Source organism: Mesoplodon mirus (assembly GCF_964341445.2).
Source record: "Mesoplodon mirus genome assembly, chromosome: X".
In the NCBI taxonomy this organism is placed as follows: domain Eukaryota; kingdom Metazoa; phylum Chordata; class Mammalia; order Artiodactyla; family Ziphiidae; genus Mesoplodon; species Mesoplodon mirus.
This window is the reverse complement of record NC_138981.1, coordinates 111,286,567-111,357,911: the sequence shown is the minus strand read 5'-3', so window position 1 is coordinate 111,357,911 and position 71,345 is coordinate 111,286,567. Positions and strand designations below refer to the sequence as shown.

Below are 71,345 nucleotides of genomic sequence, written 5' to 3'. Positions count from 1 at the left end.
TGAATCCACCTCCATGACCCTGGGGTACCATATGCATCTATAGGACTTCTGGTCCTGTGTCCCCTGCTAGACTTCAAGCTGGTTAAGGGTGGGTCTGTGAGAGAAAAGTGAATGCTCAGGGTGATGCAGAGGGTTGAGCAATGAACTGGTCTAGAACCCAGCTCTCCTGACCCCCAGCTCACTGCTCTTTTCACTCCACCTACTTCCCTCTCAGTGCACACCCATCTCTCCCTTCCGCAGCCCCTTCAGTGCTTTCAGGCAGAGCCATGCACTCTCACATGACTCCTCACCTCTCTTGTCTTGCACATGAGCTGTTTCTAGTGTGTTCCACCTGTCTCTCCAACTGGACTGTCAGCACCTTCAAGGCAGAGACTGTGCCTCTTCTTTTCTGTGTTCTCTACTGCAAGTTACATATTTCCCAAGCCACACTCTTTCCTCTTTCCCCAAGAGCTTTGTGGGCTCATTTTTCAAGGGCTGGCTGACCCGAACTTAGGAGTTCCTGAACTTTCCATGTACACACCTGTGGCCCCGTCCATGCCATGTGCAGGGAAATCACCATAGTAAAGAACCTCCACCATCCCCTCCTTTGGGAAGTTTGCAGCCAGGACAGGGAGGGAAAATGGCCCCAAATGTAGCATAAAGGTGGCTCTCTGTTATTTTGTTAGTGTGTTCCTGAAATGTGCGTGGGAGTGGAATACCCCATTTGATGCACTGGGAAAAAATCACTAGTTGAGGAAGTCTGATGGTGAAATTTTTTGAACTAATGACATTGAATTTATTTATTTCATTTCTCCATGGCATCTTTTGTTTATTAGGGTCTGAGTCTATTCATTTACCAATTATCTAAGAAAAATCCATCCATCCTAATGAATCCGTCCATCTAAGTGAATTCCACTATGGAGGAAAGTAAATACACACTAATTTATAAAAAGGGATACATGTATTTTATTTGCAGTAACTTCTTTTTCAAAGTGAAAGACTCACACCCTAACAAACCCAATGTGTTATACTAGGACTAGAAGCTGAATACAAATAAAGGCAGTTCTTACCATTCTCGTCCAACAGATGGTTATGGAAGTGTGTTTAGATTTGTATTTAAATGTCATTGGGGTCCACCACCTAGTTTCTCCAATGGAATCCATCCATAGGGTACAGGGAATCAGATAGGCTGTCTTTGGAATCCACTTCTGCTTCTTACTGAGTGACCTCAGGCAAGTGACCTAGCTTCTCTTTTCTTTTCTTTTTTTAATATTTATTTATTTATTTATTGGCTGTGCTGGGTCTTAGTCACGGCATGTGGGATCTTCGTTGCCGAGTAGGGGATCTTTAGTTGTGGCATGCGGGATCTAGTTCCCTGACAAGGGATCAAACCCAGGCCCCCTGCATTGGGAGCGTGGAGTCTTAACCACTGGACTACCAGGGAAATCCCAGTGACCTAGCTTTTCTGGTCCTCAATTTCCTTAGCTATAAAATGGGGACAATCAAAGCAAGTGCCTTGTAGGGTTGTGATTCAGATGAAATGTGATGCTGAACATCAAGAGTGTGGATCATCTGAACTAGGTGAAGGTAGGGACTGTGAGAAAGGGAAGCAGCTCCCTCCTAAGGTGACCCTGAAGCATAAATCCATTACCCTAAGGGCGAGTTCTTCCCACCATGCACCCACAGTGGAAATGATTTTACCATTTCGAGGCAGGGTGGGGGTGGGGAGCCAGCAAGACACATGTGGGTTTCAGCAGGCCATCGACAGATTCTCCCATGACACCTCTATGGGCAAGGTGTCCACTGGGGCTGGATGATAATCATAATCATAAGTATTAGCGAGAGCTTGCTTGGGGAGCTCATGCACTTAAGGTAGATTGGACTCCCCTGGTCACGCAGTGGCTAGCAATCTGCCTGCCAATGCAGGGGACATGGGTTCGATCCCTGGGCCGGGAAGATCCCATGTGTCATGGAGCAACTAAACCCGTGCACCACAACTACTGAGTCCGTGTGCCACAACTACTGAGCCCGCGTGCCACAGCTGCTGGGGCCCGCGCACCTAGAGCCCGTGCTCCGCAACAAGAGACACCACCACAATGAGAAGCCCATGCACCGCAACAAAGAGTAGCACCCGCTTGCTGCAACTAGAGAAAGCCCACGCACAGCAACGAAGACCCAATGCAGCCAAAAAAAAGAAAAAAAAATGGAATGGTAAAGACACAGATGACATTCAAACCTGGAAGGCTTCTGGAGGAGATGATGATGATCTCCCTCCCTTCCCCATCCCGTCCTAGCTGAGGTCACCTGCAGCTGTACCAGAAAGTTCTTTCCAGCGTGCCCGGCTTCCGACTTCCAGCGCCTGAATCTTCTCTGCTGGAGGGAGGGAGGGCTTTTCTCCAGCACCGGTGCACTTGCCCAGCCCTGACACAGGAACCTGACCCCAGGGCAACCTTCAAATGATGGGGAATGGGAATTGGTGGGAAAATGCTCTAGCCACCCCCATCCCAGCTATCCAGTGGGACAGTTCTGAGGAGTGTCCCCACCCTTTCTCAGCCAGTCCCCAGCAGGATGGAGCCCTGGTTATGCCTGGGGCCACCTGCTGTTTAATGCCCTCTTCATGGCTTCTCGCCCTTTCCTTACTTTCCCTATTTCTGCATGAGTGCTTCTTGTGACCACCTCCCCAGTAAACTCCCTAAGCCCCAGTCCTTGTCTCTGGGTCTGCTTTTGGGGGAAGCCCAAACTAAAACAGTTTTTCTATCTTCTACAGTTCACAAGAGAGCCAGGTGGGCAGGGAGACAGGAGCGTGAGAAAAGCTCACTACAAAAGAAATAGAATAAGCCTACCGGACATTTGTTTTCCAAGCACTTTCTTTCACCTACATCCTTGTTATTCAAAGCACAGAGGAGCAGCCAGGGCATCACCTGGGAGCTCTGGAGAAATGCAGACCCACCCCAGGCTGGCTGAATCTGAATCTGCATTTTAACGAGATCCCCAGGTGGTTTGTGTGCCCAGTATAGTTTGAGAAGCCGTGTACATTATCTTCCTCTACTCTCATGAAGATCCTATGACAAAGTGTTACCATTTGTAGTAAGTTCAATAGTGTCCCCCAGGGCTTCCCTGGTGGCGCAGTGGTTGAGAGTCTGCCTGCCGATGCAGGGGACACGGGTTCGTGCCCTGGTCCGGGAAGATCCCACATGCCGCGGAGCAGCTAGGCCCGTGAGCCATGGCCGCTGAGCCTGCGCATCCGGAGCCTGTGCTCCGCAATGGGAGAGGCCACAACGGTGAGAGGCCCGCGTACTGCAAAAAAATAAAATAAAATAAAATAGTGTCCCCCAAAATTCACGTCCACCCAGAACTTTAGAATGTGATCTTATTTGGATTTAGGGTCTTTGAAGATGTAATTAGTTAAGATGAGGTCATACTAGAACAGGGTGGACCCTGAATTCGATGACTGGTGTCCACATAAGAAGAGGAAAGGACGCACAGAGACACACACTCAGAAGAAGGGCACGTGGCAGAGATTGGAGTTTCGCTGCCAGAAGCTAAGGAACACCAGAAGCCACTAGGAGCTGGAGGAGGCAAGGAAGGATCGTCACTAGAGCCTCTGGAGGGAGCATAGCCCAGCAGACAACTTGATTTTGAACTTCTAGCCTCCAGAGCTGTAAGAGAATAAGTTTCTGTTGTTTTAAGCCACCAAGTTTATGGTACTGCATTACAGCAGCCCTAGGAAACTAATAGACTATTATTCCCAATTTCACAGCCACAAAAGTGGCAAAGTCAGGACTTGACCTAGGCACAGTTTGTGTTGCTGATTCAAAGCCCCGCAGTGGGTGCCGGGCCTGGGGGGACTCCGGGATCATTTCCAGGGCCCTGTTCTTAGCCCTGCTCCATGTTGTTACCCAGGACTTGGAAGCAGGCACGGGGACACGTGGCTCAGGTGTGCAGGTGACATGAGGCTGGGAGAGATGGCTGAATTGGGACTCAGGAAGTGTTAGACAGGTTTAGAACAAGGGCCCCAACACCAGATGATGGAACCCCACCGGGTTGAGAGGAAAGCTCAACGCTTAGGTTACAAAGAACAACCGTACAGAAACAGGATGGGGAGAGCTAACTTGACAGATGTTCTGATGGAAACAAAAATTAGGGCAGGCGTGTGGGTGGTTTAAGTGACCTCAAGCTCAGCTGGAGCTGAGACTGTGATGCATTTTGTGGAGCAGGACCATGGCCTTCAGCTGCATCCGTAGAAGTGGGATGCCTTCCCTTCCCCCAACAAGCAGAGACAGCATCTTCTGCTTCTGCTTTGTGCTGCTCTCACCACCCCTGGAGGACTGGGTCAAAGCAGAGGTACCACTTTTTAAAGAGGACTGCAAACTAGAGAGCGTTTGTGGGGCAACCTGAATGGTGGAGATTCAAACATAAAACGGTGATAAGAGCTGCCATTTATTGAATGCTCCCTATGTGCCAGACACTGGGCTAGGTGAGTAAGACAGACACTGTCTCTGCCCCGGGGAAGCTTACAGCCTGCTAGCCAATAAACCTGGATAAATACATGTATTTATTTAGAAACCTACACATGCTGTAGAGGAGTGTGGGGTGCTCTGAGAGCACTAACCCAGAGAACCTGACCCAGATTGGGGATCTGGGTTTTCATCTTTGGGCCAATATATGAAGGCTGACTAAGTGTTACCCAGGGGACCATGGTACCTTTGAAACAGAGCACAGCAGGTTCAAAGGCCCTGGAGCATATTTGAAGAACAGGGAGATGGGATGTGGCTTGCTTAGGTGAGGGTCTTCGAAACATCATTTTGGCTGCATTGTGAGGACCGGATTGGAGAGAGGCAAGAGTGGAGACCAGTCAGGAGAGGGTTGGAGCCAGCCTGTGTTAGTTTCCTATTGCCGCTGTAACAAGTCACCACAAACTTAGTGGCTTAAAACAACACAAATGTCTCCTCTTACAGTTCTGGAGGTCAGAAATCTGAAATGGGTCTCACTGGGCTAAAATCAAGGTGTCAGCAGGGCTGTGTTCTTCTGGAGGTTCCAGGGAGAATCCGTTTCCTCTGCCTTTTCTTGCTTCTAGAGGCCGCCCACATTCCTTGGATCATGATGCCTTTCTATCTTCTAAGCCAGCAATGGCCGATCGACACTTTCTTATGTCCCAACTATTCTGAATCTAACTCTTCTGCCTCCCTCTTTCACTTCTAAGGATCCTCATTATATTAGGACCATCCACATAATCTGGGATAATTCTCTAACCTCCCTGTTTTAAAGTCAGCTGATGAGCAACTGTAATTCCCCCTTGCCACATGACATAACACATTCACAGGTTGTGGGGATGAGGGTGTGCATATCTTCAGGGGCCCATTATTCTGCCGACCACACATCCCGATTTACATACATCACCTCATTCATCCCCCATGCCCCCTCCTGTGAGGTTGGTACTATTAGTCCCCTTTTTTTTTTTTTTTGCGGTACGCGGGCCTCTCACTGTTGTGGCCTCTCCCATTGTGGAGCACAGGCTCCGGATGCACAGGCTCAGCGGCCATGGCTCACGGGCCCAGCCGCTCCGCGGCACACGGAATCTTCCTGGACCGGGGCACGAACCCGTGTCCCCTGCATCGGCAGGCGGACTCTCAACCACTGCACCACCAGGGAAGCCCTTATTAGTCCCTTTTTATGGACAGGACACTGAAGCTCACAGAGGTGACCTGTGTAAAGTCACACAGCTGGGAAGTGGCAGAGTCCAGAGTCAGATTCCAGGCTGATACTGCAGATCCTGTGATCTTAGCCCCTGCCCCGTGCTGCATGTCCACGTGGAGGGCACAGGGGAGCAGACTTCCAGTGTGTAATGGGCTGGCTCTTACTGTGACACAGAGCCAAGTTCTGGGTGACTCCGGAATGCAGAACAAGGTCAATAGTTACAAGGAGGTAAGTTCTAAGTTTTAGTGACTCAGAATGTTAGAACTGGAGGGGACCTGAAAGGACATAGTGTCCATTTTCTTCTAAGGAAACCAAAGCCCAGAGAAGGGAAGTAACCCACCCAAGGCCACACAGCTAATTAGTTGCCTAACAAGGAACTTTCTATCACAGTTCTCCCAACAGTGGTATGGGCTGCAGTATTAAGTGAGGGGATCCTTGCCACCAGAGGGGGCTGAGCATCTGACGGGGGCCCTGTGCTGGGCACAGGCATTGCTGGCTATTGTGAAGCATGTTGAGAGTAATTGTTTAACCACAAAATGCAAAGGTTTGTGAACGATTTACTCATTTTAATAAGTTAGAGCAGTTCTTCCTACAAGAGTATCAGTCTCACTCATTTGTCCTCTGGTATAAGGTTTTTTAAAAGTTGGGCTTATTAAGGCACAATCTACATACATTAAGAGTCATCCTTTTAAGAGTATCACTCAATGAGTTTTAGCAAATATATACAGTCATACAACCACAACAGCATTCCACATAGGAAAGGTTTCCATCACCTCAAGAAGTCCAAAAGGTTCTCTGTGTCACCCCTTTCGTTTTTTTCCACTTTGATCTTTATCTTTTTTTTAAATTGAAGTATAGTGGATTTACAATGTTGTGTTAGTTTCAGGTGTACAGCAGTTATATATATATATATATATATATATATATATATGCATATATATATATATATATGCATTCTTTTTCAGATTCTTTTCCCTTATAGGTTATTACAAAATATTGAGTATAAGTCCTTGTACTATACAGTAGCCCTTGTTGGTTATGTTTTATATGCCTCCCCTTTCTTGTTTATTTTCAAATAAACAAAGTTATTTTCAAACAATCGTAGACTCACAAGAAGTTGCAAAAACAGGACATGTATCCTTCACGCAGCTGTCCCCAGTGACAACATCTTACATAACCATAGCACAACATCAAGTCCAAGGAAATGATATCAGTACAACATATCAGCTGGACTGCAGACCTTATTCAGATTTCAGGAGTGTTTCCATGCACTCATTTGTGTGTGCATATTTTTGTGTATAGTTTGATTCAGTTTTATCACCTGTATGGTTTTGCATAACCACCACCAGAAAGGAGCTGCCTGGTGCCACTTCCTCAGAGTCGTACGCAACCCCTGCCCCTGGCGACCATGAATCGGTTTCTGTGCCCCTTTTCATAAGCTTTATTGTTAAATTGCATTTTTCATTAGAAATGAAATTGGTGAATGAGTTCACACTGGAAAAATCCAAACTCTGCAGGTATTTTGGAAGATCTCCTTGAGACTTCCTTTTCATGCCAGACCCTTTCTGGAAGGTAAACACTGTTAGGGTTTTGGGTATCCTAAGCTCTTGTCTCTGCAGTTGCACACCATGATGGTTAATTTCACGTGTCAACTGGACTGGGCCACTGGGTGCCCGGATTAAATATGATTTCTGAGTGTGTCTGTGAGGGTTTCTCAGGATGATATTGGCATTTGAATCGATGGACTCAGTAAAGCAGATCACACTCCCCAGTGTGGATGGGCATCACCCAATCTGCAGAAGACCTGAATAGAACAAAAAGCAGAGGAAGAGACAATTTGTTCTCTTCCTGCCTGCCCGCTTGAGCTGGGACATTGTTTTTCTTCTGTCCTGGGACTGGGACTTAGGCCATCAGCTTCCCTAGTTTCTCAGGTCTTCTAGCTCAGACTGGAATTACACCACTAGCTTTCCTGGGCCTCCAGCTTGCAGATGGCAGGTCGTGGGGCTTCTCGGCCTCTGTGATTGTATGAGCCAATTCCTCACAGAAAACATATATCTACATCTAGATAGGTAGATAGATAGATAGGTAGGTATCTGCTATTGGTTCTATTTCTCTGGAAAACCCTAACACACATGCAGAATACACATTACATGCACATGTACTGTACCATAAAAATATATACTTGTATGTGTGTGTTTAACCTATATATTGCATCATACATATTGTATGAAAAATATATATTGTATGAAAAAAACCCACAGCTGGGTGTTTTCACTTTAACTATATGTCTTGGGTAACTTTCCATATCCACACATTTTTAAGGCTTACTGCATTAAAAGAAAAATCTCTGCATAGCATTCTGTACTATGGTGTCCCATTACTGATTTAACCAATCCCCCACTGGTGGGCATTTAGATTGCTTTTGGTGTTTGCCTATTACAAACAATGTTGCAAAGACCAGCCTCTGTGCACACGTGCAAATCCTTCTCATAAGTTGAGAGAAGTGATATGCTTTCTAGAGTGGAAGACGATAAAGTTCCAGCTGACAGAGAATTGCCCCAAACCCTGGAGTGGCAGTGGGTCCCCCATGTGAAAGGAATCTGGGACAGTTCATTGTGGAGGCTGATGACTGCTGGGCTGGAGGATTTGGGCAGTGCCTTTTAGCTCCGAGCGTTTGAGGTTCTCTGACTGAGCCATCTCATGACCAGAATTGCCTCTCTGGTCTGCTAACTCTGCCTAAGCCAGCTCTTAGGTCCCATGAGGTGAAGGAGCTTAGGGGGGCCCCCTTTATTTGGGGGAAACCATGTATTGTTTCGATGAAGGCTGTTCCAAGTTAATGCTTCCTAGCCCCAGAGAGACCACAAGCCACCCCTGGCCAAAAGATATGGAGCCAACAAAAAACCAAGCTCTTCTGCAGCAGCAGGAGTGGTGATAGGTTCATTTTCTTCTAAGGAAACTAAGGCCCAGAGAGGGGAAGTAATTCACCCAAGGCCACACAGCTCAATTAGCAGCCTAACAAAGAACTTTCTAACTAGGGGGTGTAGGGAGTACCTCCTTCCAGACCGTGTATGCGCCATGGGAGGTGTGTTGGAGCAGCTCTGTGTCTAACCCTTTGCTCAGCCTCCACTCCTATCCAAGACGAGCCGTTCAGAAACTGAGGAATGGTCATATTGCAAAGCCCCGCCTGCCTGAATCCCACCATGTGTGCCTAGGGAAAGGCTGCTCGCCAATACCGCCTCCATAACCATTCACCCACCAACTTACCCATTCCCCGGGGCCTACCTGCTGGTGAGGAAGGAAGTGGTAGCTGAGAGAAGAAACAAATATAAGAATTGTCAGCATTTCACGAGCATTTTCTGCTCTCAGAGGGTCTTCCCATCTTATCTGCTCATCACGCAGGTAGCAAGGGCAAGCTCTAGGTTTCATATTGCTCAAGTGGGGAAACTGAGGCCTGCTGAGAGAGTGAAGGCTTTGCGTCAGGTCACACATGCATCAAATTGGCCAGAGAGCTGGTGCAAGGACCCTGGTTTCCTGATTCCCAGCTGAAGGCTCTTGTTGACACAGTTTACTTCCACCCCCTTGCCTGACACCAGAGCCTCGTGCTCAGAGCCGGGTCAACTCCTGTGCTCATCTCAGAAGAGACGCTGCACTATGCTCACGACTCTGTCTGCCCTGCCCTTTCTGGCCGGATGCCATTGGAATGTGAACCTGAGGCTCTGTGACCCTGGAAGAATGAGGACAGTTCAGCCAACAGAATCCAGATGCTTAGGGCTCACGTGTGGGAGCCACTCTTCCGCCTGGTAAGCATGTAAGCGTCTGTATCCTTTGGATGGGGGAAACTGCTGCTCGTGGGGCTCCTGGGGGTCTTTAGGGAACTTTAAGGAAGGGGCTGGAGAGGAGGGCACCCTGGGCAGGGGCCTGGGGCATCCAAACTACAAAAGCAAGACAGCAGAAAGCTTGTCTGAAGGGCTTGGAGGAGACCTGCTGGCTGAAGTGGAAGGTTCATGTTAGGGAAAAGTGGGAAGAAAGACTGTAGTGGCAGGCAGTATTTTCCAAAGATGGCTGCAAAAATATCTCCTGTCCCACATGTGCTTCTACCTTTGACACTGGCCTCGTGGAGATGTAGGGGCTATCTAAGGTCCTTCCCCCCAAAGCTGGGCAGACTCGTGACCATGGTAGAAGTGAAGCTAGGTGACTTTGGACGCTAGGTCATAAAAGGAGATATGGCTTCCACCTTGCTTGCTGGAACACTCACTCTTTTTTTTTAAACAGAGAACAGGAGTATTTATTTATTTATTTATTTATAAATTTATTTATTTATTTTGGGCTGTGTTGGGTCTTCGTTTCTGTGTGAGGGCTTTCTCTAGTTGTGGCAAGCGGGGGCCACTCTTCATCACGGTACGTGGGCCTCTCACTGTCGCGGCCTCTCTTGTTGCAGAGTACAGGCTCCAGACGTGCAGGCTCAGCGGCCATGGCTCATGGGCCTAGTTGCTCCGTGGCATGTGGGATCTTCCCAGACCAGGGCTCGAAGCCGTGTCCCCTGCATTAGCAGGCAGATTCTCAACCACTGCGCCACCAGGGAAGCCCCAGGAACACTCACTCTTGAAGACTTGAGCTACCCTGTGATTTGTTCAACTGCCACCATACTGTGAGGAAGTCCTAACTAACTCACATGGAGAGATCACATGAAGAGTCTCGGAGACTACATGAAGAGAGGGATGCCTGGCCTGTCCGCAGTTGCTCCGTCAACTACCGTTCCAGCTCCAGTCACTTTCTAACTGCAGCTGTAGGAGGGACCCTGAACCACCCAGCTGATCCCTTCCAAATTCCTGACCCACAGAAACTATGTGACATAGTAAAATAATGGCTGTTGTCTTAAGCCACCACGGTTTGGGGTGATTTGTACACAGCAACAGACAAATGAGGTTGGTGAAAGCAGAGTAGTGTTGTGCAAAGAGTGCTAATTTGGGAGTCAGGAGACATGGATTCCTGGGTCTAGCCTTGCTAGTAACTTGCCGTGTGGCCTTGGCCAGGAAGCTTCTCTCTGGGCCTCAATTTCATTATTTGTAAAAACAGGAGGTTAGAATAAAATGATTTAGAAAACCGTTTTAGTTCTAAAATTTGCTTTGTGGCGATAAGCCTCAGAGAAGTTGGAAGTTGATCCTTTAGCAATGGGGAATCATTGAGCAGAAGGCATGCTGAGAGAGTGTTCTAGAGACAAGAAGGTGTGGATGAAGACAGACCTGGGAAATCCTCCTTCCTCTTTCTCAGCCCAGTGGAAGGTGGGCACTGAGGTGATGAGAAACCCCCAAGCAGATACCCGACGGGAGGACGAGGGAGGGGGAGGATAGGTAAGTCAGAGGCAGGCAGTCTACTGGCCAGATTCAGAGCCAAAAGCTGCAAGGGTGCCCAGGAGTCCCCTCCCATTTGGGGAAAGGACCCCCCAGCCCTTTCCACCTCAGACCTATCCATCTCCATCTGTCTGAAGGAGCATCTATTTATGAAATCTCTCCTCCGAGGCTCATCACTTTGCTCAAATGGAGCTGAGATTAGACTCTAGCCTTGTGCCCACTGCTCGGATGTCAGGACCTCGAGCAGTAATCACCACAGGTAGCTCAATGCAGGGGAAGAGCCCAGCCAAATGTTTTCAGTGACTTCCTTTAGGCCCTTTTGGGGTCTGCGCAAGAACACCTGCCCCTGGGCCCTGTTCTAGGGTCTTGAGCTGTGGGGAATTGGGGTTCTATGAGTCTCCCACTGCAATGGCCTCTCCAGGCTGCCATTTCTGTAAGGCAGAGGTAGCCCTCACTCTTGGCTTGGGATGGCCTCTTAGGAAAACAATGGGCAGGCTGGTGCCAGTGGGGATGGGGAAGGTTTGCTTCTTAGCAACAAAGGGAGCATTTGAATGGAAGAGAAGCCCGGGGGCCCTCTGGGACTGTCTCATTTGGTTATTTCTCTCTGCTCCTCGATGACTCCAGGCAGCTTGGGGACCTGGACTCCCTTTGCCTGTAGCCTGTGGCTAACACCTCCCCCAGAGTGAAGAGGGGGACCGCATTTCTGCAGCCCTCTGGTGGAGGAGCTGGTCTTTTCCACACCAGCACTGCCAAAGGCTCACAGGTTATTAAGAGAGTTGCACAAACTGGAAGGTCGCAGCTGGGGAGGGGTGGGAAGAAGAGTGTTGGGAGAGCAAAGCTGTCTGAAACAGGCTCTGCTGATGGCCGGGGGCAGGGCTGAACGCTGTGTCCTCTGGAGGGAGGTCAAGGACACAGCTGGAGCCTATTTGTAGCCCCCTCCCTCCTACAGCCCCCTGATAATAGCTCCAACACTTGCTGAGCCCTTAGTATGAGTCAGATACTGTTCTCAGCCTTTCCCATGGATCATCTCATTTAATCCTTCACAACAGTCCTATGAGGTAGGTCTATTATTATCTCTATTTTAGAGATTAAATAATAATAATTTTAAAACACCCTGAGGCACACAGAGGTTAAGTAAGCTAGTAAGTGGCTCAGCCGGGATTATGAACTCAGACAGTTTAGCTCAAGAGGGCGAAACTGACCGCTGGGCCTTGTTGCCTGTCACGTGACAGGCCGGCTACATGGTCCCACCCTCTGGGGCTGCCCTCTGAGGTGTCCTCTGAAGGCTGGCCCTCTTGGGGACTTCATTATGCCCTGAACATTACAATAGCCACCAACGTACTGAGCGCTCACTATGCACTAAGGATTGTGCTAAGCACTTTACATGGCTTATTTTTATAATGCTCACAACGACCCTGTGGAATAGGTATTACCTGCTGTCTCCATTCTACAAGGTGTGGAAACCCAGGCTCCAGAAGGTTTAATAACTTGTTCAAGGTCAAGTTAGGATATAGCAGAACCAGGATTTAAATTTGAACCGAAGTCTGTCTGACTCTGCAGCTCTAAGACACATTTTATTCATTCATCTATTCAACCAGCCAACATTTTATAGACCGTCTGCCATGTGCCAGGCACTGTGCTTGGTGCAGGTGGGTATACACAGGGACAGTATTTCTGTATGTCTCACTCCATCTCTCCAGCTTAGACTGCTCTCTAGAACTGCAGACTCGTGAATCCTACTGGCCGTGTGACATTACTCTCTGAGACTGTGTTCAGAACAGAACTCTTGACCCTTCCTCCAAAGTCGCTCACCCAAAGCCTTCCTCAGTTCTGCATATAGCATCACCTCCCATGCAGTCGCTCAAGCCAGGGCTTGAAAGTCGACAGGCCATCTTTTTTCCTTTTTTTAATAAATTTTATTTATTTATTTATTTATTTATTTTTGGCTGTGTTGGGTCTTCATTCCTGCGTGCAGGCTTTCTCTAGTTGCGGCGAGTGGGGGCTACCCTTTGTTGCGGTGCGCGGGCTTCTCATTGCAGTGGCTTCGCTTGTTGCAGAGCACGGGCTCTAGGCACGTGAGCTTCAATAGTTGCGGCATGCGGGCTCAGTTGTTGTGGCTCACAGGCTCTAGAGCGCGGGCTCAGTAGTTGTGGCACACGGGTTTAGTTGCTCCACGGCATGTGGGATCTTCCTGAACCAGGGCTCGAACCCATGTCCCCTGCATTGGCAGGCGGATTCCTAACCACTGCGCCACCAGGGAAGTCCTGAGAGGGGAATCTTTGAATGCTCTCTTTCCCTGATCCCCTACATTTAATCTATGTGTCTGGTTGACTTTATCTCAAACTTTTCACTTTTCTCCCTCACCCCTCCCCCCCATCAATCCATTGTCCAGACGGAAGTCAGCATGATCTTAAAACATCAATCACATCATTTCCTTCCCCGCTTCAAACACTCCAGCGGATTGCCAGGTGCTCTGACCTATAAGGCCCTGCCCGAACTGGCCCCTATGCTGCTACCCTGGTCCCCTGCCCTCTCCCTACATCCTCCCCTAACATGCCAAGCTCCTTCCCACCTTTGCCTCTGCTCACAACCACCCTCTGCCGGGAATGTTCTCCCCCCAGGTCTCAGTTTATTTTTACTTTATTATTATTATTATTATTTTTGTGGTACGCGGCCCTCTCACTGCTGTGGCCTCTCCTGTTGCGGAGCACAGGCTCTGGACGCGCAGGCTCAGCGGCCATGGCTCACGGGCCTAGCTGCTCTGCGGCACGTGGGATCTTCCCGGACCGGGGCACAAACCCGCGTCCCCTGCATTGGCAGGTGGACTCTCAACCACTGCGCCACCAGGGAAGCCCCCCCGCCCAGGTGTCAATTTAAATGTCACCTCCTCAGAGAGGCCTTCCCCACCCAGCTTGTAAAAAGTAGCCACTCTCTTCTCTCTGCATGGCTCTTTTTACTGAGGAATATTTTCTTTATAAAAAATTGTCCTCCTTGCCTGTCTCCCTCAGCCACTAGAATAAAAGCTCCACACGAGCAAGGAGCTGACTTCTCTTACTCCTCATTTTACTATCCGCATCTAAAACAGTATGTGGCACGTAGCAGGTGCTCACTAAGTAAAGTGGCAGAAGTTGGGGGGTACAGCAAGCGGTGGGGGGGTCACACAGAGCGGTGGACAATCCTTGGGAAATGACAAAGGAACAGCAGCCTGGAAGCAGCAGAAGGGAGTAAAGAACATGCTGACCCTTCTGTGAGCCTGGGCCAGGGGGCTGGGAGGTGTGAGGCTTCTCAGTTTCTGCTCTGCCACTCGCTAGCCAAGGCACTGCGTTTTCTGCGCCAGAGTTCCCTCATTTGACAATGGGAGTGCTGTTGCGGGAGGAAGGGTGGGAATCTGCTCAAACCCTCCAATGGCTTCCCAGCTTGCTCTGGGAAAAAGCCAAGGTCACGGCAATGGCCTCCGCGGTCCTGCACGATCTGACCCCCGTCCTCCACTTCCCCTCTGCCCTCATCGCCCACTACTTCCTCTCACTCCTCTCCTCCAGCCAGAGAGGCCTCCTCCACTTTCCAGCCTCAGGGTCTTTGCCTGGATGTTCTCTCTGCCCAGAATGCTCTTCCTCCAAGTACCTGCAGAGGCTCACCCCTCACTCCCTCCAGGTCTAGTCTCAAAGGTCCACCTCCTCAGTCAGACCGTCCATGGTCACCCCATTTGACACTGTATCCTCTCCGCCTTCTCTGCTTTATTTTCATCCATAGCCCTTCCCACGGGCTGGCATACTGTATCATTTACTTATGTACTTCGTATAACCATTTGTCCTCCCTACTAGAGTGTAAGCTTCATGAGAGCAGGGAGTTTAGCTGTCTTACTGACTGCATCCCAACAACCCCTGGCACAGTGCCTGGCACATAGTAGGCACCCAGTAAATTTGGACTGAATGGGTGAATGAATGCATGCATGGGTGAATGAAGTGCCGGCATGGTGTCTGGCATATAAAAAACGTTTGGTAGGTGGTAGTTATTACTAATGACTCTCTCTTTGTGGTCCCCCTTCCTGTGCCCAGGGCTTAGCACAGAGTCCTGCACTCGGCTGACACGAGTTGAAAGAGGAAACCTACTTGAGGTGGAAAGACTTCTACCTGCCACAAGAGAAAACCAAAAGACATGGGCTCTAAGAGTGCAGAGGAGGGAAGGCAGGACTGCAGGTGGTTTCTAAAAACCCAGTCTCCAGCCCCATCCCTGCCCCTGAAAAAGAGACCTCCAGTGAGGGGACTTCAAGCAAAGGGCAATTTCCACAGAGGAGCACCAGGAAGGCTATGTGGATCCTTAACCTGGATCCCTGGTCTTTTAAGGTCTGTGGCTAGAATTCAGAGGGCCATGAACATGGATGGGGAAAATTGCATCTTTTTTTTTTTTTTTTTTTTTTTGCGGTACGCGGGCCTCTCACTGTTGTGGCCTCTCCCGTTGCGGAGCACAGGCTCTGGATGCGCAGGCTCAGCGGCCATGGCTCAAGGGCCCAGCCGCTCCGCGGCATGTGGGATCTTCCCAGACCGGGGCACGAACCCGTGTCCCCTGCATCGGCAGGCAGACTCTTAACCACTGCGCCACCAGGGAAGCCCCTAGTTATCTATTTTATACATATTAGTGTATATATGTCATTCCCAATCTCTCCCTCGTATGCTTCTTAAGATAAAGCTCAAAAGCCTTAATGTGGGTCTACATCAAATGATTCTCATCCTTGACTCAACATTACAGTCACCTGTGGAGACTTTAAGTTAATGATGCCCAGGTCCAACCCCAGACCACTAAATCTGGACTTTGGGATTGGAAGCCAATCTTGGGTATACTTATTGAAGTTCTCTGGGGATTTTAATTCTCAGCCAGGACTGGGAAGCTCTGCTCTACATAGATACACCCCTACCCCTCCAGATTCATCTGGCACACAGGGCCACCTCGACTCTGCACTCCGGCCACAATGCCCTGCTGTCAGTCTCTTGGCCTGGAACGTTTTTCCTTTCCTCCAGCCCACCCCCTTTCACCTAGAGAGTGACAATTCATCCTTCCGATTACAGGTAATTAATTGTCACTTTCCTGCCCTCTTCCCACGTACACTTTAAATCAGATTCTTCCTAGCAGTCATCCAATCGTACATTTGTATTTATTTCAGTGGTTATTTGATTACTGTCCATATTCACCACTAAACTGTCAGCTCCGTGTCTGTCACTCACTGCTGAATCCTTACTAGCTAGCACAGTGCCCAGCACAATATAATGGCTCAAGAAATATTTGATGATTGAATGAATGGGAGGTAAGATGAGGTATATGAAACCATATGAACTAATTATGTCCTTTGATCACAATCTGAATTCCTAATCTAGGTCATGGACGGAACCCTACAGTTGGGCCCAGTATGGAATCAATATCCTTGACTACAGCCTAAGTCCCTCTTTGCAGCTACTTCCACAAGTGGCTCTCAGTCCTGGCTGCCCAGAGAGAGAGAATAGAAAATAATGATCACATATTTAACAAATATGAAAAAGTACAAAAACAAAAAATCGTGGCTGCCCATTATAATCACTGGAGAAGCTTAATTAAAAAAAAAAAAAAAGGCTGGCCTCACCCCAGACCATTTAAATCAGAATATCTAGGGGTGGGGCCTGGCCTAATTTGTTTTTTTCCCCTAGCTTTATTGAGGTATGATTGACACCTTAAAGTTGTGTATAGTTTGGTTGTACAATATGATGTTTTTTTAAAGGTGTGCATCACGATGATTTGATATATGTATACATTGCAAAATGATAACACAATGGAGTTGACAAATCCATCGCTTCACATAGTTACCTTTTTTTGTGTGGCGAGAACACTCACGATTCCTCTCTTAGCAAAGTTCAAACGTTTGGGGCTCCTCAGGTGATTTTAATGTGCAGCTGCAGTTGAGAGCAATGCTCTACCTCTTGCTCCCCACGGTGTGGTCCAGGGCAGCAGCTGCATCACCCGGGAGCTTGTTAGGAATGCAGAACCTCAGGCCCCACCCAGCTCTTCTAAATCAGAATCTGCACTTTAACGAGGACCCCAAGTGATCTGTCCAAGTGATAATGTCTGAAAAGCAATGTCAAGGAGCCAGGCAGGACAGTGTGGACTTCCGGATGCCCCCAGTTTCCAGGGGAGTGTGTGGCTGCTTGGGTGGCAGCACATCTCCACTCCTCCACAAGTCCACTTAATGGCTGCCTCAGCGTTTTGCCGGGCTGCTGGGTCGACATCCTAGTGTAATACTGTAAATAAGGTCTTAGCATGGACAAAAAACCCATCCTGGATAACGGCGGCAAAGCAGAGCTCTCCATTTCGTAGGGAAGGCTGGGACTAGCAGGCTACGTTTGCTAGGAGCCCTTTCTGATGAGTGGGAACAATAGAATAAAGGACCATCCCTCCCGGTCCCGTCACGTCCCTGCACCCAACTAACCGCGGGGCTGGGCCTAGCGATGACTGCAAGCGTTGCTTGCGCGGGGGAATGGCTCTCGAAGAGACAGCTGCCTGCAACTCTCCCCCAGTCCCCGCCCTGCCCCAGAGCGATCAAATGGGTTCTGAATGTCCGCTCTGTTTTGGCCAAGAGCCCCGATTCTCGGGATGGGCCGGGTGGGTGGAGCCGGGACCCCTTCGTCGCAGGGCTCCAGGCTTCGGGCGTCGGGGGCGGGACCCGGGGTCACGCTGCCCACGCCCACGCCCACGCCCACGCCCGGCGTGGGAGACTTGGGCCCGGAGCTCCGGCTGCAGCGCGGGGAACCAATCCCCGGCCCGGCGCGCCACGAGGGGAGGCTGCACTGGCCCCCGGGGACAGAGCGCGTGGCTTCCCGGGCTGGCTGGCACTGCTTGCGCTGCCGCCACCCGCCTGCCTGTCCGGGTGCCCAGCCAGGAAATGTCTTCTTACTGGAAAGACCGCTGCTGTCTGCTGCAGCGGGTGGCAGAGTCTGAAACCGATTTGCACATGCACCTGGTGACAAAAAACTTTGTGTTCGTTTTGGGGAGTGTTCCGCTAGAACCAGCGTTTAAAAAAGCCACCTGTCGGGTCTCTGTTCGTAAATGAGCCCACCCCCAACCCCACCGGAGGAGGATGAGAGTGCAGGAAGCATGTTCACGGTGAGACTTAAACATCACTGGCGGCGCCAAGTCGCAGCGCCCAGGACGCAGCCCCTGCAAAGCCAGCTGTTTGCTGTGTAACTCAGAGCCTGAGTCCTCTGAGTACACTGGGGCCATTGGGTAAACACTCTGTTTGTCTCTCCAGCAGCTGGGGGAAGCCAGGGCACCCAGCTGTTGCCCAGCCAAAGAGCCAAGGTGCCTCCTTCCAAAAGCCACAGGCACTGAGTCCTTTCCTGGAGGACACATAGCTTCTGAGAAAAGCAGACTGTAGCCCCTTTAGGGGGAAAACATATCGATAAAATTCTGTGCCTGGATACTCAACACTAGCTCTGGGGCCTGTACCCACCCACCTCCATCTTGGCAGTGGTTCCCTGGGCATGGGCATGGTCTCCACTGAGAAACTGCCTCCCTTGTCAGCTCACTCCCACCCTCTGCCATTCATAAAAGGTCACATAGTATACGATTCCATTTATATGAAATGTATGGAAGGGGCAAATCCATAGAGATGTAAGTAGATTAGTGGTTGCTAGGGGATGGAGGCAGGGGTGAACTGACTGCTTATATTGTTTTGGGCGAACAGTTCATTCGGGTTTTTCTGTAACATCTTATGGAGATGTTAAGATGTTACAGAAAAACCCGAACGAACTTTTCGCCCAACCCAATAGATATGGAGTTTCTTTTTAGGGTGGTGGAAATGTTCTGGAATTAGATAGTGGTGATGGTTGCACAACTTAGTGAATATACTAACAATCACTGATTGTACACTATAAAATGGTGAATTTTATGTTATGTGAATTATATCCCAGTTTTTATTTAAAAAACTTTTTTTAAAATTATTTTTTTGGCCATGCCGTGCAGCTTGCAGGATCTTAGTTACCCGACCAGGGATTGAACCTGGGCCCTGGCAGTGAAAGCGCAGAGTTCTAACCAATGGACCACCAGGGAATTCCCTATCCCAATTTTTAAAATGGGATAGATTTGAATAGATAGTTCTACAAAGAAGATGTATAAAAGGTCAGTCAATAAGCACATGAAAAGATGCTCAATATCAGTAGTCATTAGGGAAGTCAAATCAAAACCACAATGAGATATCACTTTACATCGCTAGGATGGCTCAAATAAAAGACGTAGACTAAGATGGCAAGATGAGGAAAAGTAGGCACCCCACGCACTGCTGGTGGGTTTGTAAAATGGGACAGGTGCTTTGGAAAATCGTTTGGTAGTTCCTCAAAAGGTTAAATATAGTTACCGTACGAAGGTAAAAGCTCTTAGGCATACCAAGAGAATTGAAGACATACATGTATGCAAAAATCTGTACATGAGTGTTCATAGCAGCATTTTTCACAATAGCCAAAAAGCAGAAACAACCTACTGATACATATGACACTATTAATGCATACAACAACATGAATGAATCTCAGAATAATTCTGCCAAGTGAAAGAAACCAGCAAAAAAACAAAAAATGCATACTGTGTTATTGCATTTATATAAAATTTGAGAAAATGCAAACTATACAGTAACAGAAAGCAGATCAGTGGTTGCCTGGGGACGGGGGACTGGGGAGGGGATGGAGTGAGCAATTACAGTGGGGCAGAATGAAATTTTAGGGAGTGCTGGGAACGTGACCGTGGTGATGGTTTCATGGAGGTATATGTATGTCAGAACAGCAAATTGCACACTTTTTGTATGGCGTGCAAATGTGCAGGTTACTGTATGTCGATTATATCTCAAAAAAGCTATAAACAAAAAAAGGAGCATGTTTTTGAACAGATGAACTGCAAGGTCCTTTCCAGCTCTGGTTCTGTGACACTCATTAGAGGGATTTATCCCAAAGCCTTGTACCAAAATGGTGCTTTGTAATAGGATACCCAAATCATTGAGATAAAACAGGATTTTGCCTGAATTATTGACAGACAGGCCTTGTTCTTTACCTTTCTGGGACTGTGTAGACAGAGCCTCAAAGCCCAATGGAACGACGGGGCAGGGAAGCGCACCATCCAGCCAGTGGGAAGACATCCAGGTCAGAGGAGGAAACTGGGGAAACGACAGCCTAATGAGCTCTGCTCTTTCCAATTTCTTTAAGTCTATGATTCAGAGGATCGGCTCGCCGTGGACATTCCAGACCAGTGAGGCATCTCAGGGCCATGAATGCATAGACATCCCAGGGGAAAAAACAATGGAAGACAAGATGGAAATGAGAAATGGCCTTTTTAGGTCTCTTGACCCAAATGCAAAGAGCTGAGAGGATATGGAGGAAGAGGTGGAAGTGTCCCTTCCCTGCAGGAAAGGAGATTATGACTTGACAGGGTCTGGGGAAATCAAATGCAAGACACCGAAGAGCTGGAATGTTAGGCCTCCAGGGATGCCTTCTAGATGGACGTGCCAGAGGAGGAGGAGGAAGGAGGTGATCCCCTCCCCGCCTGTTGGCAGTGAAAGCCAAGAAGGCAAGGAAGGGAAAGAATGAAAAGCTAAGAGGCACGCTTCAAAGTCATTTGTCAGCTGGGCAGCGCCTTAAGCCAGTGCCACGGCTGATGGATCACCTCGTGGAAAGCACCTGCGGAGATGGACCCAGCCCAGAAGGCTGTCGCCTTCTCCTCAGCCTGCACCTGGAGCAGATGCTTTAAAAGAAGACAAACAAAACCCTAAGTGCCCTCTGTGACTTGGGGCAATATTTATACTTAAGGAGAGTGGCATTTTCTTTTGATCCAGAGGGTGATAAGTTAGGAGCTTCAAGTCTGAAGCAGAGGAATTGAGTGTGCTTGTAATCTTATCCTACACAGCAGAGTTCCTACAGGAGTTTCTTATCCAGAGGAATGTTTACCTCAAGGATCCTTTCTCACCTCCACCCTTGCTTCTCCTGCTGCCCCAGGGCCCTCAGCAGTGTACTTCCCTGGCTCCCAAAAGGCTGATGACATCGGTCAGTATCATCACGATTCCTTAAATCAGTAAGCCATCTCGTGGTTTATAAAGCTCCTTCCCCTCCATGATCTCATTTTGATTATTATTCAACCCTGTGAGATAGGCATTGCTTCTCTCATTTTTAGGAGAGGAACATGAGTGATCAGAACACAGATGTTTGGATTAATTAACTAATTAATTCTTTCATTCATATAGTCATTCAAATAATGATTGAACACCTTCTATGTGTCAGACACTGCTTAGGTGCTGAGGACACAGTGATGAAACCAGACAGCCACAGGCCTTGCCCTTCTGGAGCTTAGTCTAATGGGATTGGGGGACAGGTAGGTGGGAAGAGGCGTTAATACAACGCAAATCTAATCGCAGACTATGAGGGATGTTATCACTGGGGAACCTCAGCTGGCCTGGGGGCGAGGGAAAGCATCCCTTGAGGAAGTGTTATTTGACCTTAGAGCTGAGCTGATGTATGATGGGTGTTAGCTGAGAAGATGGAGTCGGGTAGAGAGTTCTCCAAGAGGAGGGAAGAGTATCGAGGAGGCATTGTGGCAGGAAGCGACTTGGCCTTGCAGAGAGAAAGAGGGAGAGAGGCAAGAGAGGAGACTGGCGAGGTGGGTGGGGCCTTGCAGGCCACGGCCAAGAGTTGTGTCTTGACCCTCAGAGCCACAGGGAGCCACAGAAGGCTTGCAAGCAGAGCAGGGCCGGCCTGACCATTCTGGTTGCTTTGGAGAATGATGTGTGAGGAATGACGGGTCTTGAATGAGGATGGGGCAGCAGAAACATAGAGAAGTGTACATATTTGGGAGATATTTGGAGGCAAAATGGACAGAAAGTTCAGGCTCTTACGATTCCAGCATGCTAGGGATGCGAATGGAGGTGGTGCGGTGCAGTGGGTCGAATGGGAGTGCCCAAAAGATGTGGCTGTGTCTTAACCCCTAGAACCAGTGAATGTAACCTTATTTGGAAAAAGGTCTTTGTGGATGTAATGAAGTTACGGATCCCAAGATGGGATCATCCTGGATTATTCAGGTGAGCCCTAAATCCAGTGACACCTGTCCTTACAAGAGAGAGAGGCAGAGGGAGGTCACACAGACAGAAGGGAAGCCCATGTGAAAACGATGCAGCCCCAAGCCAAGGGATGCCTGGAGCCATCAGAAGCGGAAAGAGGCAAGGAAGGATTCCTCCCAGAGCCTTCTTGATTTTGGACTTCTAGCCTCCAGAGCGGTAAGAGAATAAGTTTCTGTTGTTTTAAGCCAGCAGGTTTGTGGTAGTTTGTTACAGAGGCCTTGGGAAAACTAATATGTGGGATTTTGCTGTAAAGCGGCTACTTTTCTTTTACTTCTTTTTTTCTTTTTTCAAAAGTGTTACATTTTTAAGGTTAGTACATTACTGGGCTCTCTCTTTATGTGTTCAGGAAATGTATGAAAGATGAAGAAGTGAGAAGCCAAGAAGATCTCAGTCTGTGGTCAGGGTTAAGGCCCATGTGGTGATGGTGCCAATCTCTGATCAACGGAGGGGTACAAACTTGGATCTGGGATGGAGCAAAGCTGACCGAGGTGATCTCTCTGACTTAACCTCATTATCTCAGAGCTCTGAGCTCACAGCCAGACTGGCAATAGACTCAACACCTGGTCCCCACCAGTCTTTGCTCTGTCTCAGCACACAAAGGAACCAGATTTGAGATCATATAATATCCCACCTGATGTAAGTCCAGATTAGATTAGCCAGCAAAGCAAGAAGAAAAAAGGTTCAATGGTCCCCTGGACCTTGGAGATAAACCTGCTCATTAGGGAGTGGCCATCCTAGTTCATAGGGCTTTGCTGCCTGAGGAAGGAATTCACAGGCCTCTCCTGGGGGACCAGTGTATTTATAGACCCTAGAGGAGAGGAAGGATGGAGGCTCCTGGGAGACGTCATAGAGGATGTTCAGAGGAAATGAAACTGCTCTGAAAGACCAACGGGAGGAACGGGGTCCTGCGTGGCTCTGGGTGAGGCCAAAGGATCAGAAAGAAACGGGCAGGATGCAGGGAAAAGGGGGCAGCTCTGTGGGGCTGGGGTGGCGGCGGCGGCAGAAGAGCAGTGCTTTACCTTCTTGGAGGAGCCCTCTTAGGACCGCTACCTCTAGTGAACAGTTAACCCGTCAGAAACATTTGAAATATGGCTGGTTATCTGCATTCCATCACCATAATACCTTTCAGGGACGTAGTTATGTGTCAAGTGAGGTGTATCTGTGAGGGAACCCCAGATCTCTTAAATATGTAAGAGAAGCTGAGACTGTATGTAGTTTGCAAAGAAGTTAGAAGAAATGTATAAGTAGAATAAACATTTCCGGGACATTTGGAACCCATTTGGGAATGGCCGAAATATGCCCTGTGGAAGGATTTAACACGCTGGGGGACTTAGGTATGGTATTAAATGCGAGGGATGTGAACAGAAGTAGTGTGGTTATGCTACAAAATGGCTACTTCTCTAATTTTTGCAAAAGTGATACCTTATAATGGTTAGTATTTGACTTTGCATGCTTGGGGAAAGGGCAGGTGTGAGCTGCAAGATCTTAGTATGTGGCCAGGGTTAGGATCCAGTTGGTGATAAGGACTGGGAGGCAATGGACACCAAAGCGAGGGGAGAATCATACAGCTAGCTGAAGAAGAAACCATAACAATGTCCCCAAATCCTGACGACCAGGTGTTTTCCTCCAAATGGTCATTAGGGTCTTTTGATTTATAGAGTAAGTTTCAGGCTAGTTTTCATGTAATTAACATCATGGTCTCACACTCAAAGTGGGAAAGTTAATCCCTGAGGATGTCTTAAGCATCTACTCTATGGCAAACATTGTGCCGGCTGCTCTGGGGCATATAGATGAGTTAGAAAGCTCAATTCTAGCCAATGGAATTAGAAAGACAAATACTTAGTAATGAGACAGTGAAAATTCATGTTCTCTGCTGGTGCTTAGCCAACCAAAGATCATTCGTCAAGGAACTAGTTAGTGAGGCATCAACCAGCAGCTGGACTTTTCTGCTGTTTTTCAAGTTCCTGTTAAGTAGCTCCAGAGACAGGGGAAGCTTTGAGGCTCTTCTTAAAGACTTTTCACCAAGGTTGCTGCTACTGAACTTCTTTGATCATTAATTTAGCTTATGTCTTAGGGAACAAATTGGATGAGTGATATTGGGAAGGTTCATTATTATGATGTGATCCAGCAGGCCTGATCGTGGAGAGAGTCCATGCCTAACCACAGCCATTTTGAGTGCCTTCACAGTCAGCTGGGGCACTGCTCAGCCGTGACATCTGTATGCCGGGAAGGCACTGAGGGAAACACAGGAGACAGGAGTTAATGAAACCTAGCTCTCTGTCCTAACTTTGCCACTCGCTTTCTGTGTAACCTTGGGCAAGTCACTATTCCTTTCTGGGCCTCAGTTTCTCCATCTGCATAATGAGGCGGTTGGGACTCTTTCTGTTATGAGATTTCTGTGATTACCGACCAGGCTCATCATTCTCCGGATGTCCACTCCCCATTCTACTTTTTATATTACTCCAGTCAAAACAGCCACTACCGATTGGGAGGAGGGGAGTTCCCATCTTTGTGTTATTTCTGCTAACTCTTGGTGTTGACCCATCTGAGCACCTGTTGGACAAGCTGTGATGATTTTACCCAAATAAGGATACTTGATATGTATCATAAACCCAGATTGATTATTAACATGACCATACAATTCCTTTCTGCATTCAATGAATATTTATTGAGTATTTGCTTTGGGCATTAGCACTGCTGGTGAGAACACAAAAATGAGCAAGACATAGCTTTACTATCTCATAGTATTGGTAAGACATACACAAGTACCTATGAGAATATATAACACTTATACAATGCTTGCCTTACTAGGAGAGCCAAGCACTGTACCAAGTACTTCCTAGGTATTGATTGGTTTAATCCTTCCAATAACCCAGTGAGCTAAGTCCCCCCCTTTTTTTTCAGATGAGGAGTCTAAGGCTCAGAAATCTTAAATAATTTGCCCATTTATCTATTTAGTAAGTGACAGAGCGGCCTTATTCCAGAACCCATGTGCTTAACCACTGTGCTTCACTGCTTCCTAATTTGATTCAAGACAGTTTGAGTTCAGTATTACAAGTGCAAATAAAGTGGTATATGGGCTCAAACAAGTGAGAATTTGCTTCTCAAAGTTCAGTGAGGGAAGTGTGTGGGCTTTCAGGTTAGGCAGACCTGGGAAAATTACTTAACTTCTGTTGGCCTCAGTTGCCTCATCTGTAAAATGGGGATGATAAGGAGTAGGACTACTTCATAGGTGTGAGGATTAAATGAGTTAATGCATGCGAAACATTTAGAACAGTGCTTGACACGCAGTGCATGCTCAATAAATTTTAACGACATCCCCCTCCTCCTCCTCCTCCTCCTCTGTGGGGATAGGAAGACAGGAATGGGCTGCAACAGGATTGTACTTTGAGTCTTCAGTGGCTGAACCTGCAGGCTGAAAGTTGGGTTTTAATGAAAACACTAATTCTAAGAGTTATGTGCACCCCACTGTTCATAGCAGCACTATTTACAAATGCCAAGATATGGAAGCAACCTAAGTATCCATCAACAGATGAACAAAGAAGCTGTGATATATATATAGACAATGGAATATTATCTCGCCATAAAAAGGAATGAAATCTTGCCATTTGCAACAACAGGGATGGTCCTGGAGGGTGTTACACTTAGTGAAATAAGTCAGACAGGGAAAGACAAATATTGTATGATATCACTTATGTGTGAAATCTAAAAAATAAATGAATATATGTAGCAAAACAGAAACAGACTCACAGATATAAAGAACAAACTAGCGGTTACCAGTGGGGAGAGGGTGGGGGGAGGGGCCAGATAGGGGTAGGGAATTAAGAGGCACCAACTACTGGGTATAAAATAAATAAACTACAAGGATATATTGTACAGCACAGGGAATATAGCCAATATTTTATAAGTTTAAATGGAGTATAACCTATAAAACTGTTGAATCACTATGTTGTACACCTGAAACTAATATAATATTGTAAATTAACTATACCTCAACAAAAAATTTTTTAAAAAAGAAGGTTCGGTTGTAAGTTGCCAGAGGGGATCCCTTTTTGAGTTGACTTTGAAGCAAGGTGAGCTCTAGGTAGAGCAGCCAAATGAAAGTCACTAAAATATCTCCTTGCTTGAAAGGGTGGAGCTTGATATTACTTTGGGGAATGGGACATACCTCATAGGACTACTATCATAATACCATACCTAGGAGGAAAACCTCAAAGTACTAGCATGCATTAACTCCCTGGATCAAGTGCATTCATTAGATTAGCCCCAGCAGAGATTGGTGCTTTGGTGGAATAAGATAGTGAACAGTTCTGATGGCTACTAAGAAGACAGGTGTGGATGGAACAGGGCAAAGACAGAGCCGTCCCTTCCTGATCAGTTCCAAGAGGTCAGAGGCCAGAGCCCAAAGGTGGGTGGGTGGGGGAACATATCAGGAAGAGGAGAAAACTAACACTGAATGAGCAACTACCGTGGGCTGGGACCTGTGCTAAGTACTTTACGTGCATTATTTTGTTTAATCTTCCAACATAATAAGGTAGGTACTATTATTACCCTCACTTAGTAACTGAAGAACCTTAGGCTCAGAGAGGTTAGATAAGTTGCCCAAAGTCACACAGTTGAGGCCTGAGATTGAGGGGCAGGATTTGAATTCAGTTATTTGAAATTCCAAAAGTTGAGTTCTTTCTAATACACCACACTGCTCATTCAAACCCAGAGGACAGGGAGCCAGACGAGTCAACCAAGCAGCAGTGGCTGGTGGTGATAACATGCATAGGACACTAAGCAGGACTGAATAGCTTGTGCACAGCACCAATGAGGGCAACAAGTCACAGGCTGGCTTCACATAGGTCAGCTATCTCATCTTTGTCCCCAACAGCACACTGAATTCTACCCCTTGTCCCCAGCATTGCCCCTGAGCTTGACTAGAAACTGAGTCTTGCCCCTCACCACAGGCCTGAGCCCCAAGTGCAGCAATGCACCTTACAGCCACTGCTGCCTCAGGGCAGGAAGGTGCGGATGGCTTCCTGCCCCTCCTCCCCACTCTTGGAGACCTTTAAACGTTGATTCTGCTAATATTAACTCAACAGTGTCATCTTCCTGAACAAAAGACAGAACACAGTTCTACCAACAGTTACTTATCTCTTCAACAAGCAGTCTCCAAGTGCCAACTTCGTGCCAGGCACTGCGTGAGTTGCTATCATTCCTGTGACCTTCAAGTCTAGCGGGGGCAGACAAGTATAAAACCCGGTCATTTGAATATGCTATTGAGATATACGGGAGCCCACAGGGATTTCAGAGTGACCCATCAGAGTTGCATCCCTTGCCTCACAGGCCTTGGCTCCGGAATGGGTACCCTGGTGGTGGACCCTCTCTACGGGCCCACAGAACATGGCGTGCAGATACACAAGTGCAGGCCAGAATCACTGCCAATGAAAGTTATGGCCATAGCTGTTATGAGGAAGACAAAGTCACCATGGGCAAGAGCAGCCTGAGAAAGGAGAAAGATGAGATCTTGGATCTAGGACTGGAAACATGGATGCAGTTTGGTTAAATGGAGAGAAGGATTAGATTAAAACATAATTCTCCCACGTGGTCAGCTCCTTAAATCTTGTTTTAAATACACGCCTTCTGTTTACTAAGAGTTGCTTGCCTTAAATTTGTATTGGGTTTGCCTTTGTATGTTGTTCCCTTGCACATTTTGAAAACTAAGTAAGGTGGGAAAAAGAATTACAGGAAAAAGAATGACTGGGGTGCTCTCTCCCAGCATTGTCCAATAGAACTTAGTGCAATAATCGAAAGGTTCTATTCTGTGCTGTCCAATTCAGTGGCCCCTAGCTGCAGGTGGCTACTGAGCAATTGAAATGTGGCCAGTGCAGCGGAGGAAATGAAGTTTTCATTTTATTTTAAATGTTGTTAGTATCAGTCATATTGGAAAGGGCAGCCCTTAAACCGCTTAGCAAATAGCCCATACACACCCTGGTCAAGGAGCGATTAAATATGAACGCTTCTAGGAACCTACTTATGGGGGTGCTCATTTGCAAATGTATGGGCTTGTTCCGTCAGGGGGTGGAGGATCATGGTTCCTAAAAACCATCCCGCAAGGGTTGATACCTTATTTACACGGTGCCTTCAGATACATTATCTCATTCAATCCCATAACAACCCTGAAGGGGGTAGCACGCAGATCATCATCCCCAGGAGATGCAGCAAATTTAGGTGACAACAGCAAGGCCCTGAGGCAGGTGAGGGTGGAGACTAGAGGTCCGGTGTTTCTCCTCCTGGGTGGAAGACTCTTTCCAGGAGGCAGCAGAGGGGGAATGATCTCACGCTACTAATGCCCACTGCTCACCGCCTGGGCCTCACGGATGAAGAGAGGTGCTCTGCCTTCCATGTCGCTGCCTTTTTCCTACTGGACTGGGGCTAATGCGGACATAGGCTATGAACAAGAACCCTATCTTATCCCCTTCCCACTACCTTGATTTAGGCAATAGGAAAGGTTTTGAAAATTTCATTTATATATTCAAAATTATGTCGGGAGCACCAACCACGCCCCAGACATTGTTCTAGTTCTGGGGATACAGCTGTGAACAAAGCAGAGATCCCTGCTATGGAGACTGATAAAAAATTGTGCATATGCTGGATTGTTGTAACATTTCAAAAACATGTTAAGTCTACTGTGGTCTCTCACATCTTTAATGGTACACACACACTGTCCAATGTATTTTTTGTGCAAATCTGGACTCGCACTTCAAGCAAAATGCCTGGCTGGCTGAAATGTGGAAACACTTTTCGATTCAGTCTTTTAACATGTGTTGAGTGCCACCTATGTGCAGAGCCCGATATTGGGGACTTTGGAGAGAGGCAGAAGAATGAGAAGACAAGGTCCTATCTTAGGGGGTTCCCCGTGCGGTGAAAGAGGCAGCTCCTTCTCTTGGGAGCTCCCAGGCTGTAGGAGCTGACAGCCTAGTCTGGGAAGGCAAACAACTTCAGGACCCACTTTCAGAGGGGAATCCCAAGTACATGCAAAATGAATCCAGCCTAGACTGTTTGGAGTTGGGTAAACGGTCCCTTGTCGTGATGATGGGGAACAAAAGAGGGGATGCCATAGGAGCTGTTGCATGTCCTGACAGCGAGGAGGAACCCAGGAGCAGCCTCTCCTGGATTACTGTTATCCTGGCAAGTCTTCTGGATGAGATGGGATTGGAGGTGCTGCTGTAAGAATGAAGAGGTCTGTGGAAGGATGGGGTGGGGTGGGTGCATTCCAGGTAGAGGGTGCCTCCTGGGGGATGGTAGGAGAAATGGGGGCGCTGGGCACAGTTCAAACCCAGCTGAAGATGCAGAGGAGAGAGGAGGGCCAGTGTGTGAGGGTCTCGGCCAAGTCCTTGCCGCTGCGGAGCGGCGGTGGGGAAGGACCGGGTCAGAGGTAGCGGGGGTGAGTGGGGGCAGCGCTGTTTAAGGAAGCGTGGCGACAAAGGGTTAAGTGTGCCCCTCCACCGCCCCAAATGCTTCCTGTGTTTGAAATCCTTCAGGTCTCCAAAACCCTCTGGCCCCCGGCCAGGCGGGCATTGTCCGGGGAGCGCTTGTGGGCTGTCAGAGTGGCCTCGCAGCCTTTGTTGTGGGACCACCTCGAGGTTCCCTCTCGCGCCCTGGCTGCGGCTGCCCAGTGCGTGCCGGGAGGGGGGCGGTGCGGGAGGCTTGCTCCCTCTCCCTCTTCCCGGCCCCCCCTCCAGCCCTCCCGATGACCACATGACCAAGTGGGCTCGCGGCCAAGCCACAGGCTACAAAATGCAGCCCCTGGAGTGAGCGGGGCACATTCCCGCTGGCAGCCTGAGCCACGGGCCGTTGGAGCCGCAGCCGAGCCGCCAGCCACTTGGAACGAGCTCGCCGCCGCCCCCGGAGCCGCCGAGGCCAGCTGGGCGGCGCTGCCCCGCGGCGGGAGAGAGGAGGCTGCGGCAGAGAGTAGGCGGCGGCCGGCCAGCCCGCGGCGCGGCCCGGGGCGTACCGTCTCGCGGCCCGGGAGCCACGCGAGCTTCGCGCCCGCACGCACGAGCCGCGACTCGCGCCTCCCTCGGCCTCCGGCCTCTCCGCCCCCACCCCCGCCCCCTGGCCAGGGCCGCGCGGCGGCGGCGGCGGCCAGAGGAGCAGCATGAATCTGCGGCTCTGCGTGCAGGCGCTCCTGCTGCTCTGGCTCTTCCTGAGCGCGGTGTGTGGAGGTGAGTGCGCGCCCTCCCGCTCGCCCGCGGCCCCCTCGCCGCTCTCCAGGGCTGCAGCCCGCGCGCTCCCCGCCCTCCGCCCTGAAGATCGCGCCCTCTCCGCCTCCCGGGAGCCGGGCGCGAGCCATGCAGGAGCCGCCACGCGCCGGGCCGCCGACGGACGGGGCGCCCAGGGCCAGGGACTCGCCGGCCGCGGGCACCGCTCCCTCCGGGGGGCTCGGCTCGTCTCGGCCTGGGGCATCACCTTCCGGCGCCTGGCCCCTCCAGGCTGCCCCTCGCAGTCCGAGGAGCTCAGGGCCGCAGGCGTGCGCCCTGTGTCCCGAGCCCCGCTCCCCACGTGGTGGAGGGTATGGGGGGGCACGTCCTGCTCCCCTCGTGGATCCTTGGAGGGAACTGACCTGAGGCCGGTGGGTTGGGCTCCTGCGTGGAAAGTTAGGGGCCGCCGGCCGGTCCGGGGGCCTGGGCCACTGGGGGATGATGATGTGCCAAGATGCAGACGTGACACTTGTTGCATAGGCAGGAGCGCGCCGCGGGGGAGGCGGCGTGGAGCCCAGCTGTGGTTCCTTTCAGCCTGCAAGTGAGCAGAGGCAGCCTCCCCCGGGCCGGGCCCGGCAGGGCCAGGTCAGGCTGGCCTCCTCCCTCACCCCCAAGTCCTGTCTGGTCTGCTCTCCTGCTCCCACGCAGAAGGCTCTCCCGGAGGCCTGCGTCCCACCCCAGGGACTTGGTTCTTCGAGATCCTGGCTCCAGTACCCCCTCTGACCCAGGCATGGTCATGCTTCACCTCAGTCCCCCTGTCTCCAGGCACCAAACCAGGAAACAGCACCTGACCCGATACCTCCATGCAGCTGGCCCCCACCTGCACCACACCCCCACCTGGCATACTTGGCACTGACTGGTGCTCCCTTGCCCTCCCCAAGCCTGGTCCCCACCCACATCCCAGCAGTCCCAGTCCGGGCTGCCTGTCCTCTGTGCGTCAGTGTCTCCTGGGGCTGCCAGCTCCCACCTCCAGCTGCCACAGTCCTGTGATCTGCCTGTCACTGCTGCCTGCCTGGCAACACAGAATAGGAAGGCCAAGACCAGGTGGACTAATGCCAGTGCCAGGCTTGGACTTACGGGGAGGTGGGAGCAGGGGCAAGGAGAGAGCAGGGCAGCAAGTTTCCTAGAGGAAGGGCCCAAGGCCCTACTTTGTTCCAGACCCTCCAGAACAGGATGCAGCCCGGGAGCCTCTGAGGGGCCTGGTGGGGCTTCCACCTCTCTCTTTGTAGGTCACCTCCTTTCTCTGCTCTTGCCTTTGGCACTGCCCTGGCCCGGGGAGCCCTGCCCAGCTTCTCGGGAAGGCGCACTGGCTGGGTCTGGCACTACCTGCCTTTAGCTAGCTGTCCAGTGATCTCTCTCTTCAGGCCTGAGCCCTGGCTCAGCCACCTCACTGGTAAGAATGAAGCAGGCTTTTTCCTCAGAAACTCCTGTCAGGCAGGCAATGGCAGAAAGAGAGCCAAAGATATGAATGAAGGACACCACATGGGCCTGCCCTCCTGGAGCCTGCCGTCCAGGGCAGTTGGCGAGATAAGACATCCATCCACAGGACACCACCACTGGCAAACAGTGGTGCAGAGAGGGCATCCCAGAGGAAGCTGGGCCTACCTGATCTGCACACTTGCGGCTCCCCCAGAGCCTACGGGGAGACCCTTGGCTAACTGACCCGCACTCGGACCTTTTCAGGGTCCAGCTGTTGGGGCATTACTGGTAAAGGGAGAGCCGGTTTCAAGGGGAGGGAGCACTGCATCTGGCTCAGACCCTACCACGTCCTGCTTCAATTCACCCTTCTGCATTAGGTCACCTATCTCCACAGCCGGATCAGGGTAAATTCGTTGCCCTCACATTTTGCTTAAGCCTAGCACTGGAAACTTCCAAAGCTCCCCCTGCCTCTCCACCCCCCCCGCCACATCCCCCCACCCCACCCCCGTCCTCTCCTGGGGCCAAGGGGGCCACCTCTGTGCAGGCGGCCACCAGCCCAGGGTCTGGGGACACATGTCCTGCTCCTCCTGCCTCCTGTCCTGGGTCAGAACAAGGGACCTTTTCGGAACCACCTTGCCCTTGGCCCAGACTTGCATGTTCTCCCCAGCCAGAGTCCCCAGTCAGCTCCAGGCCTGAAATCCATGCTTCCTCAAGACACGCCGTGTCCTGACTTGGAATGCACTCCCGCCACCACACACAGACTCCTCCACTGCCTCCTGACCTGGGATACACTTTGTTCTTCTGAGTCTGAGAGCTGCTGGGCCAGGGCCAAGTAGCCCTTGGTCTTTGTCTGAGCACCTCTCTGTCTTTCCTTGTCCCCCTCCTGCCCTTCCCCGGCCCCAGCTGAGGCCTGCAGCCACAGTGACAGCGTGAGGACAGCCTCCTGGACCCCTCCCACTCAGGGAGGGGGCATCTCCACTCCATCCCCAATGCCTCAGAACTAAGCACCCAGGTAACCTGAGTCAGGCCTCTCGGCGGCGGCAAAGGACTAATGCAGGTGAAGCGGACGACCAGGCTGCCAGGGCGTGATGTGTCCACGGCAGCACGGCTGGCGCGGGAAGACGGCTCAGGGCACTGGGCTGGGCAGACAAAGGAGGGGCGCTTCATCCTGGAGACACATGCAGGACCCCAGAGCAGTGGAGGGGACGTAGCCATTGCCACCAGGGCACTTGTGTGGGCTTTTAAAGCAATCACAAGACAGGCCAGACAGCAAGAGGAAAAAAAATGTTTCATTCCTAGTGGGGATGGCGTGTTCCTGAGAAGCGGCACACACCTCTTTGTGAACGGGCAGGGCTGGAGTTCAGATTGTGTGAAAAGCAAGCCCCGTTTACCCCTGCCTGCGCTTCACGGTGCAGGTGCTGTAGCTTCACTGCTGATGGCGCTTCGGTCCCTCTAGGCTCGCGACTTTTTGCAGGATTGCCCCAGCCTTCCTGAGTAGCAGATGCGTTAGAGGAAAATATTTAAGTATACTGGGGATGGCCCGTTTCTACAGGGGAATTCTTTTGTATAGCCAGGACCTCTGCAGTGATGAGAATCAAAAGCCTCTGATTTGTCCCTTTGGACAGGACAAAGCCAGGGTTTCAGGTGTCAGCTTATCTTAGGGTGAACCAGACTCAGAATCAAAAGTAGGAAACAGGTGGATGATGGAATCAGGGTGGGGGGAGGAACTGCAGACTTCCGGCTACAAGGAGGACAGTAAGCCCCCCCCACCATCCAGTGGGATGCAAGGTGCCAGGGGCTTCTGGGTGACTGCTCTCCAGGGCCTGGCTGAGAGCTCGGTCAGCTTAGGTAGCTCTTCTCTGCAGCCCTAGAGTCTAGACGTCTCACCGGCCAGAGTCTGAGCCCACCAGCCGTGCTCCTCATCCTGGCTCTGGGCCTCCCCTGTCTCTTAGGGACCCCTCCCCCCAACAGCCCTCCCTCCCTGACTGCCACCACCACTCACAGTCCTGGGTCTTAGCACTTGGAGAGGATACCCTCCCCATCTGGGCACTGTGCCTCTCTTCTCATGCCTGCTGTACCCCTGGGGCCATAGCCTGTGCCATTGGCCATCCCTGCAACACAAGAACCAAGACCTCACTGACACCTTCAAGGCCCTTAGGGTCCTTCCTTTTGCCTGGCCACACCCTCAGCACAGTCCTTTTCGCCCTGAGAGTTTCTCTGGTACCAACTTCTCATCAGTATCATTCCTGTCCTCTTGAGAGGGCAGAACAGCCTTGAGGGGACTTCAAAACACAAGGCAGAAGCTGAAGCAGCTGGGGTGGGGAGCTTAGTGCAGGGGCTTCCCTCCTCTCCCTCCCCGACCCAGCCCCTTTGCAGATGGCACTCAGAGGGTAGACCTATGACAGGCGAAAGCAGCCTCCTTGCCCCTGTCCATACCTACTGCCCCAAAGTGCAAACACAACTCGTGTTTTAATTTACATTAGGTGATGGGTTTAGGGGAGGAGCTGACACAGTAACCCACCCCCGACCAGAAGCATGAAGGGTGGCTGGTAAACAGAGGGGTCCTAATGGGCCTGTGACGTTCTCTCTGGGAGGGAGGGTGGAGGGCTAGAGAGTGTGTGCGTGCGTGTCTGGGCGAGAGAGCGTGGCCAGCAGCAGGCGCCAGGGGCCTGGGCAGGGAGGGCCCTAAGGACAATCCTTGCCTGCGTTTGGCCCAAGAGGAGGATAAATGCCTGGAAATTGTGTGCAAGTGGAGGAGGAATCACAAGAACCAAACAGCCAAGGAAGGAACCGGAGCGTGGGGATGCTGGAGGCAGGGAGGAAGGAAAGGAAGAGCCGCCAGGGGCATGGTTGGGGGGCGAGCAGCCAATGGGTGGTTATATGGAAACTGTGAGCTAGTGGTGGAGACTCCTGGATGGATGGAAACAGGTTTCGAGAGACAGGGATATAGCTGGAGGCGAACCCGATGGTGTGGGGAGAGGGAGACTGGGATTCATGATCACTGGCCTCAGAAGCTGTATTTCTGCAGACCAGCCCCATCCTGGGCATTGCACAAGCACTCTGCCCGTCTGCCTCCTGCCCAGCACCATCGCATCTCCCTGCTCTGCTTGCCTCTGGCGGCTAGCTTGTCTGTGGAGTGCCAGCTCGCCTGCCCTGGCTGGACTGCAGCCTCCATGAGAGGTGGCTGAGAGCTCGGTCAGCTTAGGTAGCTCTTCTCTGCAGCCCTAGAGTCTAGACGTCTCGCTGGCCAGAGTCTGAGCCCACCAGCCGTGTTCCTCATCCTGGCTCTGGGCCTCCCCTGTCTCTTAGGGACCCCTCCCCCCAACAGCCCTCCCTCCCTGACTGCCACCACCACTCACAGCCCTGGGTCTCAGCATTTGGAGAGGATACCCTCCCCATCTGGGCACTGTGCCTCTCTTCTCACGCCCAGGGGCCTCATCGTGTGTCTTTCCCTCATCGCACCCAGGAACACCCAGCACCACTTGGATTCTATTGGCAGGGCTTGGTCTGGCATCAGGAGGCTTCTCCTCTAAGCCAGATGTGGACAGATATAGAGAAGAACCCCCTAGAGCCGAAAAGGAGCCAGCTGGGATTGGAATGCAAGGGATTTGCATCAGGCACAGGATGGGGGTGTGATCCAGGGGTGAAAGGAGGTAGGGCAATGGGGGGGCGATACTAGCAGCCCACCCCCCTCCCGATGCACTTGCTTCAGGTGACGTTCACTCATTTGTTTACTAATTCATTTGTACAATATTTATTGGCCTCTGAATCTGGTCACAGGCTGACTAGAACCCAGCATAAGGCACACAGAGTCAGAGATTTCCCCCCCACCCCCCCCCGCAAACAATCCCCCAGCCACACCCACAGGGAGGCCACAGGAGCAAGCGAACCCCAGGATGGCCAAACACTGATGAGATGCCCAGGGGTGAGGTATGAGAGCTCTAGTACTCAAAAGTGGGTCACCTGCGTATCAAAGGATGTACAATCACATCATGTTCCAGATTTGCTTTAAAATATCTCTGCAAAGAAAGAAACAGGAGAACCAAAGCATATGTAACTCCATCTGGATAACTGTTGAATCTGGGTGATAGACACGTGATCGGGGGAGTTGTTTTCATTGAAATATTGTGCGTTTGAAATGTTTTGAGTGTTATCAGTCACAAGGGTGCCGTGGGAAGGTATTGTCTGCTGTGCCCCAGCCTGAGTACAGGCATGATGCCCCAAGCTGCACCCCCCGATGATGTTCTGAGCACAGAACATGTTTGTGCCCATCAGAAACATGATAGGACTGTCAAAAGGACATCAAGTCAGGTGTATAATTTGCAAATGTGAGTAGTGGGCTCTGTTTGCCCCAGGACAGTGTAAACATTGCAAATGGTTCATCGGTTCACTGATTGGAAGAGGAAAAACAAAAGCTCTGAGAGCGCCACCTCATGGAGAGACTGCCCCTCCTCTGGGGCCCTGGCCCATCTGCATCAGCCTTTGGGATAACAGGCTTTCTCCTTCCTGCAGGGCCCCTGCTGCAGACTTCTGACGGGAAGGGGATGGAGGAAGGCATCATCCGCCACCTGGTGCAGCCCAGAGGGCCGAGGAGCGGCCCAGGGCCCTGGCAGGGAGGTCGGAGGAAGTTCCGCCGCCAGCGGCCGCGCCTCTCCCATAAAGGCCCCATGCCTTTCTGAAGCAGGTACTTGAGCCTCTGGTCAGTGGGTGGCACAGAAAGGGCAGGGGAGGAACAGCCTGGAAGCTGGGTGGCCCTGCTGCTCACCGCTGGCCAGACACCTGCACCAGGCAGTGCCGGCCCCATGCATAACACCGGGGCTTACAGAGCACCTTCAGTTTAGACTGGAGACCAAGGCCGGAGAGGGGCTTGACACTCCCCAGGAGTTAGGTGCTGGCTCCCCTCCACTCTGCTGCCTAGGGTTGGGCTGGCCGGCCCAGCTGGAGTGTTATGGAAGTCCTGGGGGGGCCTTGATGAGCTGGGGAGAGGTGCCCCAGGGTATATGTGCAGGTGTGCGGTGTGGATCCTCACCAGAGGCGGGGAGGAAGGCAGGGATCCTTGGGGGTAGCCGCTAGCAGAGAACAGGAAGAGAGCTGCCCGGAGATGTGGGAAGGAGAGAGCAGGGCCTGAGCCTGCCCCTGAGGCCTGGCCTGCTGTCCTTCCCCCTGTCGCCAGGACAGGGTGGCACCGACTCAGTGGCCTGGGGCTTTAGGTTCAGGCTCGTGGGGCGGGCAGGTGAAGGCCCTCTCCTCTCCTGTCCTAGGCGGTTCCTTTGACCTAGGACACGTCAATGACCCCTCTCTGGTCATTTTTCCTCTTTTAGGACTGAAGGGGCCACCACGTGTCCGCCCCCTGTGATTCTCTCTACTCCTCCGTCGATTGGCCTGCTTCTCTGGAGCCCTCCCATCCGTTCGCCTCATCTGGCCCCTGTTCTAGCTGCTGACGGTCCGGCTCTTCTCGCCCACCAGCCTCCCCGAATGGATTGGCGTGCTCCTGCCCCTAGCAAGGACTCATTCAGTGCCCCTTCGTGACTTGAAGACCCTGCACTGGAAGGCCGTCCTTCCTCTCCGCAGCCCTCCCTCTGCTCTAGTCCCTACCTCTTCTGTCCAATACCCTTCCTGCCTCAGGTATGCCCTGGGGGCCGGGTGGTACCCGCCCTTCTTTAATGGGCTCCAGCAGATTCCACGGTTTCGCATCAGCACTCCCCCCCAGGCCTCCAGAGGGGCATAGAGAGCGGAGCAATGAGAGACTTTAGCGACAGGGACCGGGTGGCTGGGATGCAGACAGGGTGCCCTGGGGGCATGGGAATGGGGGCTTGGCGATCTGGCGAAGGGGGAGTGAAGCACTGGAGAAGAGGAGGAATAGCTACTGTGGCCTCTTCCTCATCCCCATGTTTGGCCTGGTTGAGGAAGAGGTGAAGGAGGGGCCGTGAAGTCCTTTGTCACTTCTCTTGCCTCACTGTCCCTCCCACTCACTCCCGCCCCCCCACCCCAGCTGGTTCAAGCTCCAGCTCAGGAGGGGAGGGTATGCGCCTCAGGTGGCTCTGTTCCCTCCCAGGAGCAAAAGCCAAGTAGGATGATTGGTTTTGCCAAGAATCACAGACGATCAGAGCCAAAAGGAACCTTGGAGTTCACTTAGCGCCACCTCCTTATGCAAACTCCTGCAGAAACAGAGGCTCGGAGAGGGATGGTGACCTGCTCAGTGCCGCTGCAGAGCCAGCGTGAGGGCTCAGGTCTCCGAACTCCCACGTGATGATGCCCTCTTCCTTCTTGATGATGTCTTCCAAACCCATTAAGTGCCTTTTCCCGGGGTTGGGGCTGGGGGTGGCCAGGAAGGGAGAGGGGGCCGGCTGTGAACTGCCCCATGGTGGGACGGAGCTGTTCCCTCCTCCCTGGCCTGCCCCTTCTGGTCCATTCCCCAACCCGGCCTGGAAAGTTCCCTGACTGGCCAGCTGCCCCCATTCCTTGCAGCACTCCCAGACCCTGGGTATTTTCATAGGGGCAGCTCAGGCACCGAGACTACCAGGAATCAGGAGGTGGCCTTAACCAGTTGGACTCAATGGCTTTCCCTTCACGTTGACTGGAACTTCTTCTCCCAGTGGCCTTTCCCTGAGGAGGCAGGGAGTGGGGAGAAGAAGAAGGAAACAAAGAAGGAAGGGGGGGGAGGAAGGAAGGAAAGATGGGAGGAAGTGTAGATCTCAGCAGGCTTTCTTCTCAAAGGCCTCGTGGGAGGGAGAAAAGGGAAGACAGGAGCCTGATGGCCACCTATGTACGTGTGGGGCAGGGGGAGTCAGGGCCCCCGGAGTCCCAGAACAACCCCGACGTTTGCCTACCCGCCCCTCCCCCTTCCCTCCACTGCTGCTAACGCTGCTGCTGCTGCTTTAAGGCCACCCTGGGGAGCCAGGCTGGGCACCTGCCGCCCCCCCAAATGCCCCTCAGCCCAGAGTGGGGTCTGGCCAGTGTCCAGAAAGCCTCTTCTGCCACGGATGTCCCCACTGGGGCTGGGCCTTATTCCCCCTCTTCCTTTCTGCATCTCCTGTCGCATCAGTTGCCCAGCCCAGGGGGAAGGGCGGGGGTGGGCTGTGGGCAGCGGGAGAGGGACGGCTGGGAAAGTCTGGTGACCCAGGGCAGTGGAGGTGCTGAGGGGCCGTCTTATTTAAAGTGGTTGTGTATGATTCTTATACTAATTTATACAAAGTTATTAAGGCGCTTTTCATTAAGAAATCGTCCCGTTCCCCTAAATGTGTTCACTGTGTTTGTAAAGATTGTTCAGTGTAAATATGTCTTTATAATAAAAAGTTAAAAGCAGACAATTCGCCCTTACTCTTGGAGGTCACGTTCAGGAGGGGCACACCTCTCTGCTGAGATCCATGGTCCCCCCCCCCCCCCGCCCCGCAACCCCGCGCCCATGAACTTCATGTGCAGGGAGGGAAGTGCCTGCCTCCTAAATCGGTTCCAGGTCCAATGGCTTCAAACTAATTTGCCACAAACTCACAAAAGGAATCTCTATGCTTAATGACCAGTTCACATAAAATGCAGTCCACTTTTAAGTGTTTTGGCATCTGAGTGTCCTAATTTTGTTTTTTTTTTTTTGCAGTGTCCTTTGAAGGATCTTTAAAAAAAATTATTTAAGAACATTCTGATTAAAGGTGGGATTTCTACTAAAAGTTGTTTTATATCCTTGGTGTGCGTCTTCTTCTATTTTTATCTACTTTTGAACACTCTCGGGACTTTTTAGCCAGTTGCCTTTCTTGAGAAATGTTCTGTTTCCTGCAATAAATACATTTGTTAATGACTTTGTATGTATCATTTTATGTTTCACAAAGTAGAGTTGCTTGATGCACGAGATAGCCTGAGAAATAAAATGCAAGGAGTTTGATGCAATTCTGCCCCATCTGTCTCACTTCCTCACGCTTGTTGTCAAAATGCCAACATCTTGGAGAACAGGAAGGAACATTGGGTACATGCTAATTTGGTTAATCAACTCATCAGGTGTACACAGGTATACACGATCCAGAGTAAAACCCAGCAAAAAGGAGACAGGAGTGATCCAAAAAGTGCATTCGATAAATCTTGTGGGAAATTCCACAGATTTGACAAGTATTCAGTTCTAGAAATATACAATTTGAAGAAAGGGTCTTCAGACACTTGCTAAAAAGTCATGAAACTGCTCAATGAAAGATAAAATAGAAAATGCCACCCACAGGCGTACACAGCAATCTTATCATTGACAAAATGTTGCAGATTGTGACATAGTGATTTAAAAATATGACATTGTGTTGGAACTGCCTCTTAGGAAAATTGGTACAAAAATGCCTTCTTTCAAAATTACTACTTTGACTTTTAGGCAAACTGGTTGTCAGAGGAACTGGTTTTAGGCAAGGAGGTTTTGGGCGGGCTGGCTTTATGCTGATTGGTCTGTTACCGCCCTAATCACCCCCAAAGCTCTAATTTCACAAGAAACCAAGGAGAAGGGGCCGGGGGCAGGGCAGGACAACTTAATACTGATCCGTGAGTGTGTAGCCCTTTAACAGTTTACGGAGCTCTTTTTAAAAAATATCAACTCATTTTATTATCCTAACAACTGGGCGACACAGATCCCTGTTTTACAAATGAGAAAACAGGCTAAGAGAGTTGAAGCAACTTGCCCAAAGGCTCACAGCCGGTAAGTGAATCTAAAATCTGTACTTTGAGTTCTAGAATGTAAACTCTTTCTATGGTACTATGGAAGGTCCCCTAATTAGAGAGAAGACTTAAGTACAAAATGTACTTAAATCCCAGTAAGTGCACTGGAAATAGATGGCGTGGTGTGGACTGGTGGGGTCAGAGAAAGGCTCACGGAGACACCAGCTTACACCGGCCCCAGAAGACCCAGTTGCCTTTGGTTAAGTTGGCAGGAGGATGGTGCACAGTGGACGTGGGGACAAGGAAGGGGAGTTGCCACCAGTGTCCTCCAGGCATATGTAGTCACTGTATGCAAGTGGGTGGAGGCAAGTCTGACCTCCTTGGGGCAGAGGATGAGGGGAAGGAAAGCTGGTGGCTTTCTGTAAAGATAATTAGACATCAAACCAAAAGAAGGCAGGACATATGGGTTGGCACCATTTGGAGATATCTTGACCAAATAAATACAATATAATCAGAGTAGGGGGCTGTTTTTGAAAATACAGAGGGAAAAAAGAAAAAGGAGTTCACTTTTTGTTCACTGATTACTTCTGGACCAAGACCTGGAAGGGTTGGGGGTGGGGTGGGCAGCTGAACCTGAAAAACAACAGTGCTTCAAATCCACCTAGAAATTAGGCAGCCCCTGAAATGAAAGAGATAAGGGAGGCAAACAGACTCAGGCCACACACAAGGCTTTTCAGGACCCCAGGCGTGGTATAAAATGAGCCATAGCTACTTAGATGCCTAACATTTCAGATTCTCCCACAAGTCCTGGCTGACCCAGGCAGCCATTCTGAGGTGCTTATAGAATTCTATTTTTCACGCCTGAAGGTTATTCAGCTGAAATTTCTCAACCCCAGATTTCTGACCAGAGTGGGCCTGTACCAGCTGACTGCCAAAGGGAATGGCAGAGAAGATCTACCATCTTCTTTTCTGGTCCTAGAAGGGGCTACTGACTCAGCCAGCGTTTTTCTGGAACCCCCCCCCCCCCAAATGGAAGATGTCTCCAGGGTTCCTTTGAAAAACCAGTTTTCCTACATACTGACCAGTGCTCAGAGAGGGACACCCCCGGCTTGCTGCCTTGGACTTCAGTCAAAGGCCGGAGCTGCATCTAGGACATTTCCTTGCATGTTTCAAATCAGGGATCAGCAAGCTTTTTCTGTAAATCGACTTTGCAGTCTGTGAGGTCTCTGTCCTAAGTACTCAAGTCAGCCATTGTCTTGCAAAAGTGGCCTTAGACAAAATGTAAATGAACCACTGTGGCTGTGTTTACAAAAACAGATGGCAACCCTGTCTCATGTGAAGCATTGGCAAGCCCTTCAGCTGAGCCCTTGAACCCTTGCCTGCGGCCCGAGGAGAAGACTTCCTTTCTGCAGCAAGGTCTAGAATTAAGAGAATTTAATAAACTGCTTATGAGCTGCCTTCTGTGCCATGCTATCTGACAATAATTATACTAACAGAGGGCTTTCCGTGGAAGGGGAAGTCTGGAGTCAGATCAGGGTTCAACTCCCAGCACCACCGTTTACTTCTCTGTGAGACCTGAAAGCCGGTGTCTCCATGAGCCCCATTTCCGCAGCGGGCAGGATACTCTGTCTGCTTCTGAGCGCTGCGGTCAGGACCAAATGCGATGATGCAGGTCTAGTGTTGGGCACGGTGCCTGGCCCATGGTGTGTGCTCCCTAGTGAGAGGTAATATTATGCCCACTAAGCCACACTCTAACCCTGAAAGGTGGACAGGGCAGTCATCATTGTCCCCAGTTTATAGATGGAACGACCGGCTCAGGGAGGTCAAGTCACTTGTTCAGATTCACAGAGCCACTAACTGGCTAGCGAAGCCTCAAAGCCGGCTCCATCCTCAGCTCGCTAGGAGTCTGCTTCCCCAATCCGAGTGTGCCTGGGGCACTGGAAATTTCCAGTCTCCTAGACAACCCACAGGGCCTCCCCAGGGACAGATGGCCCTCAGCACTCTCCCCCGTGGCAGCGTTAGATTGGGCAGCACCCGATCCTGGATTTTGGGGCCAGGCACTTGCTCCAGGAGACCTGCCTGGCCCTCAGGTTCCTTTCCACCTGAGGCCAGGTGCCCAGAAAGCCGAGTTCAGTCCTGACTCTGCTTCTGCCCAGGGCTGGCCGTGGAAGGGCCCCTTGGCCCCTTCTGGATCTCAGCCTCCTCACCTGCCTGGCCGCCTGGAAGGAGTGGGTGGGTGGGAAGCAGCTGCTTGTGCTCAGGGCTTTGCTGGGGTTCCAGCAAACAGTGAGGCTGCTTCAGGCCACTCTCCAGAGGGAATCAGTGCTCTGGGAGAAGAAACAGAAGAAACGGTGGGAAACGGGACCCTTGGCCAGTGAGGAAAGCCACCACTGGGTTACGTGGGTCTGCCCAAGCTTCTCCTGGCCCCAGAGGCTGCTGGGACCTCCATTTCATACTTCCCCCATCTTGCAAACCAAATGCTTTCTGACCTTCCCTGGGTGTGAAAGAATTGGCAGGCTGCATAGCCCAGTGGCCTGAAGCTACTGGCTCAGCACTCGGGATCCTAAACCCAGCTTGGCCTGTAACTGGCTGTGTGACCCTAGGCAGGTCAGTTCATCTTTTGGGGGTTCCAGTCCCCCCTCATCTATTTTCATAGGACAACAATCTCTGCTTTCCCTACCTCAGACTTACAGAATCCTAGAAGGGCAGAGCTGGCAGGCTCCTGGGAGGCCATTCAGTCTCCTGAGCCCCTTAATTTTTACAGACCTTTGACAGAAGAAAGTCGGGCTCAGAAAGGGAAAGTGACCCACTTAAAGGGACATAGCTAGATGATACTGACAGACACGACACGACAGGTAGGGAGCAAATGCTTCCTGTGTGCCAAGCACTGTTCCAAGCACATCGCCTGTCCTGGCTGAATTAGTCCCCATCGCAACCCCATTTTATAGCTGAGGAAACTGAGGCGCAGAGAGGCTAAGTTTGTCTGAGCATCTTCTGTGGAATGTAATGGAATGAGGGGACCAAGGTGACATTGCTTTAAAGCAAGGTGAAGGCAGTACTGAAGTGCCAAGCAGTCACTCAAGGGCTGCCGTCCCCTCCCGGCTATGGCAAGGGCTTCACTCAGGCACCCTCAGTCTCAGGGCAGCAAAAATGCTCGTATCTGTGGGACCTGGGAGGCCGGCGTGGCCGGAAAGAAGCCTTCTTCCCATCTAGGCAGGGGTGTCTCTGGCTCCCTCCCCAGCAAGTGTGGGGATAGGAGCCGGTGACCCTGGCATAGTTTCATCCCCCTGTCTCTAGACCCCCAAATTTCCTCACAGCCTAGAGTCCTCTCACCTCCTTGGGAACTCCTAAGCCCTCAGGTGTGAGGGGTGTGAAAAGATAAAGGAAGGTAAAGTGGGAGGGGAGAGAGCACACAGGGATGGGGGGAGGAGGTGTCTCAGGAGGGAGGGCTCACCTCTTGGTCCCTTCCACCTCCATCACCTCAGAGATCTCAGACGCTGCTTTTCCCAGGAGTTTCAATCTCAGTTTCCTCCTACCCCACCCCAAGGTGACTCTGGGCTAGTCCCCAGCCCAGCTCTATAGCCCTCTCCACCCCCACCCCTGCTCCCACATTGCCTGTCAAGTTTCAGATCCCATGCCTTAATGCAAGTTTCAGAAGTAGCTCCACCTCCCCTCAACCTAGGCTAACATTTTCAGAACCCAAGCACAAGAAAAGGGTGTTCTGCCTGCACAAAGACCAATTCAAAAGAATCACTCTCCTGGACAATGAGCTAAAAAAAAACACCTACTCTGTGTAGGACAGTATGTGAGAGACAGCAGAGAAGACTCGATCCTCACCTTGCCTCTGGGAGGCTCAAGGGACGGGTGTGTGGCGAGGGTATGACAGCCCTTGCTGCCTGGTGCCCTCTATACCGGTCCTGGCTGCTGCCCTGGTCCCAGCAGGAGTGTGAGGGAGTGAGCATCATGTATCTTTCAGGAAGCAGAGGCTGGGAAAGCCTCAGCCCAAGTCACCAAAACCCCATTTCCCAGTGCACCTCTAGTCTCCCCAGCCTTCCCTTCCCTGGTTCTCTGCCTCCCCTAATTCCCCCAGTCTTTCAAGTGCCAGCTAAGGCCGCCTCCGCCATGAAGCCTTACCGGATGCTCCTCCAGCTCTGAAGGTCACAGGCAGGTGATGCCCAGATGGGAACCCAGGCTTGTTCTCCCACCAAAGCCCATGTCCTTGCCAAGCATACACCTTCTTGCCAGACTGAGCATGGCCTTCAACACAATGGGGGTGACGATGCCCAGAGTGATGACTGACGGGGGAATCTAATGATCGCACCTTCCAGCCAGGGATCTGGAGGCTTAAAAATCCTGGCTCCTCCAAGTACTAAGCCTGGGTCACACTTCACCTTTCTGGGCTTCAGTTTTATTGTTTGTAAAATGGAAATAATAATCCTTAGCTTCCTCACAGGCTGGTTGAAGCTGAAGTGAAGTTTCTGAAGTGAAAAGGTTTGGTACAGTAAAGAAGTGATGCAGGTGTGAACAGTGTCGACCTCAGAGGGTGCCCGGTTTGCATGTGAAAGTGCTTTGTCATCTGCAAAGGGCCATAGAAATTCATTTCTCAACATTCAACAAATGCCTTTGAGCGCCCACTCTGTGCCACATTGCTTACAACCTGGTGAGGGAGATCCGATGTTATTCAAAAGCCACAAAGGCTGGTCTGACCAGGACTGTGGTCAGGGCTCTGGGGACAAGCACAGGACTCTAGGAAGTTTATCTCGGGGAGAGTGCAGGATCCAGATGGGGAGGAGAATCAGAGAAGCTTCCCTGAGGAGAAGTGTGTGGTGGGAGATGTCAGGGTGAATAGAGGTAAAGCAGGAGAAGGGAAGTCTTAGGAGACGGAGCACATGGCTTGGGTCCAAAGGCCAAGGAGGGAGTAGTGTGCATGTGTGATTTCTTCTTCTTTTTTTTTTTTAATGAAGATATACATATCTCCTTTTTTTTTGGCCAGATCTCAGTTCCCCTACCAGGGATTGAACCCGGGCCACGGCAGTGAAAGCACCGAGTTCTAACCACTGGACCACCAGGGAACTGCCCATGTTCTTTTTTTTTTAAAATTAATTTATTTATTTTTGGTTGCGTTGGGTCTTCGTTGCGGTGCACGGGCTTCTCACTGCGGGGGCTTCTCTTGTTGTAGAGCACGGGATCTAGGCACGTGGGCTTCAGTAGTTGTGGCTCGCGGGCTCTAGAGTGCAGTCTCAGTAGTTGTGGCGCACTGGCTTAGCTGCTCTGTGGCATGTGGGATCTTCCCTGACCAGGGCTCGAACCCATGTCCCCTGCATTGGCAGGCGGATTCTTAACCACTGAGCCACCAGGGAAGCCCCCCATGATTTATTCTTAAACCCATTTCACAGACAAGAAGTGGGGCCTGAGAGTGGCTATGACTCGCAAAATGAGAGATTCCATTCAACTCCTGTGTGCTGGCTGATTCCCTTCCGAGCTCTCTGCTAGGCAGAGAGACAGCCCAGCCCTGCTATGGTAACTAAAACATCCTCTCCTGGTAACTTGCCCAAAGCTCTATTGATTTCATCAGCTGGGCAGGAGGGGCTGAGGCCCCACACCCATGGGACTGGGTGGCTGGGTGCGCCTGGGCCAGCTCACAGGCTGGCTGGACACTGTACAACTTCTTAGATGTTCCACTTTCCTTGGGCTCCGCCTCCCTGTCTCCTCCAGGCCCCTTAGTTTTCCGGTGAAATTCAGTGTGGCGTGAGAGGCTTCCCCCTGCTGGCTGAGCCTGGGAATGGCAGGGACTTCTCACGGGCCACCTCAGCTGTCCTGTTCCCCAGAAGGTGTGAGGAACGGCAGAGACCAAGGTGTGTGTGGAGGGGCAACCGATTGGAGTTAGTCAAAGCTGACTCTTTTAGTTGCTTGTGCTTCAGGACTCTGAGTCTGTGAATGACGTTGTGGGTGTGAGTGTGGATGCCCCATGACTTGAGAGGGTGTCTACAGGTCATGGGCACATGTGGGCTGTGTGTGTGAACACTGACTGGGCAGGTATGTGCATTTGCTCCACGGTGTGCACTGTGTTTACAGCCTGTGTGCATGCTACCTGCTGTGCGTGGTAAGTGGCTGGGGGGAGGAAGAGAAATTGCCACCCAATGTGCCGGGGTGAAATTCTCCAGCTTGTGGCTGCAAAGGGCAGCAGCCAGCTCTCTGAGTCCAGGCCAGGCCCTGTTTGCATCCTTACAAGACTTTCCTAGGCTGTCTGGCTCTCAGGCTGTCCCAAAGAGCATTTCCTTCAGCTCTCCCACTTTTCCTCCTAGCAGGTACTCCCCGACACCCCTGCAGCTACTGGAGGAATCTCCTATAGCCTCTGGAGGCAACAGCAAACCTGATTTCTGCATGTGCTCCCGGGAGAGGCCCAAAGGAGCACCCCGACGCTTGCCAAGGCCCGCTCCACAGGTGCTCTTTTCTTGTGTGTGCTAGTGCAGACTTCCTGGGTGAACTGTCTGATCAGTTGGCGCGCATGCCATGCTGGTTATTAAAGATTTTCAATCACCCCTGTCTATTTCCTACACTCCAGGTAATATATATATATATATATATATATATATATATTTTAATCTGGAGCTTCAGGAGACCATGAGCTAGGGTATTACTCTTGTTCTCCAGCCTAACAGAAAGTTTTTTTTTAAAACAATCCTCTTGTTCATCGCCTCTCCAAATGGCATGAAAACACTAGTCCACCTTACTAGTCTCAGCAAGCAAAATCCCTTGGTCAGGCCATCAGCCATCAGTGAAATACTTGTGCCATTAGGTTGAGAACAGAAATGTCAGATCAGAGTCTAATGACTCCCTTGGACTTTGCCCAAACACCCAGCTTTCTGAGTGAGATCAAAGGGATGGGAGCTCGGAGGATTCAAGCTGAGGTTCCAGGAAGTACTCACGAGCAGGCCTAGCCTTGTCCTTTGCCCATGGGTAGTGCGCACCAGCCACACCCGCGGCATTTCTAGGAAACACCCTCTTCTGCTCCCTGGGCTTCGGCCTCAGCTCCTCCTGGGAGAAAGGCAAACAGTGGGGAGCTGCTCTCCACAGGTTACTGCCAGGCAGGGCTCCTCCTCTGCCCGCCCCATGACTCGCCCCTTCCAACTGCCATCCTCCCCATATGGTGGCCCTGGGGACCACCAGGCAGTGTGATAGAGGGGAAGTTCCATCCCAGTTCTGCCACTTGGTAGCTGTGTCACTCTCCCCCTCTGAGCTTCGCCTCCCTTATCTATAGCATGTGGAGGATCATTGCACCTCTTGAGTCGTCTTGAAGCTCAACTGAGACACTGATTCCAAAAGCACTTTGAGTCAGAAACCATTGCTTGAAGCATGTAAGGGGTGAGTGCTTCCCTCAGCCAGCTCCCCAGCCAGGCAGTCTCACCCCTGGCAGAATCCTTTTTTTATCCCCAGGGGCTCAGGAAGATTTGTAACCAACAGTCATATGGAATCCTGGGGTTGTCAGGGACCTTAGTTGAGCCATCAGTAGATAATATAAGCTACTATTTATTGAACACTTATTATATACTAGGTACTGTTCTAAGTGCTTTACATATATTATACTCATTTAATCCCAACAACCCCACAAGGTAGAAACTCTTATCATTCCCATTTTATAGACATGGAAACCAAAGTTCAATAAGCTTAAGAAAATTGCCCAAAGTCACACAGTTAGTCAATTGGGCCAAGATTTGAAGCCTGGCAGTCAGTCTCCAGAACCTGTGCTCTTAATCATTGTGCTCTACAGTCTATATACAATCGTCACGGAGCAGTTGTTTTGCTTCTGCTTGCATACCTCCAGCGATGGGGAGCTCATTACTTCCCAAGGTAGCCTATTCTGACTTCACACAGCTGTGGCTGCTAGAATCTTCTTGCATGTCTGGCCAAGCATTTGGTGAGCCAGTCCACACAAAGATCCCGATTTTCTGAAGACTCGAGCAGGGTGTAGGTTAAAAACAGGAGACTACAGAAAGCATATATTCTCCCTGTACCCCCGGACACACACAGACTATCTGATTCCATTCCCTTTGGCATGCCAATACCTTCTCCTCAAATGGAGACTGAAGCAGTAAGTAGGATAGTTACCCCCATCTCATTAGTCCTCTTTCAAATGGGGTGAGTGAGTGAGCAGATGGTCCTATAGTTAGAGGCCAGGACCTACACAGAACTCATTGTATTAATAGGTAGTCAATAAATGGTGAATGAATGAATGAATGGACAAGTGAATGAGGCTCACAGCCTCCTTTCCCGCCAGCCTCAATCTCCTGGAAGAGTTAGTTTTGCATTGTGCTTTGAGATCCTTAAAAAGCACCATTTCCATGGTAACAAAGCATATAGATCTGCCACTCTGCAGGGCCAAATTCTTTCCTGTCACACTGACTCTGCGCTTGCCCCAGAAAAGGTCCTAAACTATCTTCAGTGCCCATGGAGTGGGTCACTGTCAACTGGGAGGCCTGAGGAGTGGGCCTGCCATGGGCGGATCCCCCAGCGCACATCTCCTCGGGGAAGTTCCTCGGCTGATCGACCTTGCTGGGGTTTCCATGGTAACAACACTAGGCTAATGGGTTGCCAGGGTGATGGTGCAATACTGCTAAGATTGCAGGGGACCGGACCACACAGGGCCACCGAGTTGAAAAGATGCTAATAACACCTTTCTGAGTCTCCATGGCAACAACACTCAAGCACCGGGTAGGCTTTGTCCCAAATGCAGATGAGGCCCCCACCCACCACACTCAGCAAGAACACCCTGGGAGGCAGGCCACTGGCCCAGTGTCCTGGGGCTTGGCTCCTGCTGTTTCCCCCCAAAGGGAAGAGTAAGCTGGTCAGGGCTTGTTCCCCCTCAGAGGCCCCCTCTCTGCCCCAGGGCCCCTCACCATACTGCTTTGGGACGTCTGGCTGAAGCGACCAGTGTTTGGGCCATTGGGACTGTCAGGGAGAAGGGCCAGGGCAGGAAGAGGGCTCGGGCTGGTTTTGCATGGGAGAAAATGGAGTTTGGGGTTGGGGACATCTGCTGGTGTGGCTGCTGCCACCCTCTGGGGCTGAGGAAGCAGCCAAGGTGCCATCCCCCCCCCCCCAGCAAATCCAGGAGCGTGAGGCCATAGTTTTCACACTACTTTTAAAGCTGTGGCACATATGAATTCCATCAAAGCAGGATTGGGGGGGTGTCCCTTATTCAGTCTTACCCCTCTCCTTACCACATTGTCTCCTGAGGCACCTAAGCTTCTGTGGAACATAATCTGAAAAACCTCTGGCTTAGGCCAGTCCAGATGGAAAGACTAACTGGGGACCAGAGAGGGCAGGTGACTTGCCTAAGGACACACAGGGCCTTAGGGCAGGCCCCAGTCATTAGCCAGGGCTAAAACCCAGGACTCTCCTGCTGGTAAGTCCACTCTCAATAAACCAGGGTGTTATGAACCTCTGGTGAGCTCTACCTTGGGCTCTTCGAATTCTCAAGGACCGCTGGGGCTTCTGTCTTTCTACCTATTCATGGAGGTTATAATAAGGATCTGTAGGGACAGGCAAAAATGCTTAGAACGGACCCTCCAAATTTGACATTTCTGAGCACCGACTTTGTGCTAGGCATTTTGCTAGAACATGTTTTCTGTGCTAGATGTCATCTTTTTTTTTTTTGCGGTACGTGGGCCTCTCACTGTTGTGGCCTCTCCCATTGCGGAGCACAGGCTCCACACGTGCAGGCCCAGTGGCCATGGCTCACGGGCCCAGCCACTCCGCGGCATGTGGGATCTTCCCGGACTGGGGTACGAACCCATGTTCCCTGCATTGGCAGGCGGACTCTCAACCACTGCGCCACCAGGGAAGCCCTTCTGTGCTAGATGTCATCTTATTTCTTTATAACAAACTATTTAGACAGGCACAATTCTCTTCATTTAGCAGATGAGAAAACGGAAGCTTTGGGGTTAACTGAAGATTGGGTCTATTAAACTTGGAGCCTCTCTTCAGCAGGGACGCTGCCTTACTAGCTCCAGCAGGGGATTCTGGGATGAATGCTGACCACGGTCTATCTCTGGTGACATTGAGCTGAGGCAGGCGGATGCATTCAGAGCATTAGAGACCCCTTATCACCTGCCCCCCCAACTAAAACCACATCTAACTCTGCTGCATCAGGGATGACTGGACAGCAAAACCAGTCTCAAAGGCCAGACTGTGTTATTCTCCACAACCCGACACAGCTGCTGGCCACAACAGGCAGAACATCTTGTGAGTTGGGATGGGGGTGGTGGTGATTCCTAGTTGCTATGGAAACTCAGGGGGAGGTGTCATGAGCACCGTGTCCATCACGTGGAAGGCCTGGGCAGCAAGCAGATGGAGTTACCTCCCCAGCTGGTGGCCAGGTGGGTGTGGCCCCCCTTTGTCTGCCCCCAGGAACTGCCTGAGTGTACTGGCTGCAGCCAGAGGTTTTCCAGGGCTTCACTGGGGCTCAAGGGGCACTGCGCTCTCTCAGGGGACACTCGTCCCCTTGGCCATCCTTTCTCTCATTTGGACTCCGTCTCCTGGAGGATCCCTTTCCCTCTGACTCCGCCTGCCTCACACCTCTCCTCCATGGCACGACTTCCCTCCTTCGCTGGAGCTTGTCTGCATTTGCTCTTGCTGTAGTGGGAGCCTGGGGGTCTGAGCCCTGACTCTGGGTCCCAGCTCTCTGACTCACTGACTGTGTGTTCCCAGGCGAGTCAGCTGACCTCTCTGGGCCTCAGTTTCCCTCTCTGTAAACTGGGCTGTGGCAAGGATCAAACAAGGTCTCAGCTGAAAGAGTCAAGTTCTCGGGGAGACCTTCCCTGGCACGCTAGACAGGGGCTTGGACTAGATCTAGGTTTGGTCGCTCTTTGGTGTCCCCATGGCCCCCTTAATGCTGCTCTGCTGGCCTCTGTCCCACAGTGGTGTCACTCCTGACTAGCTACTCTCCCTCTCTAGGCTGGGAGCTCTGTGACTGAAGGGACAGGCCTCTCTGGCCCATGGCAGTAGCCCCTGACTCATGCACAGTCACATATTAGGTGCTTCATAAGTGTTAAAGAAATGAAGATAATGACAAACAGCCCTGTACATCCTGCTTCCTCTCCTTTTCACACTTTCCCACCCTGGCACCGTCTCCTTAGGGCGCTGCTGTACCTACAGCCAGAAGGCTGGGTAGTCTAGCCCTTAGGGGTGCAGGATTGAAGCCAGATGGTCACTATCAGCTGTGAGACTCTGGGCGAGGTCCTGAACCTCTCACGGCCAGTTTCCTGATCTGTAACATGGAGGTTGATTGTGTGTGTGTGTGTGTGTGTGTGTGTGTGTGTGTTTCTAATACTGCTCGGCACCAAGCGAGTGCTCAATAAAAATTAAAGGGAAAGCAAGGAGGGAGCTCTCCACCCCAGTTAAGGGTGGGCATCCCCCCCTGTAAACCCCCCTCCTATCGTCCCCACCCCAGTTTCTAGTCAGAGTTGTGTCCCATGGGAAGAAAGCCCAGCCAGGCTATTCCAGTCCCTCTGATGTGAGCCTAGCAAGACTCAGAGCAGGGCTGAGTTTTATACCCCTATGGCCTGGTTCTTCCCCTACCCCTGCAGCAAGAATCACTCATTTGTTTACCATGCATTTGTGAAGCACCTACTGCATGCCACTCCGAGGGCTTCTCAAGCATTGCTTATATGAGTTCCTTCACACTCTGCTTAGAACTCCCACCTTAGCTGCCCGCAAGTCTCTTCTCCCTTAGCATCGCGCCTCCCTCGGACTATGGCCCTCCCCCTCAGCCACTCAGCGGTCTGGGACTAAACCCCTCCCTCTCCTGTACCTCAATGTCCTTATCTAAAAGATGAGGCTCTGGAAGATCTCTGAGGACCCTTGTAGCTCAGGTGGTTCCAGATGGCGGGGTGTCATTGGCCTCTTGTCCCAGAGCCAGGGTGAGTTGTGTGTGTCCTGGGGCTCACCAAGGGCAAGACTTGGGTTCCCTGCCTGCTGCGAGAGACACAGCCCCTTGTCCCAAGGTGCTCCAGGTCTCCTGGGGAAGGGCTAAGGCCATGGTGGGGAAGGGGGTGGGGCAGGAGGCCGAAATTCCCAGAGGGAGGCCACCATCTCCCCAGTGAGTTTCCAAATGTAGCCAAAGTCTGGAGAGCCAGCTGCATTGAGTGGCTGAGGGAGGAACTCATGGGGACAAGCCCTCCGCAGGGAGAGTCAGCCTGGGGGTCCTTGCTTGGCCCACGTTGACTCAGCAGCCCTCCTTCACACACTGCCTCACTGGGCCTAATCAGAGGCATAGATCTCACAAGGCCACTCTGCAGGGTCTTCCCCAATCCACACTCACACCCCAAAGGTGCCCAATTTGAGTTTCAGCCCCCTTGACAGTCAAGGAATTCTTATTCCTTTCCATCTGTAGCCCATCCTGCCTTAACTGAAACTGTAGTCCTTTATTCAGTCCCCTTGGGGTGAGGAGAGCTCCTCAACTTCACAGGCACAAGGGAGCTAAGGCTGGTCCTTGAGCAGTGGAACAGCAGGCTGAGAGTGTTGGAACCCAGTGAGGAACCAGCACCGGACTTGAAACACTCGGAGATGGTATACCTGAATTCTAGCCCTGGCTCAGACATCCCCTCTCTGCACCTGTTTCCTCATGGGTAAAATGGGGGTGATGCTATAACTTGCTCTGCCAACCTCACTGGGTTGCTCTGAGGATCAAATAAGAACATACATGTAAAAGCACCTGTAGCCTACAGTGCGCCATGTAAATGCTCTGTGGTCGGTGACAAGGTGCCCTTCCTCCTGTCCTAGGGGTCTGGCTCTACACTGTTCCCTTCCCCTCCACCCTGTGCAACATTCACCTTTCCACTGGCTCCTTCACCTTGGCCTTCAAATGTGCTAGGAACTTCCCTGTCCTTCCACTGACATGCACTTCACTCTCACTGCCAAATCTGAGATAAATGCTCTCTGCCAGATGCCTTCATTTGCTCAGCCCAGAGCCCGTCCTCCAACTCCAGCTCTCTGGCTCCGCCCACCCCACCCCCCGCCCCACTTGGTGTCTCTGCAGGCATTTGGTCCCACTGACCCCGCTCGCACCAAAGTCCTCTGGTTTCCATGGTAGGCAGCCTCTCTGATAGTCCCCAGGGTCACCGCCTCCTGAGATTCCCGCCCTTGTCTAGTCCTTCCCCTGGCATGTGGCCTGGACCTAGTGACTCAATTCTCGCAAATAGAATATGGCAAAGGTGATGGACTGTCATGTCCAAGGTTAGATTATAAGACTGTGACTCCTGTCTTTCTTGCACTCTCTCATCATCTCTCACTTGCTGGCGCTGTGGAAGCCAGCTGCCATGTTGTGAGCTGCCCTATGGAGAGTTCCACATGGCAAGGAACTGAGGGTGGCAGCCAGCCAGCAAGAAACAGAGGCTCTCAATTTAACAGCTAATGAGCGCCTGAAGGCCCCTCCAACAGCCTCATAAGAGAGCTGGAAGTGGTCCTCCTCCAGTTGAGCCTTTAGGTGCTTGCACCTGGCCAACACCTCGACTGCAGCCTGTGAGAGACCCTGAGATGGAGGGTCCAGCTAAGTTGTACCCCATTCCTGACCCACACAAACCATGAGATAAAAATGCTTGTTGTCTGCAGCTGTGAAGTTTTGGGGCAACTTGAAAAGTTCAAATCATTGCTGTTACTTTCCAGCACTTTGGACAACACAGCTAACCAAATATCATCAGGGAGAAACGTGCCTGGACCCAGCTTAGGGAACAGGGTGCAGTGAAATCAACAGATATGGTTTATTTCCTAATGCCTGGGAATGAATGATCCCGGACACACAGATGGAGGTAAACAGAAATAGTCAATCATTTATGGGCTTCCCTGGTGGCGAAGTGGTTGAGAATCTGCCTGCTACTGCAGGGGACACGGGTTCGAGCCCTGGTCTGGGAGGATCCCACATGCCGCGGAGCAACTAGGCCCGTGAGCCACAACTACTGAGCCTGTGCGTCTGGAGCCTGTGCTCCGCAACAAGAGAGGCTGCGACAGTGAGAGGCCCGTGCACCGCGATGAAGAGTGGCCCCCACTTGCCACAACTAGAGAAAGCCCTCGCACAGAAACAAAGACCTAACACAGCAAAAAAATAAATAAATAAATAAATAAACTCCTACCCCCAACATCTTCTTAAAAAAAAAAAAAGAAATAGTCAATCATTTAATATCTGTGTGCCCAGCACTAGAAAGCATTGCATCATACTCCATGGAGTCAGAAAAAATATCTAGAAATTCAAACAACCTAAGTCCATGAATAGGGGAATGGGTCCATAAATTGGGGCATAATTGTACAATGAAATATTACAGAGTTAAATTGAAAGAATTGTATGTTTCTACATGGTAAATCTCAAATAGGTACATGTTGTCATTTATATAAAGTTTAAACACTCATAAAGCAATCCTAGAAGTTGTTTATACACACAGTGCATCATAAAAGCATAAAAAATGTGCACGGGAAAGGTATAGGTTCCTCTCCTGAGCTCCAGATCCATGTACCCAACTGCCTACACGCCCTTCCCATTTGGACGTCTAATAGGCTTCTCAAAACGAATATGGCCACAGGCAAGTGCCTGATTCTCCCCCAACCCCCAAACCTGCTCCCCCTGCAGTAAATGGCAACTCCAAAGTGGGTCAGGTGGAAATCTTTTGAGTCATCCTTGATTCTTTTTTCTCTCACCTCCCACCCCTCCCATCTTATCCAGTGGCAAATCCTGTCGACCCTACCTTCAGAATAAATCTAGATTCTGCCACGTCTCACCCACTGTTACCACTGCGGCCACACTATCGCCTTTCACCTGGATTATTTCAAGAGGCTCCTAACTGGTCTCCCTGCCTCTGCCCTGGTCCCCCTACATTCTGTTCTCAACACAGGAGCTGGAATAATCCTTTACAGTCTAAATCATATTATGGCAGGCCTCTGCTCAGAACCCTCCAATAGCTCTCATCTACCTCATTACAATGGCAAATAAGGCCCTCAGGATCTGGCCTCCATTAAGTCTCCAGCCTCACCTCCTACTGCTCCTCCTTCCAGCCCTCCACTCCAAATACACTGGCTTCTTTGTTAGTCTTTGCTTACTCCAGGCATATTCCTGCCACAGGGCCTTTGCACTCACTCCTCCCCTGTCCCAGCATGTTCTTCCGGATATCAGCGCGTTCTACTCCTTCACATCCTTCAGTATTGGCTCAAATGTCATCTTCTTGGTCAACCTTCCCTACTCACTGTATTTAAAATTGCAAACCCTCTACTAGTCACCATTCCTCTTTCTTCTTTTATTTTTTATCCAATAGCGCTTAGCACCACGTGTCATATTATCCATTTTACTTGTTTGTTTGTTGTTCTCCCCCACCTCCCACTAGAACGTAAACTCCGAAAGAGTCAGGGCTTCGGTCTGGTGTGTTCTGTATCATATTCCCAGTGTCTATGAGCCTGACACACGGTAGGCGGGGTTTGGGGCAGCTTGCACCCAGGAAGGTGTGCCTATCATCAGGGAAGGCTTGCAAAAGAGTCTTGAGTCACATCCACAGCAAGAGTAGCTTCTGGCCCTGACACACCAGACGGCTTCCTGGGAGGAATGGGTTGGGCAGGGGTGTGTGTACAAGAGTGTGTGCAGAACTGTGTGGAAATGGTAGGACTGGGAACCAGGGCTGTGGCTGTGTGTGGTAACTGTGGGTGCTTGTGTGCTGAGGGAGAGAGGGGCCTTTAGGGTCAGCCCAAGAAGCAGAGACCTAGTTAGTGCCTCAGATTCGTCCTTGGCCTCCAGCAGGTGTACTTGTGGTGCAGCCAGCCTGGCCAGACCCTCCCCGCAGTGTCCTTTGAGGAGCCGGGAATGGTAGTGACTATTTGGTCAAGCATCTCTGAGGAGGTGCAGGGGAAGCTTCAGGCATTTCCCCTCCTGAGCCAAAGGAATGCCGGAGAAGCCCCGAGAACAATGGGGAGCCGACAGCCCCTAGGCGGCCCGGCCGTGTGACGTGGGCCTCGAGGGGGACGTGCAGCTGCCGGCCAGAACCTGGGGATACAGAGGAGCCTCCGAATCTGTGAAGGAGGAAGCCGGAAGCAGCTGGGGATGACACTGATAGGCATTTCCCGCCTCAGGATGCCCTCCTGCTTTCTTCACTGCCGCTGCAGCTGCAAAAGCAAAGATGCAGCTTCCCTCTGGCCCCAAATGGCCGTCCTAGAGGTTGGGAGCTGTCGGGTCCCACTCCCGGCCTCCCTCCCTATCCCTGAGGAGAGCATGCAGCTCCCTCAACCCACAGCAGGGCGCCCCGTAGGCCTAAAGGAAAATGGGGCTGGTTTGAGGTGATTGTCTAGCTCTTTCCATGCCTGACCCCAGGCTTATGCTGCCTTTGCCAAAAGAGGGGCTGCTTCGGAGGGCTTTGGGGCCTCTCATGCTTGCCCTGGGCCCACCCCACTGTGCTCTGCCTGAGCATTGCTGGCCTCCCCATCTTCACCTCATGTCAGTGCCTCAGTGAACAGCACTAGGCTGCAGGCAAATGCAGGCCTCTCACTCTGGACAGCCTATCCCACCTAGGTTCCCGGTTCCAGGACTTCTCAACCTGTTTTGCACCGCAACTCACTCTAAGCATGCTCCCACTGACATACTTGAGTTGTGATAACAACCCCCCTACACACAGAAATATGTAGTGATCATGGCCACACCTGTTCATGATCCTCAATGGTTCCTCAAGAGCGGGAAGACGGGCTAGGGGTCATGCGCGATTCCCAACACAGAAGTTATAACCCCACCCTTTCTCTCCCATTTAAGAAGGCCTGGGACTTCCCTGGTGGCACAGTGGTTAAGAATCCGCCTGCCAATGTGGGGGACACGGGTTCGAGCCCTGGTCCGGGAAGATCCCACATGCTGCGGAGCAACTAAGCCCGTGTGCCACAACTACTGAGCCTGCGCTCTAGAGCCCGTGAGCCACAACTACTGAAGCCCGTGCACCTGGAGCCCATGCTCTGCAACAAGAGAAGCCACCGCAATGAGAAGCCCGCGCACAACAATGAAGAGTAGCCCCCGCTCACCACAACTAGAGAAAGCCTGCGCACAGCAACGAAGACCCAACGCAGCCAAAAATAAACAAACAAATAAATAAATAAATAAATTTATAAAGAAGGCCCGCCAGTGTGAAAGTGACCTTGTTCTAGGAGTAACTCTGACTCCATTCTTATTTTAAAAAGGATAATCCTGAATCCAATCTCGTTTATCATAAAAAGGATACTCACCTGCAAACTTTGGTGCTTTATTATTGGTCACACACCTCACAGCTGATCTGCCTTAACTCCATTATTCACGGAAATGGCCCCATCCAGAGACTTGCTCTGGAATTCTATTGCGTAAGAGTGGGTTCAATGAGTGGCCCTCCTCTGGATGTCTCAGCCAGGGTGGGGGTGACCATGAGCCCAGATGGTGGGCTGCACCAGGGGACCAACACTCGGGCTGTGCGCATGGCAGCAACAGCTTGGTTCAAGCCACGTTGAACACGGGAAATAAAAAAAGAGAGAAAAGAAAAAAAGAACACTGTGAAGCAGCCTGCTCACCACCTCCAAGGCAAGCACCACAAAGCTGGAGCCCATTCAGAGACGGTCAACTAAACGGTCCATCCAGGGACAGAGTGCTGTAGAGCCTGAAGATCAAACAGGAGGGCGTCCGTCAGCAGGTGCCTGGAACAGATACAGACACAGGAAGCCCTTCAATGAGAGAGAGGAAAGGGTGCAGAGAGATCACATAGACCTCTGCTGTCCAAAACAGTCAGCAGCAGGCACATGTCACTATGGAACACTTGAAATGTAGCTGGTGTGAAACAAGACGCCTCATCAGTGGAAAACACACTGAAATTTTGTGGGGAGGGATAAATTAGGAGTTTGGGATTAACAGATACACACTACTATACATAAAATAGATAAACAACAAGGACCTACTGTATAGGACAGGGAACTCGACTCAATATCTTTTAATAACCTATAATGGAAAAGAATCTGAAAAAGAATACATATATATATATATATATATATATATATATATATATATAAATATAATCACATCACTTTCCTGTACACCTGAACCTAAGACAACATTCTAAATCAACTATACTTCAATTTAAAAACAAAGAGAAAAAAAAGCAGACTGGAATTTAAAAACTTTGTATTAACAAAATAATGTCAGATATCTCATTAAAATTTTTCGTATTGAATACATGTAAAAAGGACTATTTTGGGTAAATTGAGTTAAATAAAATATACTATTAAACATATTATGCACTTAATGGCTATTATTGTGATTATAATGTGGCTACTTCAGTCATACTCACCAAGATCGGCCATTATAATGAACTGATATAATATCTCTATTTATTAAGTCAGAGGCTGGGTTCCATGCCCCCCCACTTCCAGAGTGATTGAAAACAGGCTTAATTCCTAGAGGGGCTCGTCAGCTTTGCTGAGTTTTAGCTCTGGCTGCAGATAGCATAGTCATCACTCATCATGGTTATCAGAGGAAACCAAGATGAATCAATATATATCATGACTACCTGAGGACGGGCAAATCCAACAGGTTTAGAGTAAAGGATGTGCTGAAGGGATTCCATGACGGTCCAGTTGTTAGGACTCCTCGCTTTCACTGCAAGGGGCATGGGTTCGATCCCTGGTCGGGGATCTAAGATCCCACATGCCAAGCGGCATGGCCAAAAAATAAAAATCAATAAATTCTGCAGAAAAAAAAAAAACGATGAAATCTTGCCATTTGGGACAACACGGATGAACCTTGAGAGTATTATACTCAGTGAAATAAGTCAGACAGAGAAAGACAATGCCATATGATTTTACTCATATATGGAATATAAGAAACAAACAAACAAAACAAGAGAAAAGGACAGGCCAATCCAAACAAAAACAAACGTGTGGATACAGAGAACAGAGTAGTGGTTACCACAGGGGAAGTAGGAGGAGGGCGAAATAGGGAAAGGGGACCAACTCTATGGTGATCAATGGAAACTAAAGTTTTGGTGGTGAGCATGCTGTAGTGTGTACAGAAGTTGAACTATGAGGCTGTACATGTGAAACTTATACTGTTATAATCCAGTGTTATCTCAGTGGAAATAAACTACAAGAAACCCTGTAGGGCGCCGAGGACTGGCAGGAGCCTGAGGCCCTGGCTGCTCCCTGAAGCCCACGCCTTGCTCACCTTCCTCTGGACTTCATCGACGTGGAACAGAATCAGTATCCAGCTTAGACCACTGTAATTTTTTGATTTCTGTCACATGGCATCAAACTTATTCCTAAATCATAGACATTATATATACCTTTGCTTCTAGGGAAGAAGAGGGTCTGATGGACTGATGCTTTTTCACCCGCCCTCCCACACCTCAGGGACAAAAGGAGAATCCTAAAAGCTTCCAGAGAGAAAAGACAGGTCACATACCAAGATTCCAGAATCCGAATTGCATTAGTTTCCCAACAGCGACACTAAAAGGTAGAAGGCAATACAGCAATGCATTCAAAATGCTGAAGGAAAACTTGCTCCAAACCAGAATTTTATACCCAACCAAAGTTTAGATATGGAACGAACTTAAGAGTGGCTACGTGACCTGCTCTGGCCATTGGAATGTGGGCAGAAGAGACACGTGTCACTTCGGAGCAGCAGCAGGAGGGTCATCTCCTGTTAGCCGCATCCTCTTCTCCTCTGGCTTGACACTGGTGATGTTGCAGACAAAAGCTGCTCCATCCCCTGGGTCCTGGGGCAAAGATGAGGCACGGCACAGAGCTACAGACAACCCATGAGGTACATGTAACATGCCAGAGGAGAAATGTTTCTTGTTGGAAGCCAGCGAGGTGTTGGGGCCCTATGTTACCACACCATAACTTAGCCTCGGGTGACATACAAAGGAGTGACCTAGAAAAGAGAAAAAATATGAGATAAAGGAAAAGGGACCCAACAGAGGAAAAAAAAGGAAGATCCCGGCACAAGAGAACAGATGGTCCATATTGGAGCAGGAGGGCCTAGGATTCCTGCAGGGATGTTTCATGAAGTAGATTAAACGACTCAATTACCTGAGGTGCTGGAATATATTGAGAGTAGAGTAACATTTCTAGCAGAGACTCTGGAAAAGAAATGGGTAATAGGTGTATAGAAAATCAAGCCAATGAGGACTAAGACAATGATCAACTCAGAGACAAAAGAAAAGTTGAAGCGAAGTAATATATTCATAGGACCCTGGATGGCTAGGCTGTGAAAAATATTCTCATGGAAATAATGTAAAAATAGATTAAATGAACAAAATTAAAACAACTATATCAGGGGAAATGCTTCCGTGTGTGTGTGTGTGTGTGTGTGCTGGAAAAGTTTCTGTATTTTTTAAACATCTTTATTGGAGTATAACTGCTTTACAATGGTGTGTTAGTTTCTCCTTTATAACAAAGTGAGTCAGCTATACGTATACATATATCCCCATATCGCCTCCCTCTTGCGTCTCCCTCCCACCCTCCCTATCCCACCCCTGTAGGTGGTCACCAAGCACCGAGCTGATCTCCCTGGGCTATGCGGCTGCTTCCCACTAGCTATCTATTTTACACCCTAATTCTTTCTTAATTTTCTCCTTTCCATTTTGTTTTCGCTTTCTGGATTTTCTTTAGTTAGATGTAGTACATGCTGGAATGAACCCCTAATTTTTGGCTTTTCGCTCCCATTTGTCTACCTCCTGTTTGGCTCTGTTTTCTAGAAGATGGTTTCGACTGTATCTTCCAATACTTGCAAGGAAGTTTTGACCTATGATGTCACGTTGCTGCCCCTTATAATGCAGACACTCAGGAGGGAGGAAGGAGAGAAATGATCCTGGGTATGGAGCCAGCCTGGCGGGCCACACTTTTGTATCTTTGTTTATATCCCATATCTCATTCCTAGTGTTATTTGCGCCTTCTTCTTTTCCTTGATCAAATCTTGAAAAAAAATAAATCATTTGCGGGGGATGAATTGGCAGATTGTGATGGACATATACACACTACTATATATAAAACTGATAACTAATAAAGAACAAATGTAGAGCACAGGGCCCTCTACTGCATACTCTGTCATGCCTATATGGGGAAAGAATCTAAAAAAGAGTGGATACATATATACGGATAACTGACTCACTTTGCTGTACCCCTGAAACTAACACAATATTGTACATCAACTATAGTGCAAAAAAAAATGGTTTAAAACTCATTTTGGCTTCCTTGATTCTTTGTCTTTATTTCTGCTATGCTTATTATTCTTTCCTTCTAATTCCTTTATCTTTGCTTATTATGGAATCCTTTTTTATTGATTTCCTTATTTTTTCTCCATACGTCAAGCACAGAAATTTCTGAAAACATGGACAAAAATAAAGAGTTAACAAAAGGCATAATGGCCAGTCATATTTTAGTGTAAGCATAATTTTGGTGTAAGCACTCTTCTGTGCATAAACATGCCCAACGCACACACAGACGTCTCTTTTTGGAAGAAAAAGTGTACTATTAAATACAGTTTCGTAGTTGTCTTTTACCTTTCATTTGATATTCCATTGTGAACCATGTCTCGTATCAAATGCAGAGCTCCGAAGTTTTCTTAAGCAGTCAACAAAATCCTGTACCCCAAAGAAATCCCGCTCGGAGCCTCGAGGAGCAGAAGACATGTAGTGAGGGTCCCGGGTAGACGCCACTGGGAGCGGGCTTCGGCGCACGTTGGGCGTGAAGCGCGGGGGCGGGGACTCAGCGTTCATTTGCATAACCAGAATGAAATGCAAACAATATATGTTCAAGTGAAAGCCATAGTTTTCCTTTAAAGCTATGATTTGAAAGAAAGTGACTTCAGTCACTTACCTGGAAAGAAGTGTTGCAAGCTCTTGACCCGAGCTTACGTTCACCCTCACTGTACAAGGTGGTTGAATCTCCTTGGCACTGTCTCCCGAGCAATCCGATAAGCTCTAGGGTCGTGCTTTTCCTCAGCACTTGTGAGTCTTCTGTGTTTGTCAGAAGATTCGCCTGCTGAGAAGTAAAGCCATGTCAGTTTCCTAATTTTTGGAGGCCTTGCGAAAGAAAATAAGCAAGGCTGATGTGTGTGTTTAAAAAATAGACCCACGGGCAAAGCTTGCTGTTTAGAAAACTCGTCAGCCCTCCTGCTCTCGGTGCATAAACTCAGGGTGCATTCTGGGTTCTTTTGGCTTTCTCAGGAAGGTATTTCTGCGTGGGGCTGCTGCCTGAGGAGCAAGGGGCTCCCTAGGCCCCCAGAATCTCTCTGCATGCAGCAACCGCAACCCGGAGAAACGGTAGTTAAGTAAAACCCTGAGGAGAAGGTGTCAGTGTCTCAGGCATTAAGATGGCACGTTAGTGATGGAAGCACCGTGGGTTTCAGCCAGGGTCGGGGAGGTGCACTTCTTTATTCGTTCAGGGGATGGCTTATGTAGTGTTCGGGAAAGTTGTTTTCCTAACTCTGCGCCCTTACTGCTGACTTTCATGCTTTTTAACGTCCCTAGCCTGATTCTTCGTGCAAGGTCATTTACTTCGCGTGGAAGGTTACGTAGATAGGTGAATGCGTTCTTTCGTTTTCTCTTGTCTTCCGCAAGCTGGAATGTTTGCGAAACCCGGAGATGTTCTCGCGTTACTGTGGGTGCGGCTGTTCGGTGTGTGCCTCGGCTCATCACGGACTGCTGTATTTCCGTTTCCTGCTGGTAGACATTTGGCTCGAGTGCAGCCTGAGGCCCTCTGGACACTACGAGCGATGTTCTTGCACGTCCCACCGAGTGGTACGTGGCAGGTGGCCTTCGATTTATCTTCCATTTTACTAAATAACGGTGGTTTTCTCCCTACGTAATCATATCATTTTAGACTTCGTATGAGAAAAATTGATCACAGTGTGTATTTCGCTTTTCATTGCTGTAGTGCCAATTTTTGCTTTTTCGTCCAAAGAGATTGTAGCAGGGTACACTCGCCAGCACTATATCAACATTACGTTGTTTCACATGCTGAGGAACTCCTGCTGTTTTCAGGCTTTTACAATTTAAATAAAAATTTATTTATTTCCGGCTGCGTTGGGTTTATCGTTGTGGTGTGCGGTCTTCTCATTCTGGTGGCTTCCCTTGTTGCGGAGCTGGGGCTCTCAGAGCGCAGGCTTCAGTAGTGGTGGCTCGCGGGGTCTAGAGTGCAGGCTCACTAGTTGTGGCACACAGGCTTAGTTGCTCCAGGGCATGTGGAATCTTCCCAGAAACGGGCACGAACCTGTGTCCCTTGCATTGGCAGGTGGATTCTCAAGCACTGTGCCACCAGGGAAGTCCCTCAGGCTTTCACAAGTTTTGACCATCTGGTAGGTATGAAATCCGCCATTTAAAGCATGAGCATAGAATTGCACTGTGTGGATGAGCCATCAGTTGTTCAAATGAAGGTTCCGGTGCAGGGCATGTAGATAGTTTCCAATTTTTCTATTTTATAATCAAAGCAGTGGTTGTCCAATTACTTTCTTAGAATAAATTCCAGGAGTGGAAATGCTGGACTGAATGTTCCACACATGAAAATGTTTGATCCGTATTACCCAGCTGCCATTCGGCAAGCTTTTAAAAGTTTACAGTCCCATCTACAGTATTTGCATGCCTTTCCCACCATACCCGTTTCAAAAGCAGCCTTAAAAAAAATCTAAGTGATGTATATACCTAATTTTAAAGGTCAAATGACACAAGGCTTTCAGGAGAGCAAAACCCTGAACTGCTTTGCCCCATCCCAATTCCCACTTCCCAGAAACCACCATTTTACATCCTTAGCAGTTTCATCTGTTTGCTTCTCTATCTCATAATACGCTTATACTGCTCTTTCTTCATTTTGTTTTAAACTGTGGCAGACTCAGCTATTTGCCCACCCTGATCCCAATTTCTTCCTCAGCCATCAGAGGTAGCTCAGAATTCCTGAGCCTTTCCTGGGTTCTGAAGCATTAAAATCTCCAGGTCACCACCTCGCTGCGTTTAGCTGCTCTACTGTTTTTGGTTATATTTTTTTAAATAAATTTTATTTATCTCTCTCTCTCTCTCTCTCTCTCTCTCTCTCTATCTATCTATTTTTGGAGGCATTGGATCTTCGTTGCTGTGCGTGGGCTTTCTCTTGTTGCAGTGAGTGGGAGCTACACTTCATTGCGGCGTGCAGGCTTCTCATTGCAGTGGCTTCTATTTTTGCATGCAGAGCACAGGCTGTAGGCACGCGGGCTTCAGTACTTGTGGCACGCGGGCCCAGTAGTTGTGGCTCGCAGGCTCTAGAGCACAGGTTCAGTAGTTATGGCGCACGGCCTTAGGTGCTCCGGGGCCTGTGGTATCTTCCCGGACCAGGGCTGGAACCTGTGTTCCCTGCGTTGGCAGGCAGCTTCTTAACCACTGCGCCACCAGGGAAGGCCTGCTCTCCCACGTTTGTCAATATGAATTTATCATTTTTCTTTTCATTCCTTTACTGTCATTTAGTGGGGTTTTGTGGATGGCGTGGAGATAAATGGATGTATTTAATCTGCCATTTTCAACCTGAAATCCCAAGATCCTGTCGATTTTATTTCTTATTTTATGATTATGATTTTTTTCTTTGGCTGTGATGCACAGCTTGCAGGATCTCAGTTTCCCGACGAGGGATGGAACCCTTGCCCCGTGAAGTGGAAGCTCAGAGTGCCAAGCACCGGAAGGCCAGGGAATCCCCGATAGTGTACATTTTAAAAAATTGAAAAGAAACCCTGTGAAAACGATGAGAATAGTATCCATTTGACAAAGGCCCTTCTGAAAATAGGATAACAATTGGCACACGGGATGCACCTTAAACAATATGAAATCCCACCCTTTTATTTTTTGAAGGACACAGCCGAGCGGCCCCTCGTGGAGGATGTTGCCCAAGGCAGTCTGACTTGTCCCTCGGGCCTCTTTGCCCTGGGCCCAGAGCTTCACCATCCTGGCGGTCCACCAAGGGACTTGGGGAGTTTCTAAAAATCCCATGCCCAGGACTCCACCCTGGGCCAATTAAATGATTCTCTCAGGGTGTGGCGATTGGGCCTCAGCGTTTCTTAAGCTCTCAAGTGGTTCTCAAGTGCAGGATCACTGACCTAGGCCAAGAAACTCACTGATTGAGTCCATTGGTAACAGCACGGTAATATTTGAGCAAGAAGACGTCCAGCCCGTGCTCTTGTTATGCAGTGACTTTTGTGTGTTGTCCAGATTCGGAAAGGTGTCTATTTTCATGCCTTAATTTCACAAGCCTGTATTCTGTTAATCTGATTACCAAAGAACACTTTACGCTAACTTGGCTGGCGGCATTAATATCGCATTCCCCTGTGCCACACTCCTTTAGTAGAGGCATACGATTTAGCTTAGTCCTCACATCACATTTATACCCTGCAGTAAGTCTTCATGACAGAGTGAACACTGTCGAGTGATGCGGCCACTTTCCTGTATCTGGATTTTTGCCTTGTCCGAGTGCAGCAATGGCAGAGAATATTATGCACTTAATGGCTATTATTGTGATTATAATGTGGCTACTTCAGTCATAGTCACCAAGACCCGCCATTATAATGAACTGATATAATATCTCTATTTATTAAGTCACAGGCTGGGTTCCATCCTCCGCCCCACCTCCAGCGTGATTGAGAACAGGCTTAATTCCTAGAGGGGCTCGTCAGCTTTGCTGAGTTTTAGCTCTGGCTGCAGATAGCATAGTCATCACTCATCATGGTTATGAGAGGAAACCAAGATGAATCAATATATATCATGACTACCTGAGGACGGGCAAATCCAACAGGTTTAGGGTAAAGGATGTGCTGAAGGGATTCCCTGAGGGTCCAGTGTTTAGGACTGCTCGCTTTCACTGCAAGGGGCATGGGTTCGATCCCTGGTCGGGGATCTAAGATCCCACATGCCAAGCGGCATGGCCAAAAAATAAAAATCAATAAATTCTGCAGAAAAAAAAAACCCAAAAACGATGAAAGCTTGCCATTTGCGACAACATGGATGAACCTTGAGAGTATTATACTCAGTGAAATAAGTCAGACAGAGAAAGACAATGCCATATGATTTTACTCATATATGGAATATAAGAAACAAACAAACAAAACAAGAGAAAAGGACAGGCCAATCCAAACAAAAACAAACGTGTGGATACAGAGAACAGAGTAGTGGTTACCACAGGGGAAGTAGGAGGAGGGCGAAATAGGGAAAGGGGATCAACTGTATGGTGATGAATGGAAACTAAAGTTTTGGTGGTGAGCATGCTGTAGTGTGTACAGAAGTTGAACTATGAGGCTGTACATGTGAAACTTATACTGTTATAATTCAGTGTTATCTCAGTGGAAATAAACTACAAGAACCCCTGTAGGGAGCCGAGGACTGGCAGGAGCCTGAGTCCCTGGCTGCTCCCTGGAGCGCGCGCCTTGCTCACCTTCCTCTGGACTTCATCGACGTGGAACAGAATCAGTATCCAGCTTAGACCACTGTAATTTTGCGTTTTCTGTCACATGGCATCAAACTTATTCCTAAATCATAGACATTATATATACCTTTGCTTCTAGGGAAGAAGAGGGTCTGATGGACTGATGCTTTTTCACCCGCCCTCCCACACCACAGGGACAAAAGGAGACTCCTAAAAGCTTCCAGAGAGAAAAGACAGGTCACATACCAAGATTCCAGAATCCGAATTGCATTAGTTTCCCAACAGCGACACTAAAAGGTAGAAGGCAATACAGCAATGCATTCAAAATGCTGAAGGAAAACTTGCTCCAAACCAGAATTTTATACCCAACCAAAGTTTAGATATGGAACGAACTTAAGAGTGGCTACGTGACCTGCTCTGGCCATTGGAATGTGGGCAGAAGAGACACGTGTCACTTCGGAGCAGCAGCAGGAGGGTCATCTCCTGTTAGCCGCATCCTCTTCTCCTCTGGCTTGACACTGGTGATGTTGCAGACAAAAGCTGCTCCATCCCCTGGGTCCTGGGGCAAAGATGAGGCACGGCACAGAGCTACAGACAACCCATGAGGGACATGTAACACGCCGGAGGAGAAATGTTTCTTGTTGGAAGCCAGCGAGGTGTTGGGGCCCTATGTTACCACACCATAACTTAGCCTCGGGTGACATACAAAGGAGTGACCTAGAAAAGAGAAAAAATATGAGATATAGGAAAAGGGACCCAACAGAGGAAAAAGAAGGAAGATCCTGGCGCAAGAGAACAGATGGTCCATATTGGAGCAGGAGGGCCTAGGATTCCTGCAGGGATGTTTCATGAAGTAGATTAAACAACTCAATTACCTGAGGTGCTGGAATATATTGAGAGTAGAGTAACATTTCTAGCAGAGACTCTGGAAAAGAAATGGGTAATAGGTGTATAGAAAAGCAAGCCAATGAGGACTAAGACAATGATCAACTCAGAGACAAAAGAAAAGTTGAAGCGAAGTAACATATTCATAGGACCCTGGATGGCTAGGCTGTGAAAAATATTCTCATGGAAATAATGTAAAAATAGATTAAATGAACAAAATTAAAACAACTATATCAGGGGAAATGCTTCCGTGTGTGTGTGTGTGTGTGCGTGGGTGCGTGCGTGCGTGCGTGTGTGTGTGTGTGCTGGAAAAGTTTCTGTATTTTTTTAACATCTTTATTGGAGTATAATTGCTTTACAATGGTGCGTTAGTTTCTCCTTTATAACAAAGTGAGTCAGCTATACGTATACATATATCCCCATATCGCCTCCCTCTTGCGTCTCCCTCCCACCCTCCCTATCCCACCCCTGTAGGGGGTCACCAAGCACCGAGCTGATCTCCCTGGGCTATGCGGCTGCTTCCCACTAGCTATCTATTTTACACCCTACTTCTTTCTTAATTTTCTCCTTTCCATTATGTTTTCGCTTTCTGGACTTTCTTTAGTTAGATGTAGTACATGCTGGAATGAACCCCTAATTTTTGGCTTTTCGCTCCCATTTGTCTACCTCTTCTTTGGCTCTATTTTCTAGAAGATGGTCTCGACTGTATCTTCCAATACTTGCACGGAAGTTTTGACCTATGACGTCACGTTGCGGCCCCTTATAATGCAGACACTCAGTAGGGAGGAAGGAGAGAAATGATACTGGATATGGAGCCAGCCTGGCGGGCCGCACTTTTGTATCTTTGTTTATATCCCATATCTCATTCCTAGTGTTATTTGCGCCTTCTTCTTTTCCTTGATCAAATCTTGAAAAAGAATAAATCATTTGCGGGGGATGAATTGGCAGATTGCGATGGACATATACACCCTACTATATATAAAACAGATAACTAATACAGACCTAATGTAGAGCACAGGGCCCTCTACTGCATACTCTGTCATGCCTATATGGGGAAAGAATCTCAAAAAGAGTGGATACATATATACGGATAACTGACTCACTTTGCTGTACCCTGAAACTAACACAACAGTGTACATCAACTATAGTCCAATAAAAATGGTTTAAAACTCCTTTTGGCTTCCTTGATTCTTTGTCTTTATTTCTGCTATGCTTAGTATTCTTTCCTTCTAATTCCTTTATCTTTGCTTATTATGAAATCCTTTTTTATTGATTTCCTTATTTTTTCTCCATACGTGAAGCACAGAAATTTCTGAAAACATGGAAAAAATAAAGAGTTAACAAGAGGCATCACGGCCAATCATATTTTAGTGTAAGCATAATTTTGGTGTAAGCACTCTTCTGTGCATATACATGCCCAACGCACACACAGACGTCTCTTTTTGGAAGAAAAAGTGTACTGTTAAATACAGTTTCGTAGTTGTCTTTTACCTTTCATTGGATATTCTGTTGTGAACCGTGTCTCGTGTCACATGCAGAGCTCCGACGTTTTCTTAAGCAGTCAACAAAATCCTGTACCCCAAAGAAATCCCGCTCGGAGCCTCGAGGAGCAGAAGACATGTAGTCAGGGTCCCGGGTAGACGCCACTGGAAGCGGGCTTCGGCGCACGTTGGGCGTGAAGCGCGGGGGCGGGGACTCAGCGTTCATTTGCATAACCAGAATGAAATGCAAACAATATATGTTCAAGTGAAAGCCATAGTTTTCCTTTAAAGCTATGATTTGAAAGAAAGTGACTTCAGTCACTTAGCTGGAAAGAAGTGTTGCAAGCTCCTGACCCGAGCTTACGTTCACCCTCACTGTACAAGGTCGGCCAGTCTCCTTGGCATTGTCTCCCGAGGTTGCTCGGAATAGGTTCGCACATGCTTCTTCTCAGCATGTGTGAATTTTCTGTGTTTTTCGGAAGATTCACGTCTGCTGAGAAGTAAAGCAGCTCTGGTTACCTAATTTTTGGAGGCCTTGCGAAAATAAGGAAGGCTGATGTGTGTGTTTAAAGAATAGACCCACGGACAATGCTTGTTGTTTAGCAAACTCGTCAGCCCTGCTTCTCTTGGTGCATAAACTCAGGGTGCACTCTGGGTTCTCTAGTCTTTCTTTGGAAGCTATTTCTGTGTGCGGCTACTGCCTGGGAAGCATAGGAGCTCACTGGGCCCTGGAAGTTTTCCGCGTGCCACCACCGCGACCCGGTGAAATAAGAATTAAGTAAAATCCTGAGGAGAAGGTGTCAGCGTGTCAGGTGTTAAAAGGATACTTTAGTGTTGGCAGCACCGTGGGTTTCAGCCACGGTCGGGGAGGTGCACTTCTCTATTCGTTCATGGGATGGCTGAGGTAGTGTTCGGGAAGGCTCTTTTTCTAACCCTATGGCCATACTGCTGATTTTCGTGCTTTTTAACGTCCCTAGTCTGATTCTTCGTGGAAGTTCATTTGCTTCGCGTGGAAGGTTATGTAGATAGGTGAATGCGTTCTTTCGTTTTCTCTTGTCTTCCACAAGATGGAATGTTTGCGAAACCCGGCGATGTTCTCGGGTTACTGTGGGTGTGGCCGTTCGGTGTGTGCCTCGGCTCATCAAGGACTGCTGTATTTCCACTTCCTGCTGATAGACTTTCGGCTTGAGTGCAGCCTGAGGCACTCTGAACACTACGAGCGATGGTCTTGCACGTCGCACCTAGTGGTACGTGGCACGTGGCCTTCAATTTATCTTCGATTTTACTAAGTAACAGTGATTTTCTTCCTGAGTAGTCATATCATTTTAGACTCCGTATGAGAAAAATTGATCACAGTGTGTTGTATTTCTCTTTTCATTGATGTAGTGCCAGTTTTTGCTTTTTCGTCCAAAGAGCTTGTATCAGGGTACACTCGCCAGCATTGTATCAACATTACATTGTTTCACATGTTGAGCAGCTCCTGTTGTTTTCAGGCTTTTACAATTAAAATTTATTTATTTATTTATTTCTGGCTGCCTTGGCTTTATCGTTGCGGTGCGTGGTCTTCTCATTCTTGTGGCTTCCCTTGTTGCGGAGCTGGGTCTCTCGGCATGTGTGCTTCAGTAGTGGTGGCTCGCGGGGTCTAGAGCGCAGGCTCAGCAGTTGTGGCGCACAGGCTTAGTTACTCCTTGGCATGTGGGATCTTCCCATACCAGGGAACGAACCTGTGTCCCTTGCATTGGCAGGTGGATTCTCAAGCACTGCGCCACGAGGGATGTCCCTCAGGCTTTCACAAGTTTTGACCATCTGGTAGGTATGAAATCCGCCGTTTAAAGCATGAGCATAGAATTGCACTGTGTGGATGAGCCATCACTTGTTCAAATGAAGGTTCCGGTGCAGGGCATGTAGATAGTTTCCAATTTTTCTATTTTATAATCAAAGCAGTGGTTGTCCAATTACTTTCTTAGAATAAATTCCAGGAGTGGAAATGCTGGACTGAATGTTCCACACATGAAAATGTTTGATCCATATTACCCAGCTGCCATTCGGCAAGCTTTTACAAGTTTATAGTCCCATCTACAGTATTTGCATGCCTTTCCCCCCATACCCGTTTCAAAAGCAGCTTTAAAAAAAATCTAAGTGATGTATATAC

At 49.8% G+C, this 71,345-nt stretch overlaps 1 protein-coding gene across 1 annotated transcript; it reads left to right on the top strand.

Moving 5' to 3' along the window:
• Nucleotides 1-29,960: 29,960 nt before the first annotated feature.
• APLN (apelin) lies at nucleotides 29,961-39,676 on the top strand. The gene is made up of 3 exons (XM_082609753.1): nucleotides 29,961-30,350; nucleotides 36,318-36,489; nucleotides 37,127-39,676. Exons 1-2 carry the CDS (start codon nucleotides 30,284-30,286, stop codon nucleotides 36,482-36,484), a joined length of 234 nt encoding a protein of 77 aa, XP_082465879.1. The 5' UTR covers nucleotides 29,961-30,283; the 3' UTR covers nucleotides 36,485-36,489; nucleotides 37,127-39,676.
• Nucleotides 39,677-71,345: the final 31,669 nt, after the last annotated feature.

Coding starts and splice junctions, on each gene's coding strand:
- APLN (XM_082609753.1), top strand. CDS start 30,284: ATGAATCTGCGGCTCTGCGTGCAGGCGCTCCTGCTGCTCTGGCTCTTC. Junction 30,351..36,317: donor CCTGAGCGCGGTGTGTGGAG/GTGAGTGCGCGC, acceptor TCCTTCCTGCAG/GGCCCCTGCTGCAGACTTCT.